This window comes from Vulpes lagopus, chromosome 2 (assembly GCF_018345385.1).
Source record: "Vulpes lagopus strain Blue_001 chromosome 2, ASM1834538v1, whole genome shotgun sequence".
NCBI lineage: Eukaryota > Metazoa > Chordata > Mammalia > Carnivora > Canidae > Vulpes > Vulpes lagopus.
In genome coordinates, this window is record NC_054825.1 from 89253255 (window position 1) to 89325343 (window position 72089).

The 72089-nt window shown below is 35.5% G+C and overlaps 1 pseudogene; it reads right to left on the minus strand.

Annotated features, from left to right (window-relative positions):
- Positions 1-27916: 27916 nt before the first annotated feature.
- Positions 27917-28636, minus strand: LOC121477750 (annotated as a pseudogene).
- Between the last annotated feature and the right edge of the window lie 43453 nt (positions 28637-72089).

Here is a 72089-nt window from a genome sequence, read left to right on the forward strand (position 1 = left end):
GAACCTGTAGGTATATAGGCAGATAAGATACAGACTCAACATGTAACTAGTTCTAATCCAGCAAGGAAATCAATCCATATATTCATTATTCATATGAATAATTAATTTGCAGTATAATAAATACTTGTAAAAAACATGTCAGAATGTTGGAGGAGCTGATGACTAATTTATCTCCTCAACATATTCAGGTTATTTAATTTGGAACAAAGATATACAGGTGCCCCATGGTTTTATTTTGTCATCACTACTAGTGAGTAGCAGGAAAGGTTTCTCCTATGCTAGCACCAGCAGTTTAATGTCTTTTGTTTATATAAAAATATTAGACTGTACCAGAGGGTGACATTTAGGTGGTTAAAATTTTTAGCCAAAGGAGGCTTCAGAGACCTACCCACTGTGCAGACTGTCTTCCAACATCATCTGAACAGAAGGGCTGGCAAAAACATCTGAAAGCTGTGTGGCCCACTAGGGCTCAAGCTGAGAGGAACAGTAAGAGCCAATAGTTTGCAAAGCAAAGATAGTGACCCTGTTTGGCCAGGGAACTTGGGGTGTGGGTTGAGTTATTAAGACAACAAAGAGCTTTACTCGTCTTAGAACAGCTTCTCCTGCTGTGTCCAGGGAAAGAATCTGATTCACAACCCTGTTCATTGCTGAATACAGTTTTCAGCCTGCCCAACCAGAGCAACTAAGCAGACTATATAGGAAGCCACATGGCCTAACAAATTTGGCAAACTCTTAGACTAACCAAGGAAAAAGGATAAAAGACCCAAATAACAGAATTAAAAATGAAAAAGGAGAAATTACAACAGAATCTATTTTCAAAAAGGAGAAAATACCACAGAATCTACAGGATCATAAAAGGCCATTATGAACAAATGTATGCTAACAAACTGAACAATCTAGAAGTAGAAAAATTCTTTGGAAAATACAACTTATCAAGACTGAATCAAAATCTGAATAGATCAATTACTGGTGAGGAGATTGAATCAGTAATCAGAAATCTCCCAATGAAGAAAACCCCAGGACCAATGGTTTCATTGGTTAATTTTACCAAACATTTAAAGAAAAATTAATGTCAATCTTTCTCCAACTCTTCCAAAAAAATGCTGAAAATATAATACACTGATGAAAGAAATAAAAAAAGACAGTAATAAGTGGAGAGGTGTCTTGTGTCCATGAATTGCAAGAATTGATATTGTTCAACGTCAGTACTACCAAAAGAAATCTATGCATTCAAATGCAATCCCTATCAAGACTCTAATCACATTACTTACAAAAGTAGAAAAAAAACCTCTAAAATTTTTATATAACCACTAAAAACCTTGAGAAACCAAAGAAATCCTGAGACAAAAGAGTAGAGCAAGAGGAACCACACTCCCATATTTCAAGCTATACTATAAAGTTGTAGTCATCAAAACAGTATGGGACTGGTATAAAAAAAGACAAATAGACCTTAGAACAAAATTGGGAGCCTAGATAAACTTAAGCATATAGAGTCAATTAATATTTGACAATGGAGCCAATAATAATCAATGGATAAAACAGTTTCTTCAACAAATAGTGCTGGTATAATTAGAGGATAGTCACATGTAAAAAGAATGAAACTGGACCCATAAATTACCCTACTCACACAATTAACTTGAAATGAACTAAAGACTTAAATGTAAGACAAGAAATCATGACATTTATAGAAGAAGAAATAGAAACAGAGCTCCTTGACATTGGTCTTGTAATAATTTTTTGGATGTGACACCTGAAGCACAGACAACAAAATAAAAAATAAACAAGTTGGACTACATCAAAGTAAAAAGCTCATACCCAGCAAAAGAAACCATAAATTGAGCAAAAAGATGATCTACAGATTGGCAAAAAATATTTGCAAACTATCTATCTGATAAGGAATTACTATCCAAAATATATAAAGACTTACACGACTCAATAACAAAAACAAAAAAACAAAAATTAACCCAATTAAAAATTAAGCAAAAGTTCTGAAAAGACAGTTTTCCAAAGAAGAGACACATACAAGACACCAAAGGGGACAATATAAGATACTCAACACTAGTCATTAGGGAAATGCAAATTAAAAGCACAGTGAGATACCACCTTAGGCCTGTTAAAATGGCCACCATCAAAAAGACAACAAAAGTAACAAATGCAGGTATGGGTGGGGAGAAAAGGGAACCTTGTGCACTGATGAAGGAATTGTAAATTGGTGCAGGCAATATGGAAAACAGTATGAAGGATCCTCAAACAATTAAAAATAGTACTATCAGATGATCCAGCAATTCCACTTCTGGGGATATATCCAAAGGAAATGAAAATACTAACTTGAAAAGATATCTGCATCCCTATTTTCAGAGCAGCATTATTTATAATAGTCAACACGCAGAAACAACCAAGTGTCCATCAATGGGTAAAGAAGTGGTGGTATGTGTATACAAGAAAATTCAACATAAAAAAAATTCAGGCATAAAAATGAGGAAATTCAATCATGTGCAACAACATATCCATGAGCTTGAAGGCTTTATGCTAAGTGAAATAAGTCAGACAGAGAAAGATGAATACTGTGTGACCTCATTAACGTGTGGTATCTAAAACAGACAAACTCATAGAAAAGAGATCAGACTTGTGGTTACCAAAGGTGAGGGGTGGGAAGTGCTGAGTTTATAGGAAGGAGATTGAAGGAAGGTGGGCAAAGGTACAAACTTCTAGTTACAAGATAAATAAGACCTAGGGATGTAATATACAACATGATGACTAGAGTTAAACCTGCTGTATGACATACAGGGAAGTTGTTCTGAGAGTAATTCTAAGAATTCTCATCACAAGGATAAATTTTTCTATTTCTCTTTTCTTTCTTTCTTTTTTTTTTTAAATCATATCTATATGAGAAGATAAATCTATCCTAAACTAGTGTGGTAATTTTTTTTTTTACAATCTAGTTAAACCAAACCATCATGCTATATGCCTTAAACCTATACAAGCCAATTTTCTATGTACTAATTATTTCTCAAAAAAAAAAAAAGACTTAGGGAAAAATTTGGACAATATATGAGGATAATGAGGCAGTCAAGAAAAGGAAAAAACATAAATCACATCAAGCTTTAGAAAAATGTGTAACATTAAAAGCACATACAGCATGAAAGCCTTTAGAGCAGTAATTCTTCTACCCCTTCATGTATGAAAAATCTCAATCACAGTAATTCTAAAGCAAAATAGTATATGTTAATGTAGTGTTGCTTGTTGGATATATTGGATTTTGTTTTATTTGTTTAAAAATATTTTAAAAAATAACTTCACTTCTCTATGATTATTATAATATATTCTGAAAATAAATTATTTCTAAATTTGGGTTCATTGGATGGGAATAACAAAAGAAAGTAGCCATTTTTTGCCACAGAAATTTTTCAAATGATTATATCTTTTTACCATACCAGTTCGAGGAATTGGTGAAAGAAAAGGTGTATACCAAACATTTTTTTGCAATCTGGATGGAGTGTCTAAGGTGAGCTGGCCTGGGAGGGGTTTGAAATTGGGGTGAAACAGCAAATTCTTGGTGGTATTTGTGCATGCTTGTCTTTCAGATCTTGTAACATATGAAAAAAATACTAATATCCATTTTTATAAAATCAATTTTAATGTCAAAGTAATAATGTATTTGGGGCCTGGTATTCAACATTACCAATATTTAAAAATTTATTTTAATTAATTCTTTAAATCATTCATTTATTCATTCAGCAAATGTTGAATTAAGCATTTTCCACTCTACCTAGAACTAGAAATACAATAAAGAACCAGATAGACATGGTTATCTGACTGTGGAGTTAAATGTCTAGGAGGTAAGACAACCAACTAAAAATGAAATTGAAATAGGTGTAATAAACGTCCTGATGAAGAATGAGCAGATGCCATGGGATCACATAGCAGGAACACCAAATTCGGTTTTTTTTGTGTGTGTGCATAGTATGGTGTGTGTGTGTGTGTGTGTGTGTGTGTATGCATGGGTGTGCATTAGGACTTTTCCCAGAAGAAATAAAGTTTATGCTGATATTTTAAAAATGAATAGGAAATAGAATAAGTAGGATATAGGTTTGATCACTAATGGCAAGACGTGGGAGTATGGAACAATAAAATGAACAATGGTTTTGAAAGCAATCATTGCTTGCTTGTCCTCAGCGAAGCAATTTAACATTCAGATTATGTGTCATTTAACTATCTTTTGAGCTTGGAATTCAGTGACTTAATTGAATTAATTCTGAGTGGTTAATTTTTTCTTTTCTGCTTTGCAAGTTTTATGACTTCAGATTAACCAGACACTTCACAGCCACAATTTATCCATTTTCATTCTAAAGACTGTCCAACATTAAGAAAAAAAATCTCTGTCTAGGGGCAAGTTGAGAATTCTCATTGAGCATAAAGTTAGAAATTCAATAAAAGGAGAGTTTTGACTTCCAAAAGATGTGTTGGCTGAAAAAATATACTTTTTTGCAGTTTAGATTTCTTTTGTGCAGTAGAATAAATAGAGGGCATGAATTCTAGGATGATAGATGAAATGCAGTTTCTTTCAAGGTCTGAGGTGGGGAAAAGTTCAGTAGGAGAGCAAGCAATGGTGATATTGTAGTGAATTTTGATCACTGAAGTAAACCAACCAGCAGGGGATTTATTTCTGTCATGTTATGAGAAGCATATCTAGGGAGAGAAGAGGAAAAATATTAGAATCTATACTTTCATTCAATATTTGTTCCACAAATATTTACTGAGTATTATCTGTTTGATGGATACCATGCTAAACACTTAAGGAGTTCAGAGTCCAGTAGGACTGGAATATATGAAAAATCAATTATTTTCTCAATAATAATAGCAATAGTTAATGCTAAGCAGGTGCTTACTGGGTTCAAGATCCTGTGCTAAGTCCTTCCTTGGCTTCTCTGATTTAGTCCTAACAAAAAACATCAGAGATGAGTGTTATTATTAACCTAATTTGTAGAAAAGTAACCTGAGGCTATAGAAGTGATATCAGTTTGTATCTCAAGTCTCTCAAGTATCACAGTAATTGCTATGAGAGAGGTGAATGCAAGACTTTGTTTTCTGTGAATTTTTAAAATATTTTATTTTTGAATATGTTTAGATACACAAAGATAGTACAGAGTACCCCCATATCTTTCACCTAGTTTTAGGTGTGAGAGTATCCTAATATTACTATATTTCTGCAGCACATTTGTCTAAACTACAAATTGCATATTTGTACATTGCTATTTCCTAACAACAGACTTCATTTGAATTTTACTAGTTCTCCCTTTTTCTTTTCTGTTTCAGGATCCAATCCAGGATATCATATTATTGAAGTCTAAAAACAGAGCACAAATAAGGTCACTAAATATAGGAATGGCAGGAAGGATGATGTGGGGAAGACGAAGACTTCCAAAGAGGAGGTGATGCTTCACTTGGTCTTGCAAGTTCAAGCAGATTTATCCCAGCAAAATGCAAGGGAACAGCGTTAAAGGAAAAAAAAAAAAAAGGAAAATATGGTATAATTGCATGAATTACAAGTAATTCAAAATGATTGAAGCAAATCATGTATTTAGAAAATTAACAGGAGATAAGATCAGGGAGTTAAGGACTTATTTGATTACCATGTTCAAGAATTTTCACCTTATGTTACAGGTTTTCAAAGTCGTGGAAAGAGTTGAGCAGAGGAATAACAGTCATATTATCATGTTTGAAAGGTAAGTTTTATAGTATTATGAAAGCATAAAACTCGATTGGCCGAGAGAGAATACTTAGGATCTATGTTCACAGACTGGTTGAGAAGTAAAATGACGAGGGACTGAAAGAAATCTATGCCAGTAGATTTGGAGAAGAGGAGTCATAATTGAAAGATATGAATGACTTTCAGTTAACATTACTTGAAAGAGATTGAAGCTTCAGGTTACTCATTTAGTTGTTTGATGAATGATTGTGCTATCCATCAGGATAGGAAATGAATAAAGGCAAACAGGAGTGAAAATAAGAGTTTAAGTTCAATTTCTTACATTTTTAAGGGTTTTTTCCCCAAAGTTGTTTGGTACCATCATTATAAAAAGCCCAATTGGTAATTGAAAATAAGTTTATAGGGAAATCATGTCTGAAATGCTGATGTAGTTGGGAATTTTGCATCCTATCACGTGCTAAAGCCAGGCTCAGTGAGAATGTGTAGGGTGACACTAATTGAGAAGCCAGGATTAGGGAGAAAAACAAGAATGATCTGGATAGGGTGGAGGAAAAATGTGGTGAATGCTGACAGTGACGTCAGGAGTGAAGAGAATCTCAAAGGGACATGTGGTGAATTTTGCCAAATGCTTCACAGTAGTTGAATAAAATAAGGAATAAAAGTTAGACACTATGACTTCAGCTCTCATATGTTAAAATCTTGGTAGTCATCATGCCTATCCTTACAATAAGAAAAAGCTGCCCAGACTAAAAATTAATGACTCTTCTGGACCTATTACAGGACCAAGTTTCTAGGGCAGATCTCAAATCTGGAGAGTTAGGTGAATCCACAAAGTGAATGCTGACAGCTATTAACTGAAGCAGGACCCACTGGAGCCATAAACTGGTCAGAAGACGTAATTTTGAGAAATTATGAGGCTGAACATAACTAGCCTGAGGGAAGAAACCACTGAGATCCCACACTCTCATGGGTTTTACTTTTGAGATCACCAGGTTCTCAAGATAAAGGGCCAAGAAAGACTCCTTCATGGATCTGGCAGGGAGAGGGGAAAAGTAATCTTTGTGAAAAAAGTCCAGAGGGTCCTTCTTAACAGAGGAAAATACTTTACCACAGCGCTAGCCCACATAAGTGTGGGACATTTCCTGGCTTCTAGCCCTCCCTAGCTTTTTGGTCTTACACAACAGTGAAAACAAACAAACAAACAAACAAACAAACAAACAACCTAAGTAATACTGCTGAAAGTAACAGTATAGGAATACAGGCCCACTATGGGAATTAAACTTTTTTTTTAAGTTATATTAAGTAATCTCTACACCTCAACATGGGGCTCAAACTCATGACCCTGAGATCAGTAGTCACAAGCTCCTCTGACTGAACCAGCCAGGTGCCCCTAAAGAATTATAATTATAAGACTATAGGAAGTTTCTTTTCCCTACAATAGTCTCCAATAAATAACAGTAGACTATAGCCAAAGGAGCCTTAAGAAATAGACCCTGTCCGGGAGCAGTACAAAGAAAAGCTCTAATGCCAAATGGGAAACAGAAACAAGGATAGGAGAGGACCTTGAAGCTTCTGACATCTCCAGGTACAGCAAATATTGAACATAACGCATCTCCTAGCCATATTAACATAAAACATTACACTAAATGCCTATTTACCTGATTTCCTATTATTCAAAGTGTAATGCCCATATCAAATTTCCACAAAAATTACAAGGTGACCTAAAAGGGAGTGAGCAAAAACAACAACAAACAAATTACAAAACCCACAGTATGAAGAAACAAAGCAAAATCAGAAACAGATTAAGACACAGGTTTTAGAATTAACAGGCAGGATTTTAGAATAAATGAATAGTATGTTAAGAAATCTATTAGAAAAAGTAGATAACATGCAAGAATAGATGGTATACATAAGTAACGTTATAGAAACCCTAAAATTGAATGGAAAAGAGTGAGGAGCACTTGCGTGGTTCAGTCGGTTAAGCATCTGACTTCAGATCAGGTCAGGATTCGGGGATGCTGGGATAGAACCCTGCACTGGGTTCCCTCCTCAGCAGAGAGTCTGCTTCTCCCTCTGCCTTTGCCTGTCACACCCCCTATTAGTGCTCTCTCTCTGTCTCTCTCAGTATCTCTCAAATAAAATCTTTTAAAAAATGGAAAGGAGTGTTAAAAGTCAAAAACACTGTAACAAAAATGAAGAATGCCTTTAATGGCTTCTCAGGAGATTGCACATGACCAGGGCAAAACCCAATGAGCCTGAAGATATGTCTTTAGAAATTTCCCGAGATGAAATTCCAACAGAGAAAAAGAATAAAAATCAGAAGAGAATATCCAAAAACTCAGGCCATGTCAAAAGTTGTAATATATGCATACTCGAAATACTGGGATAAAAAGTAAGAAGGGAACAGAAGAAATATTTAATAAACAATGGTTGAGGATTTTTCAGAGTTAATAACAGATACCAAACCATTGAGATCCAGGAAATACAGAAGACACCACACAGGATGAATATCAAAAAATTGACAGCTATGCACATCATATTCAAACTGCAAAAACCAAACACAAAGAAAAAATTGTGAAAAAATCCAAAGACGGTGGGAAACACCTTGCAAATGGTGGAACAAGAACAAGAATTACAATGTTCTCTTTATCAGAAATCACACAAGCAAGATAAGAGTGAAGTGAATTTTTTAAATAGTGGAAAGGAAAAGAAATCCTACTAATCTAGAATTCTACATCCAGGGAAATTATCCTTCAAAATTAAGGAGAAATAAAGACTTTCTCAGATAAACAAAAACTGAGGGATTTCATCCCAGGAGATCTGCCCTGCAAGAGATGTTCAAAGAAATTCCTCAGGAAGAGGGAAAATAAATGATATAATGAGAAACTCTTATCGCAAAAAGAAAAGCAGAACATTGGAGAAGGATAGGGATAAAATAAATTCTTTAGTTTTCTTGTTCTTAAGTTCTAATAACTTAAAACTAATAACTGCAACAATGTATTGGATGATTATAGCATATGGATAAGTACAACAAACGACTGTAATATTTTAAGAGACAGACATAGGTAACCTATAACAGATTATTCCCCATTCCCCTCTATTCTCTATGACAGAAGTGATTAGGTCTCGATTAGAGCCTTCATGCCCTTATAAAAGAGATCCCAGAAAGCTCCTTCACCCTGGCAGATTATAGTGAGAAGATATTCAACAGTGAGGAAATGAGCCCTCATCATACGTTGAGTCTGATGCCACCTTGATTTTGGACTTAAAGCCTCTAGAATTGTGAGAAATAAACTTCTGTGGTGGATAAGTCACCTGATCTATGCATTTTGTCATACTAGCCTAAATAGCCCAAGGCTAGCAATACCTAGCAGTCCATATTATTATCCCGAACATGTAGACAAGGAATCTGAAAGTTGGTAATTTGCCAAAGATCACACAGTCAGTTGGTGACAATGTCAATTCTTAGGCTCAGGACTGCTTAACTTCAAGGTTTGCACTCTTTTCTCTGAATGGCCTGGACTCTGAGGCTATTATTTGTGGGCTGAGCTGATGGCTCATTCTTCGATGGGCTCAATTTTCAGCTACTGTGCTGTTTTTGACATCTGATGTGTGAGAAATGCATAAATAAGAATATTACATATCAAAGTGAACATTCCAATTGTATGTCCACTTCAAGTTTTTTCATTTGAATGTTTGGGTGAGAGACAACAACTGACTCACTCTAGCAGATCATTCCCAAAACAGAAAATGAACCAGCAGAGTGAAAACAATTACTCCATTGAAATGTCCCCTCTTTGTTTGGGTTACTGCCATGACCATGTAATTTGGTTATGAAAATATCTCTTTCCCTTCAATTTTTCCAGGTACCAGCTTCTCCCTAAGTAGTTCACACTGCTTAGGTTCGCTGGCCCTTGCCATTACTTGGTCACTGTCCATCTACCCCATTGCCAGCCCCATAGAAGCTGGGGACAACGTGGCTTTCTCTAAGGCTCACATCTCCTCCATGGAATGCTATGCTCGGCTCTCTGGCTCTAAGACTGCTTTCTGTCCTAATAACAAAACCTACATTCAGATACCCATCCCAAGAGTGGCCTTTGTATCTTCACACACTGCAGCACTCTCGGCAGGACATTTAGCTGTTCTGTTATCCATTTATGTGAAGTGACCTGAAGTACCTCTGGGAATGGTAAGAGCAAGGTCAGAGCACAATGGGCGTGATCAGCCGGGATTTCCTTGAGAACATGGCTCTCTCTCTTATTGTCTCATCCTTATTCACTTCACTGATCATCAGCAGGCACTCTAATTCCTGCTCCAAAGAGAATTGTTTTATCTCCATTCTTAATAAAAGTTTAATAGCAGACAGCACTGTGGTGAAAGCTCATGTTAGTGAGATTTTTATTTCACCTAATATACCAGCATATTATGCACTTGAGTAATCTACGGACTGTTGTAAATAAAGCAAACAACATATATTTACAGAACTAAGCCAACTGCATTTATGATGCTATCCTTGAAACTTTGGCACTCTGCTCAATTATTGCTCTCCTTCTCATTAGCGTGCATCAGTGAGATGCTCCTCTAATTAGCGATAAACTTACTGCTGAATGGCAGTCATTTCGAGTACTGTTTGTTATTAAAACAAATACCTGGAAATTACACTATTGGTATAAAAATCAATTCAATTTTAAGCTTAACATTTAAAGCACACTTAACATCCTCGCTTCTGTGGGCAACATGCTATCAGCAGGTTTTCGTTGTCTTTGAGGACCTCCAACAAGCCAGGAACATACATGGACTCAAGAACTAGATAAAGGCATTTCCTCAATTTTTATAATCACTTTAAGGGAGAGGCAGATTGCCAACACCTTTGGGGAAGGTGGAAATGCTAGTCTCTGTATCCCTACTTAGATTTAGTTTTAAGTAATAGATGAATAATTTGAGACATTCTGTTCCAGGCACTGAAGTCATAGAGATGATGAAGATGCTTTTTTCACTCAAGAAACCCAACATATTATAGGAATGGATTGAGGAAAGTAGGTAGATTTATGTATATATAAATGTACACGTTCTAGGGGAGGCAATCGAACAGGTGCTCAGAGTTCTCTGAGAGCATTGATGTATTTAGCTTAAAAGGAAAATTTTAACAAAGAGGATTTTAAATTCTATTTGGATTAATGCAAGTAATGGATTATATGACATTTGAAAGATGGCATTGCATAATTTGAAGACAATTGGAATAGATCCTCCACTTTATTACCATCTCAGTCATTTGTTAGATGTGTAACCATTTTTGCCATTTAACAACTGGGTAACTGTGCGCCTTGGTGTTTTCATTTGAGATATGGAGACATGAGCCATTAAATGATGCCAGTAAAACTTAAACTATGGTACCTGACTAGAGCAGGCGTCTCCTTTACATCCCTTTCCTCTTTCCCCATCTGCTTTCTACTCTCCTTCTTCATCCCAGGCACCTCCATCTAGAATTCCAGGCCTCTTCACTGCCTTCCAATCTTACCATTCTTCCATGTTCAAGCAGTTTCTTTTGTCAGCTATGGCTGACCTTTCCTTATCTTGTGTGGTGTGTCAGAATACTATCCTTTCTTCAAAGTGTCCCATGAATACTGTTTCTTCATCCAGGCCTATCTTCATCTCTTCTACTCACTCTTTCCTTCCGAATTTTCATTGTACTTTCCACATCCTTTTTTGGTTCTTGTTCGCATCACGTCATGTGTTGTGGTTATGCATGTCTTATTCCTTGAAAATGCCTTAGAAATGGTATTAAATTGTCTGACAACTCTGAAATACAGTCCTTAGTACAGTGTCATAAATATGTAAGAGCTATGCCATAATTATTTTTAAGCTAGTAAAGGTTCTTCCATTAATTAAATAGAACTTCAGGTCTCCATGGATTCAAAACATTTTTAAATGAAATTTACCCAACTGGCTAGTAACAATAAAAAAATTCAGACTAAGTGTCTATTGAATCACTAAAGGACCAATTGGTTGACTAACTATGTTCTTTACTAAATAGAATGATGTAAAGGCCTTTGTTCAGGATCATTTTCTTATTAGACAAAGAGCTCATTATACTATCACTAAAGTTTGACTTGGGCTTAGGGAAGCTCTAAATTGAAAAAAAAAAAAAAAGGACTCTCATGCAATTGGACCCTACATAGCCAATCAAAATCACATTTTAAAACAATATTTAATGACTCAAGGAAATGTTTATATGGAACATTGAATAAAAATTGTAGGATGCCAAATGATGCATTACTTAAATTTAATATCCAATAAGAATGAAATGTATTGAAATGTAGCAAAATGTGTTAAGTGACTTATGTTTGGGTAAAATAACATACTGATAATTTTTACCTTCTCCATTTTATTTTTCTCTATTTTAATTAATTTTCTTAATAAGTGCTTATTACTTTTATAATAGGGAAAACAATGAAAATGTATTTTTAGTAAAAGAGTAGTTCTCAATCAAGGGTGATTTTGTCCCCCAGAAGACCTTTGGCAATTTCTGGAGACATTTCATCACAGTTGTGTGGTGAGAGGATGTGCTATTGACATCTGGTGAGTAGAGGCCAGCAATACAGCTAAAACTCTTACAATGCACAGGACAGCTCCCATGAGAGAGATTTATTTGGCACAAAATATCAATAGTGCTGAAGTTGAGAAACACTGTAATAGAAGGAGAGCAACCGAAGTATCCTAAATGAGGAAGTGACTTACCAAACCATGTGCATCTATCAATATAATGGAGTATTGGCACTGCCTAAATATTTATGGAGATGACAATCTAACCATTAGCGCTTTCTCATGCTGAACAGTCTATATTTTCTCATACAAAAGCTGTTTAGTATGTTCTAAATTATATTATCCTTTGTTACATACATAATCTCCTTATGTTATTAACAAAAGATAATTCTTTGGGGATAAGATCAGCACTTATGTACCATTTCCCTCCACGTACCTTTCAGTGTTAATAAAAGGAAGGAACTCTGCAATTTTTATGGTCAATTTTTATATACCCTGAGTATAAGAACTCTTTCCCTTGTACATGACTGAATTCCAACTCAAACAATGTTCCTCAATAATTGGTCAAATCATATCAGCATATATCCTATAACTATGTATGTATGTATGTATGTATGTATGTATGTATCTATCTATCTATCTATCTATCTATCTATCTATCATCTACCTATCATCTAAAAATACCATAGTTGAAAGGCCAAGAAGAAAAGTTGCAAAGTTGAGTTAGCTTCGGAAATCTTAGCAACTCAGAGTATAACAGAAGCAATCTCTTATCCCTCATCTCTCTTTCCCCCTGTGTGTTTATCTTATTCTTTCAAGCATATCTACATGATGAGGATGACTTTTGTCAGCTATGGGGTCACTTTTTATAGACTCATGGTGATGGAGAAAGGAAAGGTTCTTTCATGACTACTTAACATTCCAGCAGAAATGATCCTGCAGAAAGCCATTGTATCACCTGTGTTATGTACCTATTTTTGGACCAAACCACAGACAAGGGTATAAGTAATTATAAATGGTTCAACCATGCCAAGGCTTGTGATAAGGTAAATTCTGTCATGAGAGGAAAGAAAAACATGGTGCTGGGTGCTCAAAGACAACACTCACCATATAATTTTATTGGAGATATTTTTATCAGCATAATAATGGCTCTGTGTACTCCAGGGCTTGATGCCCATACAATAGGTACTCCCTCATATGTTGAAGATGATATTTGATTCCTTAAAGAACCATTTTTATTTTCATGTTATCTATTAGTGTTTGGGGGGAAAAGTTAAACTTTAATGTCTTTTTATTTTAGTTCTCTATACCTGGAACACTACTGTCATCACACTTAATGTTTCAAGATTTTTTTTCATTAAATATTATGTAGGATTATCAATATAAAACAAATGTGAACAAGACCACTCAATTATACTGCCCAGTTAGGCACAGAACTATTATAAAAGCAATTCCAGAAATTTGTCTGGTCCTTGGTATTTCAGGAGATTATGTGATTGTGTTGTACAGCTTCAAATCAATTCAAGGATTTCACTTGGAGAAAGAAGCTATATTTAACTTTAGCAAACCCAGACTATACCAAGATGTACATGTAATTTCCTCAGATGTTTCATTGACATCATTACAAGTTCAACTTAGAGGAAAATGGCAACCAGGATAATCAACAGAAGTGCTTTCAAGATATCTAAAATGGATTCTATAATTTTGAAATTAAGATTCATCATTTTAGTGGGGTTATGATCCTGGTCTACAACCTACTCAAGTGTTTTTTAGTTCCTTCCCAGTAACTTCCCTTTAGATAAGACAGGAAGGCAATAAGGTGCTGAAGTCAGGGGGTGGCCATCCCTTGGGTAGGACATCTCTGGTAAAGTCTATTAGTCTTACTCTGGACAGTATGCTTATACATGTAACGTAGAATACTTCAGGTCTATTTCAAAATGGTTGCTTTCTCTCCTCTTGTTAGAAAAACAAGGGATTTTTCTTTATTCTTTACCATGAGAACCTATTAGTGTTCTTTAAATTTAAAGTTATGAAAGTGTTGGTGTTTCTCTAAGTCTGCAGCCCCAAGGGGTTTCAAATTCTCATAATAGTTCACAGTCAACCCTTAGTTATTTATCAAAATTACCAGCTAAGTCTTCTTGCCAATTTGTACTTGGCTCCATGTACTTACGTTTCAGGTAGGCTGTGATTCTTTCTATTCACTTGACTCTGCAGATTTGGGGGAATCAGTTTGCCCTGTCATGTTACTTTTCTGATGGGTTCAAGTAAAATCATTGATTTCACTTTGTTCAACTTGATTCTTTAAAATACAGAAGTGATGACTTACAAGCTTTTTACGTGTTAAATTTGAAAGCAAAATTCCTAAATAATCTTTAAAGTCACTGTAATGATTATTAAGTTCTATATTAAAATACAATGGAATACATATCAAATATCGTACTCCTGGTAATTATAATTCTCCTCAAAAATCCTTAAACATTCAAGAATATGTTACTTAATAAAAATGTTTACTTCCCTGTATGCAATCTCCAGAGAGCTATCAAATTCTATGTGAATATTGTACCCATGGTAACTCTTATTCTATTCTCAAAAATCCTTAAACATTCAAGAAAATGTTACTTAATAATAGTAACTTTTATTCCCCAATATGCAATCTCTAGGGAGCTATCAACCTCTTTTTTGAATAAGATTTTGATCACTGTTTATAACAAGAAGAAATTAATAAACAAAAATCCCCTCATTAGTTGAGACTTTGAGATTTGAATCTTTCCATAGCTGAAAATTATTCCCAATAATAAACCTTCCTAAACTAACAGCACCTGCTGTTCTACTTCATTTTGCAAATTATTATTATATTATTGTTTTTATTATTTGAATTTCCCTTTCAATAACAAGGTACCATTTAAAGAAGTCAAATGTAACAAACAAAAGAAAGGTATGAATTAAAAATAATTCCTCAGATAACTGAAATTAATCATCAATGTACTTCAATGTACAATATGAAGAAATGGTAATTAAGTGGAATATACTGCATTAACTATTTCCATAGATTATTTTACTTGATCTTATTAATCGTGTCAAAACTGATTTCTTGTTCCAAAATCATATTTAGATTATACATATCATAAAACAATTCACAAGCAGCAGTGTACACTTTTAACTGATTTGATTTTTTTCTCATATTTTATGTCAATTAGTTCTGTACTTAATATGTACTTTCAGATTTACTTTGGGAACCTGAGAGTCAAACATTGTATATAAATATTTTGTGTATGGTTTATCTATAGAAAATTATACATTCTCTTCAAACAAATACAGAATATTGATTAAGATAGATATATTCTGGGTCATTAAATGAGTTAATCAATTTGGAAGTATTTCAGTCATAAAAAGTATTTTTCCTGACCATAAGAGTATGAAACTATAAATAATAAAAAATATCCAGGAAATCGAGAAATTTTCAGAAACTAAATAATATATTTCAATCTAAGTAGTTCAAGGAAGGAATGTAAAATGTTTTTAACTATTTAAACATCAAAATTTGTCAGATGTCACTAACACAGTAGTCAGGGGGAAATTATAAGCACTAATAGCCATACTAGAAATGAGAAAAAAAAGTATCAAATCAGTGTGCATAGTTTTCTCCTTAAGAAACCAGAGAAACAAACTGAGCACAAATTAATGACAGAAGGAAAATAATAAAGGCAGAAATCAATGAAATAGAAAACAGTAAAAACAGTGGAGAAAGTCAATGTAACCAAAAGCAAGTTTATTATAATTAATAAAATTGATAAGTGGCCAGCCAAAACAGAGAGAAAAATACACACATTGCCAACATCAAGAATGAGAGAAGTAGCATCAATACTAGTTGTATAAGTTTTGAATAGAATCATAAAGGAATATTCTGAACAACTTTATGGAAATAAAGTTCACAACTTAGATGAAATGGATAAATTCCTTGAAAAACACAAACTTTCAAGGCTCACTCAGTAGATTAATAACCCTCTAAGCGAACATATAATCTGAATGGTATTTCTCTTATATTTAATTTGTAGTTACAAACTTTCCCACAATGGAGGCTGCAGGCCCAGATCACCTACTTGGAGAATTCTTCTCAGTATCTAAGAAAAAAATAAGAACCAGTGTTAAACAAATGCTTCTAGAGTGACAGTGTTAAGACAGTGAACACTTAACCACACATTCTATGAATCATCATTATTTCAATTCTAAAACTAGAAAACAGACGTGAAGAGAAAAAGAAGCTTCAACCTAATATCCTCCATGAGCATGGATAGAATAATTCTTAAGAAAAAATTAGCTATTAAATCCAGTAGGATATACAAATATAAATAGCATAATTACATAGGGTTGTTTATTTCCCCAGGAATTCAAGGGTAGTTTTACATTTAAAAAACAATCAATACTAACAATCATAGCAAAAAACTAAAAAATGAAAACATGAAGATCACCACAATAGACACAAGACTAATATTTAATATAGTCCCAGATCCACAGCTGATACAAATTTTTCATAAACTAGGAACAAAATAGAATTTCTTCAGCTGATAAAGGACATCTATGAAAAACCTACAGCTAACATCATAAATAATGATGAAGGACATAAGTCATAACTTGATATTCTTAAGTTTCACTGCTCCTGAAATTGATAAAAATGTCATGCAGTCACAATCAAAGTTGCAGTAGAGAGGCGGGGCAAGATGGCAGAAGAGTAGGGTCCCCAAGTCACCTGGCCCCACCAACTTACCTAGATAACTTTCAAATCATCCTGAAAACCTATGAATTCGGTTTGAAATTTAAAGAGAGAACAGCTGGAATGCTGCAGGGAGAAGTTTGCGCTTCTATTAAGGTAGGGAGAGGGAACAAAAAAAGAAATAAAAAAGCATCCAAGGGGGAGGGGTACCCTCGAGGAGCAGCGCTAAGGCCAACAGGTGAGTGCCCCCAGGACAGGAGAGCCCAGCCCCAAAGAAGCAGGAGCTTCACCAATCTTCCCGGAGGGAAAGGCTCTTGCAGGCAGCTCGGGCAGGACCCCAGGAGGGGCGGGGATGCCCTCAGGCTCCTGGGGGCACTAACAGAGCACCTGCGTCCGGGAGAGAGTGTGCCACACTCCGGGGGATGAGCTCCCTAAAAGGCTGCAGTGCACGCCCGCGGGGCCTGGGACCAGCTCGGAGGTGGCTCCACACAGAGGGGGCTGCAGGCCCCGGGAGCGATTCCAGTGGTGCAAGCCCCGGAGCCCAGGGTGCTGGGTGACACAGCCCAAGATTAGGTGCTCCCCTGGGGACAGGCAGAGGCCAGGGGGACACAGGACAGCAAGGACGCTCCTGCCCCTGAGCAGCCCCACGTTGTGCAGATCAGCGCCCCCTGCCCCCGGATCATCCAGGCCCCTGCGGACTGAGAGCTGTGGTGGTTCCTGTGGGAGCTGACTCTAGGGCTGGAGAGCAGGCCGCTGCCACTGTTGTTCCTCCTGGTGTCACCTTGTACCTGGGACTGAGCAGGGATCTCAGGATAAACAGCTCCCACTGAGCTGTGCACCCGGCAGGGGGCTGGGTAGCTCCCCAGGTGCACACACCCGAGAATCAGCAAGCAGGCCCCTCACCCAGAAGACCAGCTAGAAGGACAGGGGAAAAGCAAGTTATTGACCAAGGAGCCCTGGAAAGTTCTAGGGGAAGTCGAGGGATTTACAGTATATGGAATCAGAGGATACTCCCCCTTGTTTCTTGTTTTCTGTTTGTTCCCCAGCCCCTTTTTTTCTCTCTTTCTCCTTTTTCCAGTACAACTTGTTTTTGGCCACTCTGCACTGAGCAAAATGACTAGAAGGAAAAACTCACCTCAAAAGAAAGAATCAGAAACAGGCTTCTCTCCCACAGAGTTACAAAATTTGGATTACAATTCAATGTCAGAAAGCCAATTCAGAAGCACAATTAGAAAGCTACTGGTGGCTCTAGAAAAAAGCAAAAAGGATTCAAGAGACTTCATGACTGCAGAATTTAGATCTAGTCAGGCTGAAATTAAAAATCAATTAAATGAGATGCAATCCAAACTGGAGGTTCTAATGACAAGGGTTAGTCAGGTAGAAGAATGAGTGAGTGACATAGAAGACAAGTTGATGGCAAGGAGGGAAACTGAAGAAAAAAGAGAAAAAACAATTAAAAGATCATGAAGATAGGTTAAGGGAAATAAATGACAGCCTCAGAAGGAAAAATCTGCATTTAAGTGGGGTTCCTGAGGGCCCCGAAAGGGACAGATGTCCAGAATGTGTATTTGAACAAATCATAGCTGAGAACTTCCCTAACTTGGGAAGGGAAACAGGCATTCAGATCCAGGAGATTGAGTGACCCCCCCCCCTAAAATCAATAAAAACTGCTCAACACCTTGACATTTAAGAGTGAAACTTGCAATTTCCAAAGATAAAGAGACGATCCTTAAAGTAGCAAGAGACAAGAAATCCCTAACTTTTATGGGGAGAAGCATGAGGATAACAGCAGACCTCTCCACAGAGACCTCGCAGGCCAGAAAGGGCTGGCAGGATATATTCAGGGTCCTAAATGAGAAAAACCTGCAGCCAAGAATACTCTATTCAGCAAGGCTCTCATTCAGAATAGAAGGAGAGATAAAGAGCTTCCAGGAGAGGCAGAAACTGAAAGAATATGTGACCACCAACCTGGCTCTCCAAGAAATATTAAGGGGGATTCTGTAAAGAAAGAGGAAGTCCAAAGAAACAATCCACTAAAACAGGGACTGAATAGGTATCATGATGACACTAAATCATATCTTTTTTCTTTTTAAGATTTATTTATTTATTTATTTATTTATTTATTTATTTATTTAAGATACAAAGAGAGAGAGAGAGAGGCAGAGAAACAGGCAGAGGGAAAAGCAGGCTCCACAAAAGGAGCTCGATGTGGGACTCGATCCCGGGTCTCCAGGATCACTCCCTGGGCTGAAGGTGGCACTAAACCGCTGAGCCACTCAGCCTGCCCAAAACATAACTTTCAGTAGTAACTCTGGACGTGAATGGGCTTAATTACCCAATCAAAAAGCACAGGGCTTCAGACTAGATAAAAAAGCAAGACCCATCTATTTGCTGTCTACAAGAGACTTATTTAAGACCTGAAGACACCTACAGCCTGAAAATAAAAGGTTGGAGAACCATTTACCATTCAAATGGTCCTCAAAAGAAAGCAGGAGTAGCCATCCTCATAAGAGATAAATTAGTTTATCCCAAAGACTGTAGTAAGAGATGAAGAGGGACACTATATCATACTTAAAGGATCTATCCAACAAGAGGACCTACAATCATGAATATTTATGCCCCGAATATGGGAGCTGCCAAGTATATCAATCAATTAATAACCAAAGTTAAATATACTAGAATAATACACTTATACTTGGTGACTTGAATGTAGCACTTTCTACAATTGACAGATCTTCTAAGCACAGCATCTCCAAAGAAACAAGAGCTTTAAATGATACACTGGACCAGATGGATTTCACAGATATTTACAGAACTTTCCATCCAAACACAACTGAATACACATTCTTCTCAAATGCGCATGGAACTTTCTCCAGAATAGACCACATACGGAGCCACAAATCAGGTCTTAACCTATACCAAAAGATTGGGATCGTCCCCTGCATATTTTCAGACCATAATGCTTTGAAGTTAGAACTAAATCACAAGAAGAAGTTTGGAAGGATTTCAAACAGGTGGAGGTTAAGGACCATCCTGCTAAAAGATGAAAGGGTCAACCAGGAAATTAGAGAAAATTAAAAGATTCATGGAAACTAAAGAGAATGAAGATACAACCGTTCAAAATCTTTGGGATACAGCAAAGCAGTCCTGAGGGGGAAATACATTGCAATACAAGCATCCATCCAAAAACTAGAAAAAAGCTCAAATACAAAAGCTAACCTTGCATCTAAAGGAGCTGGAGAAAAAACAACAAATAGATCCTACACGGAGGAGATGAAGAGGGTTAATAAAGATTAGAGCAGAACTCAATGAAATAGAGACTAGAAGAACTATGGAACAGATTAACAGAAGCAAGAGTTGGTTCTTTGAAAGAATTAGTAAGATAGATAAACCATTAGCCAGCCTTATTAAAAAGAATAGACAAGACTCAAATTAATAAAATCATGAATGAGAAAGGAGAGATCACCACCAATACCTAGGAAATACAAATGATTTTAAAAACTTATTATGAGCAGCTTTATGGCAATAAATTAGGTAATCTAGAAGGAATGGGCACACATCTGGAAAACCACAAACTACCAAAACTGGAAGAGGAAGAAATAGAAAACCTGAACAGGCCAATTACCAGGGAGGAAATTGAAGCAGTCATCAAAAACCTCCCAAGACACAAAAGTCCAGGGCCAGATGGCTTCCCAGGAGAATTCTATCAAACGTTTAAAGAAGAAACAATACCTATTCTACTAAAGCTGTTTGGAAAGATAGAAAGAGATGGAGTACTTCCAAACTCATTCTATGAGGCCACCATCACCTTAATTCCAAAACCAGACAAAGACCCCACCAAAAAGGAGAATTATAGACCAATATCACTGATGAACATGGATGCAAAAATTCTCAACATGACCTAGCCAATAGGATCCAACAATACATAAGAAGATTATTCACCATGACCAAGTGGGATTTATCCCCGGGATGCAAAGGTGGTTCAACACTCGTAAAGCAATCAATGTGATTGATCATATCAACAAGAGAAAAAAACAAGAACCATATGATCCTTTCAATAGATGCAGAGAAAGCTTTTGACAAAATGCAGCATCCATTCCTGATCAAAACTTTTCAGAGTGTAGGGATAGAGGGAACATTCTTCAGCATAAAAGTCATCTATGAAAAGCCCACAGCAAATATCATTCTCAATGGGAAAACACTGGGAGCCTTTCCTCTAAGATCAAGAATGGGACAGGGATGTCCACTCTCACCACTGCTATTCAACATAGTACCAGAAGTCCTAACCTCAGCAATCAGACAACAAAAAGACATAGAAGGCATTCAAATTGGCAAAGAAGAAGTCAAACTCTCCCTCTTCGCCGATGACATGATACTCTACATAGAAAACCCAAAAGCCTCCACCCCAAGATTGCTAGAACTCATACAGCAATTTGGTAGCGTGGCAGGATACAAAATCAATGCCCAGAAGTCAGTGGCATTTCTATACACTAACAATGAGACTGAAGAAAGAGAAATTAAGGAGTCAATCCCATTTACAATTGCACCCAAAAGCATAAGATACCTAGGAATAAACCTAACCAAAGAGGTAAAAGATCTATACCCTAAAAACTATAGAACACTTCTGAAAGAAATTGAGGAAGACACAAAGAGATGGAAAAATATTCCATGCTCATGGATTGGAAGAATCAAAATTGTGAAAATGTCAATATTACCCAGGGCAATTTACACATTTAATGCAATCCCTATCAAAATACCATGGACTTTCTTAAGAGAGTTGGAACAAATTATTTTAAGTTTTGTGTGGAATCAGAAAAGACCCCAAATAGCCAGAGGAATTTTAAAAAAGAAAACCATATCTGGGGGCATCACAATGCCAGATTTCAGGTTGTACTACAAAGCTGTGGTCATCAAGACAGTGTGGTACTGGCACAAAAACAGACACATAGATCAATGGAACAGAATAGAGAACCCAGAAGTGGACCCTGAACTTTATCGTCACTAATATTAGATAAAGGGGGAAAGATTATCCACTGGAAGAAAGACAGTCTCTTCAGTAAATGGTGCTGGGAAAATTGGACATCCACATGCAGAAGAATGAAACTAGACCACTCTCTTTCACCATACACAACGATAAACTCAAAATGGATGAAAGGTCTTAATGTGAGACAAGATTCCATCAAAATCCTAGAGGAGAACACAGGCAACACCCTTTTTGAACTTGGCCACAGTAACTTCTTGCAAGATACATCCACCAAGGCAAAAGAAACAAAAGCAAAAATGAACTATTGGGACTTCATCAAGATAAGAAGCTTTTGCACAGCAAAGGATACAGTCAACAAAACTAAAAGACAACCTACAGAATGGGAGAAGATATTTGCAAATGACGTATCAGATAAAGGGCTAGTATCCAAGATCTATAAAGAACTTATTAAACTCAACAGCAAAGAAACAAACAATCCAATCATGAAATGGGCAAAAGACATGAACAGAAATCTCACAGAGGAAGACATACACATGGCCAACAAGCACATGAGAAAATGCTCCTCATCACTTGCCATCAGGGAAATACAAATCAAAACCACAATGAGATACCACCTCACACCAGTGAGAATGGGGAAAATTAACAAGGCAGGAAACCACAAATGTTGGAGAGGGCGCGGAGAAAAGGTGGTGGGAATGTGAAATGGTGCAGCCACTCTGGAAAACTGTGTGGAGGTTCCTCAAAGAGTTAAAAATAGACCTGCCCTACGACCCAGCAATTGCACTGCTGGGGATTTACCCCAAAGATACAGATGCAGATACAGTGAAACGCCGGGACACCTGCCCCCTGATGTTTCTAGCAGCAATGTCCACAATAGCCAAACTGTGGAAGGAGCCTCAGTGTCCATCGAAAGATGAATGGATAAAGAAGATGTGGTTTATGTATACAATGGAATATTACTCAGCCATTAGAAATGACAAATACCCGCCATTTGCTTCAACGTGGATGGAACTGGAGGGTATTATGCTGAGTGAAATAAGTCAGTCAGAAAAGGCAACCATTATATGGTCCCATTCATTTGGGGAATATAAAAATTAGTGAAAGGGAATAAAGGGAAAGGAGAGAAAATGAGTGAAAATATCAGTGAGTGTGACAAAACATGAGAGACACCTTACCTGGGAAATGAACAAGGGGTAGTTGAAGGGGAAGTGGGCAGGGTTTGGGGTGACTGGGTGATGGGCACTGAGGGGGTCACTTGACGGGATGAGCACTGGGTGTTTGCTATATGTTGGCAAATTGAACTCCAATAAAGAAAAAAAGCTGCAGTAGAATATTTTGCAGAAATTGACAGATTCTAAAAATCATATAAACTGCAAAAGATGTTGAATAACCAAAACAAATTTAAAAAAGAATAAAATTGAATAGTTAATATCACTTGATTTCATTTATCAAACTCTAGAAAATGCAAGCAATACAATTTAGTGGCTGAAAGCAAATTAGTTGTTGTCCAGGGAAAATCTGAATTTTTAATTTGGAGGTGCTAGGCCTAACTAAAGAAGATGTGTACTTTCTTACTGCTGGGGCTCATGTTCTCATTTGGAAGCCATTGGCAGAGCAGCACAGTTAATAAATAATGAAGGTGGTAGGAAGAAGTGGTGTCCAAAGATCATAAAGCTCTGAGCAAGGTAGCTCATGCTATTTTTTTCTTCTGATAAATCCAATTCAAAATCACACTCATTCTGTATTTTGAAATGAGATAGGCAAAAGAGTACTTCTCAAACATTAAAGCCTTTGTATTGAACAGGTAAATCCCTCTTTTCCTGAGATTGTTTAATTTCGGGACTGTTTTGCCCTTTACTACCATTGAGCCTTTATTGAGGTAACATCATTGACACACAATAGGATATTGGTCTCTTCTTATCCAGAAGACCTAACATACGCATTCATCTACTCATCAGTGACTAAATATACCTAGTAAGGGAAGAGGCATCTTTTGCTAAAGTGCTAGAAGAAACAGTAGTGCTTTTTCCTCAAATAAAGGTCTTCTTACAATTTGCCTGAGAAAGGAATTTCATAGGAGGGCTATTCTAATTTGGCCTGTGTCCCTTATCTTTAGACATCAGATAGCATAATTTCTATGGACTCTTTTCAAAGGAAATGCTCAATCTCTGATTCTCCGCTTTATTAGACACTCCATTACACCAGTAAGTGAACACAAATACATCCAGAATTGGCTATAGGATATTCTGTTAGTTTGCTAGGGCTGCCATAACAAAATGCTACAGACTGGGTGGCTCAAACCATAGAAAATTATTTTCTTACCTTTCCGGAAGCTAAAAGTCTGAAATCAAAGTATCAGCAAATTTTATCACTTCTTAGGCCTCTCTGGTGGACTTGCAGATGACTGCTTTCTTGCTGTATGTTCACATGCTTTTCCTTTCTGTGCTTTCAAGTCTGGTGTCTCTGTCTCTGCATCTTAATCTCCTCTTCTTATAAAGACACCAGTCATATGGAAATTAAAGCTTACCATAAAGACTTCATTCTTAATAATCTCTTTAAAGACCTTACCATCAATTATCACCTGAAATTTGGGAAGAGGATAAAATTCAGCACATAAGAAAGATAAGAGAAAGTATGACTCTGAAGGAGGAGTGTGAGCTGATGTCCTTAAGTTCTGATTGTTAGAAGGAGAGTTCTTAGAAGTGACATGTGGAAAACCATTTCACGAGTCAAGATGATGAAACAATGAATATACTTCCTGACAGATTTCATTACTAAATACCGACTCTTGGAATTATCTTGATTATATTATTTCATCGTGGCTTTATGAGATGATTTTTTGAGGGCTCTTCTTAGTCCATGAATATAAATGAAAGAAAAAGAGCAAAGAGACAAAGGGAAAAATTGAGTGACTTCAATTTGTTCTCAGCTGGATCCACTTGCTGAACTGATTATTATTTTCTATCACTACTACATTATTTGCCCTTTCTCATTTCCTCTTAAGGGTTTATGCACATGTACACGTCAAATGATGGCATGAAATACCCAGGACTTTCCAACAATGAAATCAATTTTCTCTTTTCATAACTGTTAATGATAGACATAGGTGAGTGTAAATTATGGTACATCACTATTTTATTTATTTTATACTGTAATTCATGCCTTGAACTTTTTAATGCTAATTCTGTACTCGTGCTTATGCAGAATTTCATGACATGTAAGGTTGATTAATGTGATAAACCAATAAAAAGAAAAAGAGGCAAAAATCAAGGTCATTTACTTCAAAGATATAATATGTTTATAAGCCCAGTTGCAACTACTTATGATCTGTCTGGTTTGTGAGATGATGTAAGGTGTTTGGTATAAAGGAGAGCTTCATGAGCACCACTTTCCAAAGTCTGAATACAGCCACCTTCTTATGTACGCAGATTATTTGTTTGGATAAGTTAGGTTTTAAGTCTTTTATTTACTTTTTTCTATGGAAAACACAATCTTCCACTTCTAATTATTTAAAATCAGAGTATAAACTCTGGGAAATGAACAAGGGGTGGTGTAAGGGGAGGTGGGCAGGGGGTTGGGATATTGGGTGACAGACACTGAAGGGGGCACTTGACAGGATGAGCACTGAGTGTTATGCTATATGTTGGCAAATTGAACTCCAATAAAAAAATTAAAAAAATAAATAAAATCAGAGTATATTGAGTCATATCCTGTGCAATTTAATGTAGGATATGAAAATAAAAATATTTTGATGGGTGTTTATTGAGTAAATGAGTGATCTCGTTTATGATATGCCTTGGTTAGGGAGGACTTGGTTAAGAAGGATTTTTTTATTTCTCTCTTTTTTTTTTTTTTTAAACTTTGGAGTGAGGAGTGGTGTGGAATACAGTTTATAATAAAGTATTCCTAAGGATGAAAAACAGAAAAAATTTCCTCTTCAGTAATTCAACAGAACTCAAAAAATGTACAAATTACAGATTGTGGGTGGTTAACTTAACAAATGAATAGACTTTTAGCATGGACACACTTCTTCCAAATAACAATCTTTTGTACAAATCTGTCATTGAGAAAACTATCAACCAAAATAATAATAGGAATTTATAACAATAACAATAAAGATGTGGGTTTTTTGTCTTTAATTTGCTTCAAAAAAGCCCAGTGTCTTTTATAAATCAGTGTTTAAAGTCTACAGAATCAGTGGGATTAATCTGAAGCAGGTATTAGTCTTCATTTTACAAGCTGCAAAGAGGAGCAGAGGAGGCTCCTGAGATCATGTAGGAAGTCCACAGAACTAAAGGGATTTAGGATCTGAGGCTTCCAAACAAGAGCATTTCTTTAGATAATAGTGATTCTCAGCACACGTAACTTGCATCTTAACCGAAAATTTGCTCATTTCTGAAGTTTTTATTCACTGAAACAACAAAATGGAAAATGCATAATGGCTCATTTACAGAACATTTTATATCCTGTAATTAAGACTCTATGAATCAAATTATATAGTGTTAGCTCTATTTCTTTTAGCAGATATCAACGGAAATAAGGCACCTTGCATCTGCTACCAACTCTGACTTGGAAGCAGCTACCTTTTGCTTATACAACAGTCTTACTGGCTAAAAATTATTGATACTTTCATATAGAAAGAGTATAGATGTTTAGCAAGAATAGCACATGATCATGTTATTTTCTCATGCACCCATTCTATTGTGATTCAGTAATCGGTGAACATAATTGTCACCTACTTAAGGATATGCTTGAAAATATATAGTTTCAAATTACTCAAGTCATTTTAGCAGCATGCTTAATTTCTTATACTCCATTAAGTTTTGTCACTTTGGCAGTTATGTTAAATCATGAGCAAATTCGAAGACCTGCAAGGGTCAGGCTAATACATAAATGTACGAATTAGATCTGTGAAGAGGACACAGGCAAGGGTGGGGTCGAGTTGAACACATCATGCATTTCTTTTCAGAAGTCCAATTCAATTTTTATCTAAAGATTTTGTCAGTCTGACCAAGCACATATTTATGAGGACTGGAACTTGCCTATGGATTTTCATCTGGCAACTCCCACAGTGAGTGGTTGGCATGCTGTAAGTAGAGCTCCAAGACATTGGTATTTCAGTGATTTGAAAAATTTAAAGCATTGTTTATAAATGCCTAAGTTTAAACTTAAATTGGAAGACACTGTATCATTAACATAGAAAAGTCATTAATGTAGTAAAAACAAATCAATTGTTAGGTAATTGCTTTAGGTAAAAAAATCCCATGTGGTTTGTTTAGTCTATATGAATTGGATTGAACATCAGGACATTGATTTAAGAAAAATAAGTCAGAAAACAAAAGTGCAAGTCATAATTTCTCAACATTTTTACGAACCAAAGTTTTCTTTTTTTCTTTCTTTCTTTCTTTCTTTCTTTCTTTCTTTCTTTCTTTCTTTCTTTCTTCTTTCTTTTCTTCTTTCTTTCTTTCTTTCTTTCTTTCTTTCTTTCTTTCTTTCTTCTTTCTTTCTTCTTTCTTTCTTCTTTCTTTCTTTCTTTCTTTCTTTCTTTATTCTTTTTTTTTTTTTTTTTTTGCTTATGCTACAAAGCTAGGAATGTGCATCAGTAACATGGAGAATGGGCTCCTGGATTGTAGCTTAAATATCTCATAGATCCAGAGTCAGTAAAGGTACTAATTTCCACAATGGCTAGAATCCTTCCCAAAATTGTTTTTTACTACTATGTAGTATAAAATGGGTGTTAAGATCTCTCCAAGGAAATAATGAGTCTTCAGTATTTTTGCAGATTAGGAAAGAAAAAAAGATACATCACTCAATTGTACAAATGAGAAAACTTAAAGGGAAACTAAGGTAGCTTTCCAGAATCACACAATGAACACAAATTAGAAGTGCACACAACCTACAGAATGGGAGAAGATATTTGCAATTTTTTTAAATCAAAATGATGCATTTATTCAGGGCAAATCTTAATTTTCTTCATCTTCTTCAGAACAAAAAACTGCATGAATGCCTAGAAGACTTGAAGTAATGCTGATTTACCATCACCTTTATTGAAACTTGATTCCTTGAGCCAGAGGAAGGTCCTTACTGTAGTTGATAGTACAAGTGGATCTTCTCATGTACTGTTTCCAGGCATCACTCCCAGACTCCCGGCCACCACCAGTGTGCTTTTCTCCTCCATATGCACCTCTGATCTCAGCCCCACTTGTTGGGATATTGACATTTACAAAGCCACAGTCGGATCCTTTCGGTCCAAGCCAGCGGAAGATTCTGCCCAAATTTGGTAAAGATACTACTTGAAAGTCCTTGTTTTACTTCATTATTCCATGCAAAGACTTCTTCTTCGTTCTTAAATTTGAATACATAAAGAATCGGAGCAAATGTCTCTGTGTGCGCAATGGATGCGTTGTGGGCCAGACCTGTGACAACTGTTGGTTCTATGTAGTTGCCAGGGCGATCCATGACCTTGCCACCATGACCACAGTGCCACCTTCTTTCTTTGCATCCTCCACTGCTCCAAGAAACATGTTCACTGCTTGTTTGGTGTGGAGTGGCCCATAGAGAACATCAGAGTCCCATGGGTTCCCCACATGTATCTGTGCATAGGCCTTTTTAAACCTATTTACAACTTCATCATGATACTTTTGTGTAAAAACAGGTGCCTCGCCATGGTACATCTCTGGCCAGACATGGTGATAAATAGTATCCAAAATATATAAAGAACTTATAAAATTCAGCATCTCAAAACAAAATAATCCAATTAAAAAATAGTCAGAAGACATGAATAGACATTTTTTTCCCCAAAGAACACCTACAGATTGCCAACAGACCTATGAAAAGATGCTCAACATCACTCATCATCAGTGAAATGCAAATCAGAACTACAGTGAGATATCAACTCCACACCTGTCAGAATGGCCAAAATCAACAACACATGAAACAACAGGTGTTGGCTAGGATACAAACAAAGGGGAACACTCTTACACTGTTGATAGGAATGCAAACTGGTGTAGCCACCCTGGAAAACAGTATGGAGTTTCCTCAAAAAGTAAAAAATAGAACTACCCTAGGACCCAGCAATTGTACTACTAGGTATTTACCCAAAGAATACAAAAATACTAATTTGAAGAGATCCATGCACCCTCTTGTTTATAGCAGCATTATCTACGCTTATTCATTCTTAATTTGTCTTTTGTAAGTAAATCTCTGTGGAAATGTGTGGTATAAACAAGAAAAAAAAGACACATTTTATAAAAGGATGGGGAAAAAATCTATTATGTAAACATTAATTAAAGAAAACAAGAGTGGCCCAAAGGAAGAGAAACCTTTGGCCCAAAGGAAGAGAAACCTTTTGTCCCAAAGGAAGAGAAACCCTTTGACCTTCCATTTGACACTCTTTTAGGCCACTCCTCCTCACCCATTAAGACACTAACTCCTCAAGCGAAGCTCTTTCCCTGCATGATTGCCTTCTTCACCCAAACTGAGGCCCCATACCAGGCTGCCCTTCTATGGGGACATCTTTCTTACCTGCTTGGACTCTGACCTCCCATGCCAGTTCACTCTCCCAATGGATGTCCCTCTCACTTTCTCGGACTCTGACAACCTGCTCTAGCCACTGCAACTACCCTTCCCCAACCCTATCCCCTCACTACTTTGGGATAGAATTACTTAAGAAAGGAAGGGAAGAGAAAGGAATATGGAGAGGAAGAGGAGGGAAAAGAGAAAAAGAAAAAAAGTGTTGCATTAAAGATTTTAGAATACTAGTTCAGATAATTGTTAATCTCAATATTTTATCTGCCAGCCTCAAAGGCATTGAAGTTTGGCTTTGAACTCAGAGTCTTTCAAATATTTGTTCAGGTGTTTGAGCCTCAGAGTGAACCTTTGGAACGCTGAGGACCAAAAGCATAATTCATTTTATTTTTTGATATCTCTGAACTTGTTTGGGAACAGTAGTCATTTAATTCTGTTGGGTAGCATTATGCTTAATCAACATAAAAGTAGTAGTCATAGGAATATTCCATCTGGACTGCTGCTCATATCTTATAGATTAATATCTTATAATACCTTCAAGTATAGTTAAGGATTCCATCTGTAACTTGGAATAAAAATCTCCTTATGTGCTTTATGTATTAAAATTCTATTGGTCAGTTGTATATAACTGTGTATGTAATATTTCCACAATTACTGATGATTGTGAAAGCTGATAATTTATTATAAAATAAATACAACATATTTTGACATTTAGTATTAATATTTTAAAGCATAAAATACTGGGAGGACTTTATCCCTTTTTGAGACATATCTACATATAGCTTTATATCCATAAATGTCAATAAAATTTGAGTAATAACCTAAGCTATAATAGCAGTGATATTATACTATTCTTTTTTTTTTTTGCTAATGTTTATACATTCAACAAAATAAGTTTAACTACAATTTAAAAATTATATTTAAAATTCTTTATTTAATTCCACTAAGGCTTGCCACTAGGCCTGGAAAAAGAAAAGTCCTAAGTGGATCTCCTTCAAATCATAAAAGAAGAATGTAAATGTTGGCCCCTCAAAAATATAAGAAAGAAGAACTGCAAAGTCAAGTGTGATTAATACTTAGAATAAATCAACATTGATCAAGATATAATAATGCATATATATATACATATATATAGTTTAAAAGTTTAAAAAATGAAAATGTTAGAGGGAAATAAGGCATCCCCCAAATATGTGACTCTTCCAAAACCCTTAAATAAAAGCCTCTTTTTGTACCACAAATCCTTATTATCTACCATAGGAGTAATCTAAGTGAGAAATTATTTTTCCCAAACCATAACATTCAAAATTCATTTCTGTTTAAAATTGTACTTTTACATAAAAATTCAGTTCTATTTGAAATTCATTCTATAATAGTAATTTTGGCTTCACTCTTCATTTGGCTAATTAATATTTAGTTAAAATGTGTATTGATAGGGGCACCCCTGAGCTACATCTTTGCTTGAAAAGAAATCTTTTTGAAATGCCTACAAATTTCTCACATCTCAGATTTGCCCTTAATCCAATCTGTCTTTATTAGAACAGCAAAAATTAGATTAGATCAGTTTGGCTGAAGTTCACTATATAATCTGTTTATTTCTGGATTGTGTAAATGCAGGTATCCTCTAAGGATTTAAGACACTTCCTGGTTCTAGCCTTTCCTAGAGCATTTACAATTTCTGTAGAGTGTGTTGTTGTATGTTTTCACTCAAGCTTCATCAGCATCATAGGGCACAGTCAGGGTACTGCTGACTCAATACCACTTTCCTTAGTACTTTAAGAGTTACTTTTTTAAAAATTGCATTTGGTTTCTCTGAGCCTTCACCAATTTCTTTAGAGTTTCCTGAATATATTAAGATCTTTAAAACACTTAACTGTGGTGTCAAACCTAACAAATGAGAAAGTCATACTGGCTTCCTATAATAAATGCACTCTAGATGAGTACCAGGGTTTAAGTTGGGTATCCTAGAAAAAACTTCCATGGTAAATCATTTTAATATTAATTATTTTCTAAAATCTTCATCATCGTGCATCTTTTGCAAATGATTCAGCAATTGCATCCTTGAACCATTAATTTTTTTAAGTATTGGGCACTTAATGAGTCACATAAAATTTATTGAACTTCTTTCTATATGTTATCTAATTTATTCATCTCGACAATGTAGAGTTAGTACTATTAGTATCAGTATTTTACAGGAGAGGAAATTGATAGTGATTGAAGCTATTTTGCCCTTCCCCCTCAATATTCTAGAATATGCTAGAATAGTAGATCTGGATTGAAATTTACAATCTCATTCCAAAGCGCAGGCCTTTATTCAAGTGCTACTCAGAATATAGCTAAAGGAATCAATAAAATATATTATGGTTTATATAATGGATATTCTTAACTCTGAATAATTACATCTAAATACAAGAAGTCCTCAGTAAAGACAGGTACTATGTGGTTTAGGACAAAGGTACAGTAATGAAGGAAGTAGTTGAGACAAGATGAGTGATAGTAGCATTGAATGAATGTTGGAAACCTTTGAATAACAGCTCATTGATTGCCGTATTTTCCTGTTGAGTCTCAGGATATCCACAGAAACTCAAAACGAAGATAGAAGTAATAAGTTTCCAAACATGGGCTCTGAAGCCCAGCTTATCTGGACTCAAATCTTAACTCTTTCACTTCCCATTTACCTTTGTCAAATTACTTGTGCTTAACTATCTGTGCTCAGTTTCCTCTCTGTAAAATGAGGATGAAAGAACTATTACATTAGGGTTGTTTTGAGAAAGAAGTAAAATTAACATATGCAGAATATTAGGGGTGATGCATGATGCTGGACTGGTCTATAAATATAAGCTATTATTCAATATGGAATAATATGTATTTTTGTAGCTCATAGGAGGGGACTCTTCTGTTGTGGCTAACATATCCTCTCGAGGGAAAAAAAAATATTGTGCATGGATACACAACACAGCAAAATGCCCTCACCAGAAATTTATCTCAATTTCTGCAAAAAACAGAATATATCATTTAACTTGAGAAAGGTATGTGATTAAATTTGCTCAAACTCATCTTGGAGAGGGTTACCTAGAGTTTTCTGGCTAGTGTATCAGTTTTTTTCTAGCTCAGTTTAAGAAGGCAGGATGAGTTTCCATATTCAAAGACAAATTGGAATGCTTACTGGAGCTTTTGTTCTGACTGAATCCATATCTTTATTTCCTTTTGGAATTGTAAACAAAACAAAACAAAACAACAAAAAAATAAAGAAAATATTCTTACCAGCTCATCCTCCATAATTGCTGTTTAGAGAAAAAGTGTTTGTGTCCTAGCACAAAGATGACATGGTTGGTAAATATGTGAGGAGGTGATAGTTCTGAATATAGTGACAGGTTCTGAGTTTAGTCTAAGGTACATGTGCAGTAAAATCCTCAAGCAGGGTCATCTAGTTTTTCTTTCTTATCATGGCAAAGAAAACATCTGAACACAAAGCCTGAGGACTCAGTTCTTTTCAGTGAAATGAACATATGTAAATTCAAGTGGTTCATTTCTTCATCTCTTCCTGTCCACCAGAAGCGTTTCCCACAGTGCTATCAGGGAGGTTACGAGTTCTATAAAGAGATGTGACTAAATCCATTGATGATTTTGTCAGGCCAGCAGGAAATAGTCTAAGTTAAGCCTAATCAAGACAAAGAACTTGAGGTCATAAAATAGAAACTGACATTAGTATGCAAGGATGAATTTGGAGTAAAAGAGTATTTAAGACAGGTATTTAACTATGTTTTAGCCTTTTCTTTTTTATAACAGAAACCTTTAAGCTTTGTTTTTGAAAGCAATGCTAGCCCTGCCCCAACAAACTTCCCTGTGTAATATTTTCATTTTCATTGACTCTCAAATCTTTTCAAGTTTTCATTGTGATTAATTCATTGACTATTGCTGTTTGGAAAATGTTCTAAAATATTCAAAAAATTGCCCTCTTTTTAAGGCTTGCTGTTTTCCTTGGTGTTGCTATTCACTATATTAATGGTGATGATTTTCCTTTCTTCTCTTGTCAAAGATCCTAGTCTGTATGATACGGAGCTTGCGAAATGTCCAAGTAGGTTTTCAGTTTTCATAAATATTCCATACATGCTGGAGAGAAATGCTAATTTTATAAGTTTATTTTATACCAAGTTACTTAATTCTGTTGTCAAATCTATAGCATTACTAATTTTTTGTTGGCTGCAAACATTGATTACTGGAAGAAGAGTGTCACATATATTCACTAAAACTGTAAGTGGATTAAGTTTTCTCTACATTTTATTGATTTCGTCTCATGTGCTTTGAGCCTGTTATTCCCTCAGAGGAGTTGAGAACTTCTGAGCTTCTGATGAATCCATTCTTTACCTTATATTGAGATTCAGTACCCCTACTGTTGCTGTATTAACTCTATCAGCTATCTTTTGTTCAGTGTTCCCTAACTAATGTAACATTTTTCATTCTTTTACTTTAAAGCTAGTTGTCATGTTTGTTTATTTATTTATTTAAGTAATCTCTACATCCAACATGGGACTCAAACTCACAACCCTGAGATCAAGAGTCGCTTGGTCTTCTGACTGAGCCAGACTGACACCTTAAAACTTGTATTGTTTTTAGGAGGAACTGTTTTAAATATCATGGAGCAGGAATTCTTAATTTTAATTCCAAGCTACCTTTGCTTATTAGTACTTGATTTGTGAACTTTTATTGATTACTGATATATTTTGAACTATTTCTACAATAATTATTTATGTACTCTTTTGGTCATTTTGCTTCACTTCCTGCCTTCCTGGGATTATTTTTATTTATTATAGCTGTCGTTATTGTTATTATTACACTTTCTTCAACCCACTTTGGTTTGAGAGTTGTAATATTATAATTTAAACATTAATCTAAGGTTTAAATTCATGAACTTCTTGAATAATACAAGGATTAAAGAACACTTGAATTATAATCACACTTCCACACATCATAAATTAATCTTATGTTAATCTTATGCAGGATTTAATCTGTCTTTTTCTTTGTCTTATAAGTTAAGCGTTGTTATTATTTTATATACTGAATGTTTATTTAGATTACCCAAATATACACAATATTTTTTCTTACTAAGCTTCTTGCTGCTCAGATCTTTCTTCTAGGATTATTTTCTTTGTTTCTAAATTATGTCTTTTAGAATTTCTCTTAATAAGGTTCAATTTTTAGTAAGATTCCTGCTTGTTGTTCGTCTTTAAAAAAAAAAGTTTAATTCCAAAGTAGTTAACATATAGTGTTATGTTAGTTTCAATATTATTGTAATATTGTAATATAATTCTACATGTTACTAATAATTCTACATGTTACTCAATAATTCTACATGTTACTCAATGCTCATCATGATAGGTGTACTCTAAATCCCCATCACCTATTTCACCCATCCTCTCACCGCCCTCACCCGCCATCCCTGGTAACTGTCAATTTGTTTTCTATAGGTAAGAGTCTGATTTTTCAGGACACCTGGGTGGCTCAGCAGTTGATCACCTGCCTTGGGCCCAGGGTATGATCCTGGAATCCCAGGATCGAGTCCCACATCAAGTCTCTGTGTGGAGCCTGGTTCTCTCTGTGCCTGTGTCTCTGCTTCTCCCTGTGTCCCTCATGAATAAATGAATAAAACCTTAAAAAAAAAAGAGTCTGTTTTTTGGTTTGTCTCCTTTTTTTCCTTTGTTTGCATGTTTTGTTTCTTAAATTCCACATATGAGCAAAATCATATGGTAATTTGTCTTTCTCTAACTGACTTATTAGGTTTAGCATTATATCCTCTAGGTCCACCTATGTTGTTGCAAGTAGCAAGACTGCATTCTTTTTATGGCTCAATAATTTTCATGTATATATATATATATATATACACACACACATACATGAAGAATAAAGAAAGTGTATATATATATATGGTATAGATATACCATCTATTGATGAACATTTGGGATGTTTCTATAATTTGGCTATTGTAAGTAATGCTGAAATAAACATAGGGTCGCATATATCCTTTGCATTAACATTTCATATTCATATTCTTTGGGTAAATACTCACTAGTGTGATTACTGGATCATATGGTAGTTCTATTTTTAAATTTTGAGGAACCTTTATACTATTTTCCAGAGTGGCTGTACCAGTTTGCATTCCCACTAACACTGCAAGAGGATTTCTTTTTCTCCACATCCTTTCAAATATTTGCTGTTTCTTGTGTTTTTTTTTTTTTTTTTTTTTTTTAATTTTAGCCATTTTGACCGGTATGAGGTGCTAACTCGTTGTGGTTTTGATTTGCATTTCCCTAATGAGGAGTGATGTCCAGTATCTTTCATCTATCTGTTTGCCATCTGTGTGTCTTCTTTGGAGAAATATCTATAACTATTCATATCTTCTGCCCATTTTTAAATTGGATTATGTGGGGTTTTTTGGTGTTGAGTTCTATAAGTTCTTTACGTATTTTGGATACTAATTTTTTATCAGATATGCCATTTTTGTGCATCATATATCTAAATATTCATTTCTTTTTTTAATTTCTGGGAAACTCTCCTTAAAGTATTCTTCCTCTCCCCCATTGTCTTTTTTTTTTTTTTTAATTTATGATAGTCACAGAGAGAGAGAGAGAGAGAGGCAGAGACACAGGCAGAGGGAGAAGCAGGCTCCATGCACCCGGAGCCCGACATGGGATTCGATCCCGGATCTCCAGGATCGCGCCCTGGGCCAAAGGCAGGCGCCGAACCGCTGCGCCACCCAGGGATCCCTCCCCCATTGTCTTTATCTGATTAGATATATATTACATCTTTTCATTCTCTTCTACGTTTCTTTTAACCTTTACTCTATTTCTCTTTGATGTAGTTTATATAATTTCTTGATCTATCTTCCACTTCACAAATTATGTTTTTGTTCATTAAATTTTTTATTTGATGTTACTTTTAATTCTATAACATTACTTTTAATTATGTGACATTAATTTTAATTAATTCCTTTTGATATTTATAGTTTTACTCCTGGAATTCTGTTTGGGTTCATGAGCACTAGAATTAACAGTTTGATCATGGTATACACATATAACAGATTAATACAGACTAATAAAAGTAAGTGTATTATAACTGCGAACACAAATGGATTTCAGAAGTAATTTTGAGCAGAGTAAAATAACAACCACATGAATGAAGTGCAATTTTAAGTATGTATAATTCATACATAAACAAAATTAAATATTACATTAAGAAAAGTAAGTAGAATTAAGGGAATAATTGTTCTATAAATCAAGGCAGTGCTTACTGTGGTACAAATGGAAGGATCTTGATTGTTAAGTATCACACAAGAGTCCTCTAAGGTTCTGGAAATATTTTCTTTTCTTAAAAATTGTATGGTGGTTACACAGATATGGATATATATATCCATATCTGTGTAACCACCATACTCATACACAGATTCTATTTCATTGTTTTTTGAATCATTGTGGCTTTGTTTGATAATATTCTTTCTCACTCATGGCTTAGAATTACTCTTTAAGAAAAATAAAAACATAAATGTTTAGTTGTACTTTCTCAAAAATCTTTATGCAGTAGTTGGAATGTCTAAACTCCTTGGTTATCTAACTCAGCCATGTGTTCTTTGTGCTTATTCTCCCTCATGTTGTCATGTATCTTTCTGAATTGTGAGTTCTTATCCAGTTGATTTTTATCTCTTATATTATATGAAATATTAGTGGTTATGAAACCTTACAGAGTGCTTTAGGGCCCACTGACACAGGAGAAACTTGAGTTAGTTTTATAACCTAATTTCTTAACATATACTTGAAAGAAATATAAATTCAAAGTCCATCAGTGTGAAGGCAGATCCAAATTATAAGTTTTTAGGAGAGAATTTATTTTATTTTATTTTATTTTATTTTATTTTATATTTTATTTTTATTTATTTTTCTACCTATAGTCCTCTTTGAGACAGAAGTTATTTGTCAATGTCTATTTTCTGGAAGGTGAACTTTCCCTAGTGCATCTGCATTGAATTTGAAGCCCTCTGAATGTTCTAACTTTAATGAAACTGGTAGCCAGTTTCATTTCTCCATGTTTGGACCTGAGTATCATGTCTTTATTCTCTGGCTTTGTTTTTAACAATCAAGATTCTAGATTATTTAGAACAGTGTGGATTATGGCTGCTTCCACGTTTGGCGTTCCAAAATCTCTTAATTTTCCAATACTTATACACAGGATCTATTTCATTGTTTTTAGTTGAATATTATAATTATTATATAGATTATCATAGAAATATAACTATATTTCATTAAAATATTATATAAATATAATATTTATATTAAATAAAATATATAAAATATATTATTTATTTTATATATCTATATGAAATGTTATTTTATTAAAATACATTATTAATAATTATATTACTATTTTATATTATTATTGATTATAATTATGTTGTATAATTTAGAGTCTATTTATTTTCCTTTATTTAAAAAGCATGCTTGTTTTTATTTTATTTTATTTTATTTTACTTTTTATTTTTTATTTTTTTTTATTTTTTGGCTTGTTTTTATTTTAACCAGCATTTTTAGTATTTTGTAAAAGGAATACATGTAATATCTAGTCCCAAATAAAATAATAAATAAAAGAAAAAATGATATTAAAGGTCCCCTTTCAATTCTAAAACTGCCCATTGAAAGCCATGAGCCATGAATTAGTACACAACTGCAGGATGGCCACAGAATATACCCTGAAGTCTTAATACAGGTTAAATATATGGCAAAATTGCAATTTTCATGTCACTATGATCCAAATAGATTTTAAAAAGTACCTACCCCATTAGGCCAAGTTGCAGAGTAGAGCTTTGCACTTACTATATAAAGGTCTTACCATAACATTCACTTTCTCAGCTGTGATATTAAAGATTCTGTCATTTTCTACAAAAAGTTACTGTTTCATTTCCACAGGTTACCTCTTAGGAGTTCACTTTTGTGAACTTTCCAGAAAAAATATATTGCACAGTTCCACCATATTAAGTCCATATGAGATATGTTCTGTTATCATGAATGTTTTGTGTATAAACACTTATATTTATGTATTGATAGCTTTGAACAAGCTCTTTTTTTTTTTAAGATTTTGTTTATTTATTCATGAGAGACACAGAGAGAGGGAGAAGCAGGCTCCATGCAGGGAGCCCTACGTGGGACTCGATGCCGGGCTCCAGGATCAGGCACTGGGCCCGCTGAGCCACCTGGCCTGCCCAAACAAGCTCATTTTTAGAGATAATAAGATTACAAAAATTTCAAATTCTGTGCTTTAACTCTTATTAATAGAAATAACCCATGATTTTCAATACAGTAGCCTGTTGACTCCCTTTGGTTGAAGATGTTGAATTACCTAGAGATGATATGCTCCTGGTTGAAAGAAAACTAAAGAAGTATGTAGTTATTAGACTAGAGTGACCTGGTTGTTAGCTTGGCCACAAACGTGGTTGTTGAGGGTTGGGCGATAAATGGATGGCTTTTAGCAGGCCAGGGATTGTAGGGAACAGAAAACATACTTCAGTGTTGATCATAGGTGGCCAGAACTCTAATATCTGGCAAATCACAGCTACACAGTTGTGTATTCACCTGGCTAATTTGCCCCTAGGTATTCACCACCTAGTTTGCCCAGTACACTTTTTAAAAATACAGACCCTATTGCAGGACTTACGTAGAGCAGCTCTGGGATAGGGCAGAGGAATCTGTGTATTCATTACTATCATGATGATCTGGACTTGCGGACGAGATGGGAAACTACATCTGTGCCTATGGGAACTTGTCAGGTGCCAAGGGTCCCAGAACTCTCTGCTGAGTTTCCAACCCAGCAGGCTGTCAGCACTATATTTCAAACCCTCCAGAAGCTTCCCAAGAGCCCAAGGCAATTCACTCCCTCTTTGCCATTGCCTCCGTCCGCTGTGTCTGCTGTTGTCTGGCACACAGTGGCCTTACAAGGTCAGGTGTGTACTTCTCATTTTCTTGCATTGGCTGAACTTCCAGACCATCAAGGTCTTCTTAAAAATTGATTCTCCCACAGAATTAAAAACTACGTCATGAATAAAATCAAATTCTAATTAACTGTTGTCACTTCCTCAGTTATCTTCCCTCTCATGTCCTGACTGGGAATATGTGCAAAACGTGTAGTTGCCATCTCCTTTTTGGAAGCTACATCACTCACAATTTTCTACATCACACACTATTTTCTGCTGCTTCTGCAAGCGTGGTGGAGTGGCACTGTATTTTTTTAGTCTACGTTGACAGCATACAATATAATGGTTCATTTAGGATGGGTTTTTATGGGGCCTGTCAAGATTTAGCTGTGTTTTGCATAGTTAACGTAATATTAAATGACAAAATGCATCATAGAAGATACTTCACAACCATCAAGGTGGAAGCAGCGAATGTGTAGAATATTACTATGTATCACAAATGGTAGAGCAGCTAAGATTATAAATAAAGTGTAATTGAAATCCAGGAGGTTTTGAATATTAGTGATGTAACAACTCTCTGATCTACAGTGTGTGTTACACTGTGTGATCTACAATGTGTGCTGTAGGAAGGTTGGTTGCTCCTCTTGTATGTCAGTCTCTTTGCACAGCAGGTGATGTGCTGAGCTTTATAACCTGCTGCTTGATTTTTTTATTTAAAAAATAAGATGGGAGCTAAGTCACAATTGCTTAGGGCAAGTGTCTGATAAAAATGTTTGTGTTTAGAAGTGAGCTAATTTGATTAGAGAACCATGAAATCTCCTCAACAGTGTAATGCAACATCAACTAAATCTAAACTGGCAAAAACCCAGGACTTTGAAAATTAATGAATATTCAATATTGACATGCTCTGAAAATAGCTGTCTTAAATAGGAGGAGGAAAGAAAGGCAGGAGGGAAAGAGGGAGAGGGATATTCTATAGCACTTAAGACATTTTTATTTCTGTCAAATAATATCGTGACAAAGAATCACATAATTCAGTCACCGCAAGAATTGATAACTGAGTGAGTTCAGGGACAGTGTTTTATTAATTTACTTTTGTGTTTCCTGACCCATGAAATCTATAGCTCATGTGTTTCACATAGCACTCTTTCGAACACTTGGTAAATTTTTGCCAAATGATGATGAAAAACGCTATCAGCATGTATTTCATATTTATTAGATGCAGAGTAGGGAAGCAGGTTTTAAGACAAATGAATAAATGGGAACTGATTTTTAAAAATAAAATGGATTGGGAAGACATGGCTTATGTTTATAAAACCAGTGGCCAAAAATATGAGAATAAGGAGGCAGCTAGAGTATATCACCTTGCTAGAGGTCAAATATTGATCTGGGACATCAAAATGTTATAAATATAGAAAAAAATTCCCACATTCATCTTATTAAAAAAGAATAACATCTCCTAATATAAAGCCTCAAAAACACCTCTTCAAAAGTAAATATAAAGAAGAGAGAAAGAAAAATACAGCATTTAAATATATAGCAGTGTTTAGCCAGTACTGCAATGAAACTATTGCCCAATCAATTGCTCAGTCAAGACATACGACTTTTCTGTACAGCACAGTTAATTTATGTTCTGAATTACTTTTTTTAAAAAAGATATTTTATTTATTTATTCATGAGAGATACAGAGAGAGAAAGAGGCAGAGACAAAGGCAGAGGGAGAAGCAGGCTCCACGCAGGGAGCCCAAGGCTGGACTCGATCCCGGCACTCCAGGATCACATTCCGGGCCAAAGGCAGACGCCTAACTGCTGAGCCATTAGGCTTCCTCTGGCTTACTTTCAAACAACACAAGAATTTTGCCGTAGCTCAGTCCTTGGCTGGACATTGATTCTTAAACTCTTCTTCATTTCTACATGGCATACCCAACTGAGTAGCAGCAGAATTGTTTAGGTAAAGGATGGGGTATAGCAGAGTGGTAGCAAGACAGAGACTTAGTAATGGGTATGCTATCCAAGTGGCCTAAGTAAAACGTCTTTAACTCAACAAACATTTATTAGTTTCTTTTAGATATACAACCATGTGCTAAGCCTAGTGATTTACAAAAGTGAATCAGAGGCTGGCCCTGCCCTTAAGGATCTTAGACTGCAGTGGAGGAAATAATTCACAGGCATAAATAGTTAAGAGGAAAATAATTTCTGTCAGGGAAATTATCTCTTTGGTAGAACAAATTCATTCTTTATGTTGACAAGATTCAAATTTATATTTCTTATCCTGTGTTCTCAATTGACCATGAGTTTGGTCCTGTACTCCCAAATGCTATCTGGGCATTTTCAAATTTATGTACAAAAATGATCCTTTATCTATCTCCCCCATCCCCACATAATTGGCCTTAGTGCTTAACTGCTTTGGCCCCAACAAAAGCCATCAATTCCCAAAGAACTCAGGTTTGCTATCCTGAGATGTTCTGTTTATCTCTTGATTGACTACATGTCCTTGTTTTATTGGCCTAATCCTCACAGACATCTCTTGTCTTGCCTTATATATTAGTGGAGTTCCTCACTTCTAAAGATGTCCTGTTTTGGATGGTAAATTATATGATTATGCTCCGTATCTCTCCTCTCATGTTCCTTATTCAGCCTCCCATAATTAAAAGATTCTATGCATCCATTTTATCTTCACCTTTCCTTTTTATCAACTCCCTTGCTCAGGCTTATACCCAGATGTCTTATAGTCCTTTGAACTTTCTTTCTCTTTTAAGTCTTTTCCATTACCAGTCCACCAAACCAACAAAAGAAATATTAAATGATATTGTCAACATACCCTGATCATACTCAAAAACATTCTGTATTTTTTTTTTTTATTCTTTAACCAAACTTTACAAAGTCCACTGAATTTAGTGTCTCTATCATCTTGCCCCCTTTTCTGGTGGTTCAATCCTATTTCTCACTTTCCTTAATGTTTCTCTCTCATGTAATTGGGCCATTTCCACTTTTTGCTGAGCATAACTTGTTCTTTTTTATATTATTCCCATATCCCTGTTGACTGTGGTATCAGCCATGGTCCTGGCAAGAAATAGCACGTTCTACTGGGGAGATGAGCCTAGTTAGTGGACTAAGTACAAAATTGTGTCTAAGGAATCCAACAATCCAACTTTCAGGTTAGTCATAATGGAGAGTTCTGAACATCTTTATTTTTGAAGGGGAAGGGGAAGAAAAAGTTACTGGAACCAGGGAGGATAGTTCTTTGGGGAAGACTGTGTAACAAGAGCATTGGGATTTTATAGATGGACACAGACAACCCACAGTGAATTACTCGAAGACAGAGAACTGGCAAGAGAATTTCCATGACATCATTCTCCATTCCTCTGCTTGTTTCCTATTGGTGTCTTTTAATCTCCAAGACTCATCTGAAATCAGAGACACAAGGGAATCCAAGCTGTTGATACAGATTAGCTATTGGAGTACAGTCCAGGATGAAGAAAGGTGGAGTGAGAATCTGAAGAAGAATATAAAAGATATCTGGCACAGTTCCAGCTTGTGTAATGACTTCTCTCCTACTTAGTGGACCCCCATCACATACGATTTTGGCATAGAGAACCTAAATCCACAAATATCCAAATGCCAGGGTAATAATTTGTGTCTTTTCATCTATCCACATATTCTCTTTGCCCACTGACTCATAATTGGATTTATGCTAATTGACTCTGGGGTCCAATTAGAGAACCATGGGACCTGCACACTGAGCAACTGAGGCCGGTGGTTTCTTTGGAAAGGTAAAGGAAGGTGGAATATGACTAAATAGCTGAAGGACTCTCTGTGTCTTTACCTTTTTCTACATTTTGGAGAGAAGACTGCTTACATTTATGATTTCTATTGAAGAATTAGCCATCAATGTCAGTGTCTCTATATGACATTGATGAGAAAGAGGAGAGGCATGGGAAGAACTGTGAGCTGATGTCGGGTGTTGAGGACAGGAGGTTGCTCTGAATGGAGCTTACCATGAGGAGACAGAACTGAGGGGAGAGAGAGGGCTCTGGCATTTGAACTGTCAATGCAAGCCTCTCTGAAAGGAGAAAGGGAAATTCAGAACATTTTGTTCACGTGAGCCCATCCATTTCCTTTATGGCGTGAGCAATATTTTGACTTGAGTTTTCTTTTGCAGCACTGGAAGATTAGATACTCATATAAAAGAGTAGAACCATAATAACAACCTAATTTTTAGTGGCTTCTCTCAATTTGGTTTGCTGTTCACTTGATGTGACTTTTTTAAATGCCTGTGAACTAATTCATCATGCTCTGCCTTTTATAATGATATGTGACCAATTTTAAATATAAAGATTATTTTGAATTTTGCCCAAATCTTATATGAATATATCGCATATCTACAAACATTTATCAATACCAATTATCTGGGACAGATTGTGCCCAGGCAGATTATATTAAGTTAGCACTGTTTTTGCTATAATATATACAGAAACAGTGAAAGATAGGGGATGGGCATTACAAAAGTTAGTTGGAGTTAATATAAACTGTGTTGGCAAAGTAAAACATTTATAGGTCTGCCTTTCTTCGCAAACATTTGGTAATGAACATGTACTAATACCTTTACATTTTAAGAATCTCTCTGGGATTTCTTCAGCTAAGGGATGATACATTCTTTAAAAAGAAGGAGATCCATGGTGGGGAGTGCTTGAGTGGCTCAGTTTGTTAAACATCTGCTTTCAGGTCAGGTCAGGTCAGGATCTCAGGATCTTAGATCTACCTGCATCTGGCTACCTGCTCAGTGGGAAGCCTACTTTTCCCTCTCCCTCCACCTTTCTCCACTCCTTGCTGGCTTTCTCTATTAAATATGTGTATATATGTATGTATGTATGTATGTATTTATTTATTTATACATATAAGTACGTATTTATACATATATATATATTTGTTGTTGTCGTTGTTGTCGTTGTTGTTGTTGTTGTTAAAGAAGGAGATACATGAGAGAAAGTATTTACTGATATTGGTCACTATTGTGGAATCCATCAGTCCTCACTGGGTTCTCTATTCCCTTTGGAAGCTGGACAAGTTCAAAAATAAAACCTCTCAATGAAAACCAAATCTATAGGCTTTATAGAAAAAAAAACAACTCACTTGTATACATTAATTAAACTTTTTACTTATTACCATAGACCACAATCAAGATGTATGCAGTTCATAATTTGAGAAGTGAATATTGTTAGGATGAATAATAATCAGTAATTCTCATTTGCTAACATAAAACATTAAAAAAACTCATTTCCTCCAAATGGCTGAACAGTTTTATATCAACCATGACAAATTTAATCACAGGAATCTTTTAGCAAATTCATATAAGTTTATTAACTTAAAAATGTATAATAAAAATTTTAGTTCACAACAAAGATCACTTTAATTTATTAAACTTAATTAGGATCACTAAATATAATAATATATACTGCTCCAACAACTAACAATTAGGGAAAACTATTTCTGAATGTTTGGTCAATTACTTGCTAATCTGCAAAGTTCAGTAATATGGTTTCCTGCCATAGTAAATTGAGGTTTCAATGTAAAATAGATGATGCATTCTTTTGGAAATTCCTTTTACAACACAATTAACCTCTTCACCTTTTAGAAAATACATTGTTAGCATATTGGGATGCTATTTAATTTGACATGCTTTATATGGTAGTGATCAGTGCCAAATAACACTTTGTATTTCTCTAAAATTTATTTTACATTTGTTAGTTAGGCTTTCGGCTACTAATTACACCATATTTCAGTTTTTACACAATCCTTTGATCCAGTATATAATAGCAATGTGATAGCAATAACTGCAGGGTGTTCTGGTGGGGGAATCAACATTATGAGATGTAAGAGGGCTGTTTAAGAAAAACAAGAACAAAAAAGTCACTTGGAATAACTGTAGGACTTATCCTGGATGGAATTCCTGTTACAAAAGACATGCCAGGCTATTTCTCTTGTAGGAAATGTTTCATTCAAGAAGTAATAAAAATGTTTCACAAGAATGTATGAATAATGAATAAAGAAAATCATAAGCAGGGAAAAAACATTAATACAATAGCAAGTTAATGCTTTGAGAAGGGGTTTATTTTACAGCTTTAACTGTAAACTGTATTATTTTAGAGCTTATATTAAAATTGGAAGTGCTTTTACAAGTGATTCACTGCCAGCCTCTACCCATGCATCAGTTTCTGTTACAACATGCTGTTGAGTGGAAGGCCAGCTTGTGCTTGAACACCTCCAGGGAGAAGAAATTCATTACCTTGCAGGGCAGCTCATTACCTTAGCTGTGGCATATTCTTTTACAATCTAGTTAGCTGCATACATATATGTCACCTTTCGTTGATAGTAAACTAAAGATAGAGACTAAGTATTATTCAGGTTGTTATCCTATTATAATATCTAGCATAGGGCTATCCATATTCAAGGTGCTCAGTTAATATGTGTTATTTGATGGTGAGCTAAGGATGGATATCTCTACCATCTAGTTCTAAAAAAAGTCCTAGTTTGCTTTCTTTTAGAGAATCTTACAAATCATTGTTCACTACGATCAGGTATACATATGAGTTAAAAACATAGATAACCAACATTTTGTTTTTATTTTACTCTGCTGTCAGTGTGACTTCATTTCAAGGATTCTCCTCTTGTTGATTATCTTTTTGCTGATGCTTATATTAAATGCATCTGAAGTAGATGAATTGTATCACACAAACTATTTTATCATGCTTAGGAGAAAAGCACTAACTGAGATGCTGGTCATAAAAATTCATTGTTTCAGCAGCTGTTTGCTTATAAAATTTTTGTACTAAAAGCTTATAAATATGTACTGCACATTCATTTAGAGGGGAAATAGCATTTCATAGCTTTTTACCATTTTTAAATCTGATTTTCAATAATAAGTTAAAATGATTTTTAATAAACCCCTCTTATAAATTTGCTCAAGAATCACACACATCATGTAAGGTAAAGAAAAAAAAAAAAGACTCCAAAAACTAGGTTTTGAGTACTAGTCTACTTTTTGTCATATGACCTTGGAAGACAATTTAGTTCTGCAAAGATTCAGTTTTTATATATAAAATGATGAAGGAGTACAGGTCCTGTCTATTTCAAAAAGACCAAATAAAATAAAATATTGTGCTGAAAAGAGCTTTATAAAATGAAAAACCCTGCATAAGTATGAGGTATAGTAATCACAGATGAGGCTTACTACAACACCCCCTACCACCAGATTTGAAGACTGTAGGAAGGTTGGCAGACATGTTCTGGATATTATAGCTTTAGATACTGCCCAGAGTCTGCCAGATTTGGTGGACTAGTGCTGAAGTGATAAAGTTGTCAACAGAAACAAATAAGGAAGCCACAGTAGCTCTAATGCATCTAGTAAATCAAATATAGGATATTTCCAGAATAGTATTAACTAGTTTTAAGTTTTATAAGGGCCATCATACATATATTAAAATCCACATTTGTATTTTTTTTTTTAGATCAAGGACAAAAAATTCACAGTAAATAATTACTTTATTTTGTCAGAATTATTTTTCTAGTGGCTCAAATATTAATGAGGTGTGCCTTAAAATGTTACAATACTCATACCTCACACCATATACAAACTGCACTCAAAATAAACCAATACCCTAAATCTAAGAGCTAAGACTATAATACTCTTAGTAAAAAACATAAGAATAAATCATGGTGACATTGAGGTAGGCACTAAATTCTATATATAACAAAAGTACAAGTACTGAAGGAAAAACAAATATATAAATTGTACTTCATAAAATTAAACTCTTTTGGGCATCCAAAAACAGTACTGACAAAATGAAAAGAAAATTCAAAGATCAAAAAAGGACAAAATATTTCAAACCATATATCTGATAAGTATCTAATATTCAGAATATATAAAGAACTGTCTTTTTTATAAAGAACTCATAACTAAACAACAAAGGATAGAATTCAATTAAGATGTGGACAAATAACTTGAATAAACATTTCCCTAAAGATATACCAATGATCAACAAGCACAGGAAAATTTTCTCAAAATCATTGGTCATTAAGGCAATGAAAATTAAAACTACAACGCTTGAAACTAATGTACTATTATGTCAGTGATACCTCAAAAAAAAAAAAAGAAACAAACAAAAATACTTATGAAATACCACTTAATGCCCACTATAGATATAACAATAAAAATAATATTTTATATTATCAAAATATAGTAAAACAGGGATCCCTGGGTGGCGCAGCGGTTTGGCGCCTGCCTTTGGCCCAGGGCGCGATCCTGGAGACCCGGGATCGAATCCCACGTCGGGCTCCCGGTGCATGGAGCCTGCTTCTCCCTCTGCCTGTGTCTCTGCCTCTCTCTCTCTCTCTCTGTGACTATCATAAATAAATAAAAATTAAAAAAAATAAAAATAAAAATAAAAAATAAAAAAACAGCTTTATAAAAAAAAAATATAGTAAAACAACATAAACTATATAGCTATAGTAAATAGTAACCATCAACCAATAATGAGTATTGGTAAGGATGTGGAGACTTTGAAACCCTCATATATTACATTGCTGATAGAGAGCTAAAATAGAGGAGTCATTGTGGAAAACAATTTAGTAATTCCTTGAAAAGGTAAAAAGTAGAATTACCACGTGACCCAGCAATCCTACTCCTAGGTATATACTCCATACAGTTGAAAACAGGTGTTCAAACAACAATTGCATATGAATGTTTGCAGCATCAGTGTTCACAATAGCTAAAAAGTCAACAGAGAAATAAATGTAGCATCTACATACAATGCAATATTATTTAGCCATACAGAAGAGTAAAGTATTGATACCTGATACAACATGGATGAACCTTGAACATATTAAACTGAGTGAAATAAGCCAGACATCACATTGGGTATGATTCCATTTACGTAAATATCCAAAAGAGTTAATTTGGTAAACAAAGGGTTTCAGAACAGGAGGTAGTGGGGGAATGGGGTAACTGGGTGAAAGGCATTAAGGAGGGCATATGATGTGATGAGCACTGGCTGTTATACTACATGTTGGCAAACTGAATTTAAATTAAACCTAAAAAAAGAGCTAAATTGGTAGAGACAGCATTATTAGTGCTTGCTAAGAGGCTAAAGTAACGGATAATTTAAAATGACTGATTCATTGATAAGTTTTTTTTTTTTTTATGGAAGGAGTGATGAAAATGTTACAAAACTTAATACAGTTGCTGCACAACATTGTTAAAGCACTAACTGCCACTAACTGCCACTCGTAGGATTTAAAAGGGCTAATTTTATGCAATGTGTACTTCAATAAAAGGAAAGTCATTTTACTTCTAATTTTCAAACTGGTAAAATGAGAACATCTCCTAGGTGATTCGTTTTCTGTGTATACTAATTCTAGTTTATAATTTCAGTTTGAATAATAAATTGTGTTGAACACATACACATAAACTTCAATAAAAATTAAAGGAGTCTTTATATGTTTTAAGATATGGTGATAAAAATTCTTACTGTGTTTCTCGGGGTGTTTAGGTGGTCATGAACATATAGCTTTGAACCTCAGAGATGATCTGCTAATCAGGAGCTTATTTCCTTTCAATTCTTTCTTCCTGTTTTTCCCAGGAGGAGATGGCTTTCCAGAAATTTGAGGAAGTTGCAAGAAATGCAACTTAATCATGACATACTTCATATTCAGAGACAGAAGGGGCAGAGGCCAAGATATTGAAGGAAAAAGGGAAGATACTTTATCTTAAGATTTTATTTATTTATTCATGAGAGACACACACACAGAGAGAGGCAGAAACACAGGCAGAGGGAGAAGCAGGCTCCTGCAGGGAGCCCAGTGAAGGAATGGATCCCAGGATCCTGAGATCACCCCCTGAGCTGAAGGCAGATGCTTAACCTCTGAGCCACCCAGGCGCCCCGAGAAGTTATTTATTTATTTATTTTTTAAAGACGAATATTTTTAAAATAAATGGATATATTTGGCATAGTTTGTCAGTACAAAAGAAGTCCGGTGAATATAGCAATATTTTATAATTTTATCCTCATTTAAAAGTAACGTTTTATGTACCAACTGAAAAACATTACTTTAAAATTATTCTGTATCTAGTTTCTTCATAGGTTGAAAAATGTTAAAAATATTGGTGAATTAAAATAATGTGTCATTGGAGTGGGAATAAATGAAGTCAAAACATGCTTATATGATAACAGAAGACTTAAAGATTTGCTTTTGCAATTCTCTTGGAAAAGAAACATCACCATAATGTCATGTGATATAATGATACTCTAAATCAAGTTCTCAGTTTTATTTATACTGACATTTATATTGGGAATATAGCAAGCTTTCTGAAATATACAATTTAAAAAAATTTTTTTAAATTTATTTATGATAGTCATGCAGAGAGAGAGAGAGAGGCAGAGACACAGGCAGAGGGAGAAGCAGGCTCCATGCACCGGGAGCCCGACGTGGGATTCGATCCCGGGTCTCCAGGATCGCGCCCCGGGCCAAAGGCAGTCGCCAAACCGCTGCGCCACCCAGGGATCCCCTGAAATATACAATTTTAAACCAAGTGACCAATAATACATTTCAGAAATTTTACCATAGCAATGTGCTTATCATTGGAATATTTAGGAAAATTGTGACCTCACATATTTGTGGAAGGAGGCAGTATAAAAAAATCTATAAGTAACTAATTTGAACAAATTAGTTAACTAAAAACATAGTACTACTAATCAAGCTGACCTATGTAAGTGAACCAAATGATATTACAATTTAAGTAAAAAACCAATACCAATTATATATATTTATCTTAATATTATTCAGTCTTTTAAATTGCTTGTAAATAAGGATCATAGGCCTACATCTTCTCTATTTAGTTTCTTCAAATGAAAATATTATAAGTGAGTCTAGAATATTTTCAATATTTATTTCAATATTTTCAATATTTATATTTATACACATATTTATCAGGACTCTGGGATAAAGGTGACAGAGACTGAGCTCACATTAATTAATTAATTTATTTTTTAATAATAAATTTATTTTTTATTGGTGTTCAATTTGCCAACATAGAGAATAACACCCAGTGCTCATCCCGTCAAGTGCCCCCCTCAGTGCTCGGCACCCATTCATCCCCACCCCCCGCCCACCTCCCCTTCCACCACCCCTAGTTCGTTTCCCAGAGTTAGGAGTCTTTATGTTCTGTCTCCCTTCCTGATATTTCCCACACATTTCTTCTCCCTTCCCTTATAGTCCCTTTCACTATTATTTATATTCCCCAAATGAATGAGACCATATAATGTTTGTCCTTCTCCGACTGACTTACTTCACTCAGCATAATACCCTCCAGTTCCATTCAGGTCGAAGCAAATGGTGGGTATTTGTCGTTTCTAATGGCTGAGGAATATTCCATTGTATACATAAACCACAGCTTCTTTATCTATTCATCTTTCGATGGACACCAAGGCTCCTTCCACAGTTTGGCTATTGTGGACATTGCTGCTAGAAACATCGGGGTGCAGGTATCCCGGCGTTTCATTGCATCTGTATCTTTGGGGTAGCTCACATTAATTTAAATCAAACATAAACAAACAAAGGAATTCTTTGACTCGCATGGTGCTAGCTCTCTCCATATGACCAGAAGCCAAAAATCCATACACAAATGATCAATTATTATCAAAACAAATAAAAATAAAACTTTTTTTCTAATTTCATGAATTAATCTCAGAAAGACTTACCCTGACTGGTATGAATCACATTTCTCAGCTGAAAATAATTGATCTACTCAGGAGGATGAAGCTTTTTCATTGGTTCTCCTAGATGCTGATCACTGGAGATGGGGAACAAGGCTCTTTCTAGACCTTTTTTCTTTTTTCTTTTTTTTTTTTTTAAGATTTTATTTATTTATTCATGAGAAACACACAGAGAGAGGCAGAGACATAGGCAGAGGGAGAAGCAGCCTCTCTATGGGGAGCCTGATACAGGACTTGACCTGAGGCCATGGCAGATGCTTAACCACTGAGCCACTCAGGTGTCCCTCTGTCTGGACCTTATTAATGGAGGAGGAATAACACTCCTCTGTCAACTTAGCTTGCTATATTATTAGAAGAGGTAAGAATGGAGGCAGGAAGACATAAACAAGAGAAGTCCAGTAGTACACTTAGTTTTAAATAATATCATTTAAAGATTTCATCTTTAGGATAAATTATGCCAAGTAATGCATAAAATTCTATGCCATAAGTTTAATGGAGTACTTTCAATCTCAAAGGGGCATTAGTATATCCAATAGCCTGTGCAAAAAAAATGACTCTCTAATAAGATTTTTTAAATATTTTTTTTTTATTTAAGAATATTATAGATTCACAAAAAAATTGGAAAGAGGACAAAGAGATCCCATATATCCTTAACCCAGTTTCCCCAGTGGTTACATCTTATTACATACTAAGAATAAAATATAAAATTTAGGAACTTGACAGGAGTACAATGTGTGTATATAAGTCTGGGTCACTTTGTCACGTGTGGTTTGGTGTAACTGCTACCTCCATGAAATATGGAGCTGTTTTTCCTTTACAGAGGTCTCTCTCACACTACCCCTTTATAGTCATGCCTATCTCCTCCCTCCCCCAATCCTCAATTCCAGGAAACCACCAATCTGAGCTGCATCTCTACAATTTTGTCATTTTGAGAATGTTATGTAGATGGAAACATACAGATGTAACCTTTTAAAATTGGCTTTTTATATTCAGTGTAATGCCCCAAAAGCAATTCAAGTTGTGTATATCATTAGTTCATTTCTTTTGATTGCTGGATAGTAATATTTTGGGTGTGTGTAGTAATTCACCTATTGAAAAATATTTTCATTGTTTCCATTTTGGGCCTATTACAAATAAAGCTGCTATGAACATTTATGTTTAGTTTTTTGGGGGACACAACATTTCATTTCTTTGGGATAAATGCACAGGAATATCACCATTGGGTTGTATGATATGTGTGTTTTCTTTCATAGGAAATTATCATATTCAGAGTGACTATCATTTTGCAGTGAATAATCAGCAATGAATCAGCAATGAATCAGCAATGAATAAGAGATCCAGCAATGAATAAGAGATCCAGCTTCTCTACTTCCTGGCTAGCAATTTGAGCTGCAACTTCAAAAAATTTTAGCCATTCTGGGACACCTGGGTGGTATAGGCACTTAAGTATCTGACTGTTTCTGCTCCGGTCATAATCTCAGGGTCCTGGGATCAAGCCCAATGTTGGTCTCCATCCTTAGCATGAAGTCTGCTTAGCATGAAGTCCTCTCTTCCACTCCCATGCCCATTCTGCTCTTGCTCTCTCTCTCTCTCTAAAACAAATAAATAAATCTTTGAAAAAAATTTAGCCATTCTGATAGGTATGTTGTGATATTTTGTTGTGGTTTTAATTTTCATTTTCTTAATGGTTTATGATCATTTTATCATATGTTTATTTGTCTCTATATCTTTTTGGGTGGACTATCACTTTATTTATTTTTTGCCCATGTCTAACTGGATTATTGTTTTCATGTGAATTTTTTTTTAAGATTTATTTATTTATTTATTTATTCATGATAGACATAGAGAGAGAGGCAGAGACACAGGCAGAGGGAGAAGCAGGCTCCATGCAGGGAGCCCGACGCGGGACTCGATCCTGGGACTCCAGGATCGCGCCCTGGGCCAAAGACAGGCGCCAAACCGCTGCGCCACCCAGGGATCCCCTAATGTGGAATTTTGAGAGTTTTTTATATATTATGGGTATAAGTCATTCATAAGATATGTAGTTTGCATTTTCTCTCAGTCTATCGCTTGTCCTCCAATCTTTTTTTTTTTTAAGATTTTATTTATTTATTCATGAGAGACACAGAGAGAGAGGCAGAGACAGGCAGAGGGAGAAGCAGGCTCCTCACAAGGAGCCCAATGTGGGATTTGATCCTGGACCCTAGGATCACGCCCTGAGCCAAAGGCAGACGCTCAACCACTGAGCCACCCAGGCATTCCCTCCAATCTTCTTAATAGAGTCTTTGAAGGGCAAACATTTTTAATTTTGATGAAGTCCATTATTTTCTTTTTAGACCATGCTTTTGGTGTCTTGTCACAGATCTGTTCACCAGGACCTAAACCTCAAACTAAACCCCATACCTTAGATAAAAATCAACTCAAAATGATCATACATTTCAGTGTAAAGTATAAAAGCATAATTTTAGAAGATGGCATGGAAGACTTGTTATTTTTATATAAAATTGCTGTATTTCCTCTTTAATTAAGAGTTTATTTGAAAATACAGGTATGCCAGGAAATGTTTAGAATTGCTCTGTGTAAACTAAAAGGGAGAAATTATTAATGGCAAAATATTTTAGATTCCTATCAAACTAAGTCATAATCCCTGTTTATCCTGCTCCCTTCCTGACACATATTAGGACATTTCAGCAATAGGTGATGAGTTATTCCCTGATTCAAAAGGCTATTAAAACAGACCCCAAAGTGGTCCAGACATTTTCTGTATTATAATGATATAAAAATCTTGTTAATTATAATGTGCCATCAGCAGTCATTGCTACCTTCTGACTGACATAGGAAGTTCCTAAGATAGGAAACTGTTTTGGGGGATGCAGGGTGTTCCTCGGAGTTCCTGGTGGAGAGCTGTGTCTCAGTGTTCTGTTTGCAGGCTGTGCTGAGTGTTTTACAATAGGAGCACTTTCTATATTGAGGCTGCACCGTATTTGTCATGATACAGTCAGGCCAAATTGAGAGTGGCTGAAAGGAAATGGTCTTTCCTTCCTCCTCAAGCTGTATTTATAATTTCCTATTCATTTTTAGTTTGGCTACGCTGGTGTGGAAATTTTCTTCTGACTGGGCCATAAAACAAGTAAAATTTACTTCTAACCAGCTGGTAGATAAAGTTGAGAGCACCAGTTAAAATAATAACAGAAAGCACTGGGATTTGAATAAGGCAACTTCTTTTGCAAGTGTACAAGTGGATATTAATTCTATGATTCTCTTTTATCAGAGTATGTTTAATCCATAAAAGCTATAACTTATTATAAACAAAATATCCCCTTACCTTTTGGCAGTTTGAGGGAGGAAGGTGGAGGTATACATTTATTGGAGTTCCAAAGTTTAGTTTTAAATAACACGATGTGATTAAACATAAAAGAATTTGGTAACTGACAGAAGACTGCAGTTATGGTATACACTAGTGACCAGTCTTAAGTTCTCCAGGCTCTAGTATTGACAGAAATTCTCAATGAATCATTCAGAAAACTCAAGAGGGGATGGAATATGTATGAGTTGTTGCCAGGCTAACCTTAGAGGCCGTTTAGGTTTTAAAATGGGATAGTAGTATTGGATGGTAATGCCAAGTTGGGATGAAGGAGAGGAGGCACAATTTATTACTGTTGCCAGCTTCCTAGAGATGACTGGGAGACCTGTTTCGGGTTGCTGTGGATATCTCCTAGCACAATAGTGACAACTATCACCATCCCATTTATTAAATCTCAGTAGGAATGTTTCCATCATCTCTTTGCTAAGAATTTTTTTAGATGTAACGTTTTCCAGAAGCATTGGAAAATTTACTTATGTGCCAAAAATAAGAGTGAAATTGACTAGAAGCAGAAAGTCCCTGTCCAAGCTGAGGAAATGCAAAAAGTAAACAAAGGGTATAAATAGCAAAAGAATGTAAGTCTGTGGTTAGCAGTGACGTCTGGATGTCCAGTTTAAAGTTTGGTGCTTTATTCCCATCCATACTTACAAACTGAATAAGATCGTAGCAATATACAAGTCCAAACAGTCTGTAGTTATATGAGCCTTTCATAAATCTGTCATTCTGGAATGTTGCGAGATTTGAATCTTAAAAATGATTATCTTATCAAAAACAACTCATTTTAATTTTCCCTTTTAAATTCATGTTAGAGGTAATAGTATGTACTTTTTTAACCTAAACACACCTTTTACTGTGGCTTATAGATTTTCCAACCTGAAATTACGCTGGTTGATAGTGATAGTTAAACCATGGGAAAGTCTGATGCTTACAGATTTTTGTGATTGTTGTTTGATTTAGCTTACTTTAGTTGTTGGCCTTAAATCTTCAAGATACTTATTATCTTTAAACACAAATGTTCAGAATCTAACAAACATGAAATATTTTCAGGTTCCTCCTTACATGTTTTTTGAGTTGAGATTGTCCCAGATACTGATTATCTGACTGTTAATGTCACTTATGAAGATAAAGAAAATGAAAATTACAGTCAATACCCAATAATTTATGTATTGATCATTCAAAGTACAACAGTTCACTGAGGAAATACACAAAGACATTGGCATTTTCTTTCTAATGCTTTAGGACACAGGTTAGTACTACTGCAGATTTAGATTCATGTTTTTGTAATAAAGATACACTTGAAATGTAAAGCAGCTCATTTCCTTCTCATTCTGTTTGAAATTTTATAATGATATTAACTTCAATTTTAAAATATAACTTATAAAAGTTTGTAGTGCATATATTTAACTGCAAATCCTTATGATTTTATAATATTTAATGGAAATTATGAAACTATCATGGTTTCTATGCAAAGTGATTTAAGACCTAAAAATGAGATAGATGTTAAATTTCCCTCACAGTTTGGGCTGTCTTCTGCTATTTTGAGGTATATTTCATACAAAAAAAAAAACAAAAAACCCAAGAGTCATTGTTACTTTAAAATTTGGTCTTTCTTGCTTTACTATACATTGTAAAATATCACACTAGCCTTTTTCTCTCCCTTTCTCTCTTTCTTTTAGTTATAACTATTTTACAACTATTTTTTTAAAGTAAGCTCTACACCCAACATGGGTGGAACTCATGACCCTGAGATCTAGAGCTGCATCCTCTACTGATTGAGCCAGCCAATTGCCCCTGCAACTAATTGTTTTAATAAAATCTTAGAATGCTATTGACCAGAAAGAACCTTGGATACTATTTTGACCAATCTCTATGTTTTACTTATGAGGAAGCTGAAATCTGAAAGTATTATTCCATAGGAGAGGAAAAATGTCTTTATCTTCCTATCCTATTGGTTCTCAACTGGGTCTGTGTGACAAAAGGCAAACTAAGAAAAGAAAAGCATACTTATTTATTTAATGTAAATTTTACCTGACATGAGAGCTTCATAAGGAAATGAAGACCTGTAGAAATGGTTAATCTGAATGTTTTTATACTAGGTTTGATGAAGAGTAGAAAGTAGGAGAAAAATGTGGTAGAACAAAAAGGGATATGAGCTAAGTGTAGTATACTGGGGGAAACTGTTCATTCAGATTTTTCTTCCCTCTGTCTTTTGAGTTAAGGATGACTCTTTCCTCTGGGCATAGATAGGCAAAGCACTTCTCACATGCAGATCTTATGACCTGCTTCAGGGAAAATCCTTCCTGAACTAGCTGTTTCTCAAATTTCTTCAGCTTAAAATAATCAATATACCAAGGCATCGTATTGGAGGGTAGTATGTCTTGGGCCCCATTAATGTCCTTTAGGTCATTTCTAAGGAAAGTTGTGACAAAGCAAAGGTCACCTACTGGAGCAGAGGTACTTTTTTATAACTAACCATATCATTTATTTAGAAAGTCATCTTGGTGCCCCTCTTTCTTTGAAGTCCAACTGACAATTTCCAGAAATTTCATGGCAGAAAAAGCTGAAAGAGGCAAATATGGCTCTTTTCTAACCATGTAAAGGCAAATATAATGCACTGAGTCTCTAAAAATAGGTGTTTATAATTAAATTGAACATTTTCACATTTCTGGACTTTTTTTTTTTTTTTTAATAATTTTTACCCCTAATGTAGGGCTAGAACTCAAGACTCCAAGATCAAGAGTCTCATACTTGGGTGCCTGGGTGGCTCAGCAGTTGAGCATCTGCGTTTGGCTTAGGGTGTGATCCCGGAGTCCCTGGCTCGAGCCCCACATCGGGATCCCTGCATGGAGCCTGCTTCTACCTCTGCTTATGTCTCTGCCTCTCTCTGTGTTTCTCATGAATAAATAAATAAAATCTTAAAAAAAAAAAAGAGCCTCATGCTTTATCAACTGAGTCATCCAGGTGTCCCACACTTCAGAATTTTTTTTTAAATTTATTTTATCAGACAAGTGACTTAATTTGTGTTTGTTAGTGATTTTTATGAAAAAGTTAACTAATTTTTAAGGAATAATTTTTGACAAGATTATTCCTGAGTACTGTGGTTTTGTTCTTCAGAATGTCTTGGATCTATCTATTTCTTTATCTTCTACAACCATAATCTCCGATCATGTTATCAAAAGCATGACTTAATGGAAAAAGATCATAAGCTTTGAAGCTGAAAAATCAGTCAAATTCTGTCTTGCTAGATGTATGACCTTTGACATTTACTTAAATCTTCTGGGCATTAGTTTTAATATTTCTAAAATGAGACCTGTACTTTATATCTCAGGTGATGTGAGTGATTTTTATTATTTATTTTGCTTATTTATGTAACCTATGGATGTTTGTTAGGTAGTTCATGATTCATTGACTGAATCATTATTTTATTCCTGTTTGAAGAGACAACTATCATTTTTTTATTTGGTGAAACATAAAAAAAACTTCATTATATGGCTTTTTAGCAAGTGACTATAACTATAAAATGCATAAAGTACATACATACTATTACTTAAAAGTTAAAGTCAGTGAGAACTCATTGGAATTAATTCATGGAATGGGTCTTTGAATTTATCTGTTACCAATCTCTCATTTTACCAAAAAGAAAACTTAGCTTAACATGGTGGTGGTTACACAGAAAATTAATGTCAGTTCTGGAACAGAACATAGATCCTAGTACTTACAGTCTCTAGCACTTTCCATAATATTATGCCACCTTTCTTAATAAAAGGGTGATTATGCGGACACCAGGTATACTAATATATTTTAACAAGTATGTTAATATCATGAGAATTTCCAGATACATGTTGCAAGACTTTATTAAATACTTAAGCACATGTACATTAGGATGTGTATTTCTTCAGATGAATATTTAATTATTAAACTGATATCAACTAGAATTAATTTTTAAATGTGTGCCCTAAGTTATAACAAAATTAAATAACATTAGTCTGGAAAACAACACAGGCCATTTTCCTGTGTGTTAGAGCAAAGCTGGATTCTTTCTCTGAGGCAAATATTGACTCTGACAATATGTTATCTCCTCTGTGCATATCAGTGTAGAAATGAAGTGAGTTTCTAACTCTTCATATGTTGTGGCTAGTTCCTAACCGTTCCCAATGAGATATCAGTCCTATGACTGTCATATGGTATGCCTTAAATTGACAATAGGTTATCTCTGCTATCTAAGTACTAATTGGAGTACAACTTTAAATTTACTGCCCCTCAATTCTTACCTAATAAGATTTATTCTGGGATTTATTAGAGATTGAAAAATATGCTAAGAATATTTCTGTAACACATTGTAAAAGTAACTCCTCTATCAAGTCAAACTTCATAGAGTCCACTGTGGGACAATATTATTTTGGCTAGTCCTAGGATCGCTTTCATTGAACCTTACTTTGGTTACTGCCTCTAACCCAAGTACTGGTTACACCAGTGCTCTCTGGAATGGAATCATTTTCCCAAGGAATGCAAAAGCCATTGCTCTTTCTACCAATCAGTACTCACCTCATGAGGACTAAAGGAAGAAAATGTGTCTATTCTTAATAATAGCAGTGGCTATGATTGTCTTTCACTACCATTCTTGGTACTATGATTCTATCTTATCAAGTCTGTAACTCATGAAACATAATTTTTCCTCACTCTTTTTGGGCAATTATAATCATCATTAGGATACACATTAGTTTAGGAAAAGCAAAGTCAGATTTACAGTCCAAATTCTTACAAATTATTTTATGGCATTCACTGGTATATTAACTTTCCTGAATTCACCTCATCCTTTCTCATTTTCTTTTTTTAAATATTTTTAATTGAAGTTAGATTTGCCAAATACCCACCATTTGCTTCAATGTGGATGGAACTGGAAGGTATTATGTTGAGTGAAGTAAGTCAATTTCTTCTTATTTTTCATCATTTATTGTTTTTTAGCTTTCCAGAATCCATGTAACTTTACAAAAAGACTCAAATCATTGTTAGAATAGATATTTGAACAAATAGTATTTAGTATTCAAAATGTATGTCACTGAGAAAGTGATTTGATACAGCTACTCTTGTAGATTAGATGTAATTTTGTAAAATTTTAGAGTAACTGAGGAATCTTTAGAAAACAGAGGTAAAGGGATGTGTCAGTAAACATGTAAAAATTATGATTCTAATAGTAGTAGACCAAGAAGAGGAGGAAGAATAGGAAAAATGGAGAAAAGGATAGAAAAGGAAGAGGAAGGGGAACTTAGCATGTGCTAGGCATCGGGCAAAAAAACAAGGTTTCCATCTACCCAAATTGTACTCAGAAAAAAAAAAAATTACTAGTAGGGAACTTAAGTAATTTTCCTCATGGCAGATAACTTGTAAGTTACAAAAACCAAACTCTCCAACTTTGCTATCAAAACTTTTTAAAATCAACACAACACGAATTCAAATTTTATTTTATGCTTTTTCTTCGGTCTAATTCATTAATCTCACAAATAACTTTGGATTCAGTTGAGATTTCTTATATAATCTGTGCTACTACATCCTGAGAGAATTTAATTTTGTCCTAAAATGACATCTGAAGCCAATATTTATAACCTAGTCCTATGTCCTTGCCAAGTTTCCTGTGCTAATGATCTTAAGCTTCAATAACAGCTGTCATGTAGATGAATTGCAAGGTACTTTGGGAGCTATATGAACATATCACACAGCTTATATCACAGATATATTTTCTCTATCACCCCTGGATTAAAATGTCACCTATTTTAAGAATTCCTAGCAAAGCATAAAGAAAAAACGTGAATACATATACCATGGCCAAGTGAAAATTCAAAGTAAAAATTAAGGTTGACAGAATGTCATTATCACACAAATTAGGCTGGACATGGAAATTAATCTTTGAAATTTATAAAGTGATAATTATCATTTCTTTGTATTTTCATCCATTTTCTTTTAAAAAGAAAATATAAGAAGAAAACTACTTATCAGCATTTTATGGTTAATTAATTCAGGGGTTATTCAATGATATAAAAGGGTTTCATATAATTCTGAAATAACTAATTTAAATCTTACCTTGACTATGGCATACTAAAAAAAATATTTTTATTATAATGCTGATTTCTCTATGATGTATACAATAGACAATGTATTTCAATGTTATTTAAAATTTAAAAAGAAAACATCAAATTTGATACATTCTGTTTTGGTAGAAATCACTGCTAAGGAATACAGGTCAGTGTTTTTCAAGCATGTCTGATCAGAAGAATCTTGTTAAGAATCCAGACTCCTGTGCCCTCGCAGACAATATTGTATCAGACTTCCAAACAGAGGGACTTCATAACATGGCTCTTTTTTAGCACTCCAGTTGACTCTTTTTATCAAGGAAGTGTGGGAAACAATGTTGAAGGTAATATTCACAGTAAGAAAGAAAAGCAATGAGTGCATGCATTCTTCAAAAGCTTAATTTTGAAGGATGTTTACTGCCTTGGGTAGGACCCAAGGATGTCTTGGGATTCAAGACCTATAGATGTCCATTCTCATTTCTCCTGATCTCTGGCTCACATTTTTGAATTGAGCATCATGAGGTAGCCTGTAGTCCCCTGCACACAGTATGTCAGTTTTCATTCCCGTCCTTATCTGCTCCCTCTTTGATGCGATACTTTTCTTCTTTACCTCCTTTTATCCTCTTATCTTCACCATCTTGTTTCTCTTGATTAATTCTATCCATTATAACTCCTTTCATACATATCCTTGTTCCTTGTTGTGTCTTCCTTTATATCTTTCCCATAAACTACTTTTCAGATTCTGAACCTTCATAAAATCCTGAGCATTATTCAACCAATATGTTTACCTCACATAATTGTGGCTTTAATATGCCCTTTCCCTTCACTAGTTGCAAATATTCTGAAGGACTTTATTAATTAATTAATTAACTAATTAATTAATTTAATAATAAATTTATTTTTTATTGGTGTTCAATTTGCCAACATACAGAATAACACCCAGTGCTTATCCCATCAAGTGCCCCCCTCAGTGCCCGTCACCCATTCACCCCCACCCCCGCCCTCCTCCCCTTCCACCACCCCTAGTTCGTTTCCCAGAGTTAGGAGTCTTCATGTTCTGTCATGAACAGAACTTTACCAGGACTTTATTTAGCTTCGCTTGCCTGGCAACTTCATCTGGAACATAGTGGGTGCTTAATATGTGATGATAGTGGATGGATGGAAAGATGGATGGGTAGATAAAGGGTTAAATGAAAGGAAAAATCTTATTCCACAGATTGGGAATCACAGTAAAGTGTATAAGAATAGAGTCTAGACTTGAGTGAGTTCTAGAGCAGTACACACACAGCTTTTTTAGTAAGTCAAGTTGTGTACAATCAAGGAAGAGCCAGAGAACACTATTCCTAAAGGTGCTTGCTAGCTTCCAAATATATATTGGAAATTCAAGGCAGGAGATCCTGGTTCTGATATCACCTTTCCTCACTCACTTGTGTATGTGTGTGTGTATTTGTACCTATGTGTATTTTATAACCTTTTCTGCTGAACCAAACTTGAACAAAATGAGGCTCAGTGCCGCCACTGGCCATACCTGGAAGATCCTGAAAAGCCCATACTGATTAGCTTCAGTGCAGTTGAGTCTTGGTCTTTGTTTTATTTAGAGGACAGGAATCTTGGAAGATAGGGTGTAATTTGCCTCCCATTTGAGAAACTGGATAAAATCTAGATGTACAATCTCAAAAACAAATTAAGTTATAAATTTATCAGGCATAGCCTTAGTTTAGTGTTCTCAAGCATAGAGAAGAATGAGGTGGGTCAGAGGGTTAAGTTCTTCTCACATTGGCTGTGAGTGATATCACAGCTTGTGTCCTCTTGATTTGTAATGGAAATTAGACCCAGTAAGGGGCATCTTACCTTTTAAGCCATGACATTTTTGAAATTATACATTCTAAGCAGGCTGGATAATATTTTAAACAAAACACCATTGAGAATCCAGTTCATCAGAGTCACTGCACATACTCAATTGCTGATTTTTATATTGCAGTATTTTTGGCTCTAAAATCACGATGAAATAACACCAAAAGCAAATGGGCCATATTATGCACAAATTGTTTGCTAAATCTAAATTGCTAAATTGAAGCTTTTTCCAGCTGTGTCAGAACAAAAATATATTCAGCTACAAATATATAGAATTGGGATATTTTGAAGGTGAAAAAATATACTAGGGTTCCATTATAAAACTGATTGAAAAAAGATATCCTTCCTTTAAATTCTGTTTTTTAAACAGAGGAAATCCATATTTCTGAACAAATCCTTTTCACATTAACATTCCCTAGGACATATGTCCCACTTGGTCTATAAACTTCTAAAATGGAATTATGAAAGAATAAATCTACTCATCTCCTAAGGAGGGTTGGATGGCTTCATTGTAAAATTAAAACTAGATGTCTATAACACAGAGTACCTTAGGTTCTATGGGATGCACAGTGACTAAAAAATTTGAAATTATTATCTAGATCCTTTGCAAATTTACTTTAGAATTATGGTACGGTAAAAGCTAAAAAGAAGTAAAGAATTTTAATACTGTGTTTCGAATTTAAGTACCTAGAATATAAATCATGCAACTGAACGTTTTCAGGTCCCTTATGAAAAGTCCCTCTATGGCTTTGCTCCAGTCAACTCGCAAGGTATAAGAATAAGGAGCCCATTGTCTTATGTATTAAATCTATGTACTTAATTTTTAAGAGAAGTTCAAAATCCAGATTTTAAGTGAATTTCCCCCATTTTTAAATAATTATGTGAAGCAAATGGTTGTCCTCTATGAGCCACATTTGGCTTTTGAATCATCTATTGTCATTTATGTTTCAGAAAATGACTCTTTCTTCAGGTGGTATCATAGCTAAGCCACCCCAGGCAGTGTCTTCTCTTTTGCCTTGAAACTTCTATCCCCTTCCTCAAAGCCCCCTCAAGTTCCTCTTAGTCACTCCAAACGCCAACTTCTTGGAAAGTTCAGAGGAAGTTTTGATTCTTCTAGGAATCATTTCCCTTTCTGAAGCTTATAGTATTGTCTGCCTCTGCATTCCTCCAGAACATTTTTTTTGTGCCATCTATTTGGTAGGAATTCTATACCATGGCATGGCATCTATTATAGAATCATTTTGTGCTGTCCATTAATTTATGTATTTTTTTAATTTGAGATAAAAGTCACCATTTTATCATTTTAAAATATGCACTCCAGTGGCTTTTGGGACATTTACAATGCTGTAAAATATCACTACTATCTGGTTCTAGAATATTGACATCACCCCAAAGGAAAATCTTTCCCTATCAAGTAGCCACTATCCATATCCAACTCCTTCTAGCTCCTGACCAACGATTAAAAAGTCATTCTCTAGTACCTACTACCTTAGCCCTTGGCAACTGCTAGCCTTTCTCTCTCTGGATTTATCTATTTTGGATGTATTGTATCCATGGAATTATGCAACATGTAGCCTTTGTTTTTGCTTTCCTTCACTTAACATAATGCTCTCAATATCCATCTATGTTATGGTATATGTCATTGTTTCATTCCTTTTTATGGTGGAGTAAAAGTCTATTATACGGATATACCACATTCAGTTTATCCATCCATCAGCTGATGGACATTTTTTTTTCTTTTTGACATTTATGTTGATGCCATATTTGGGGCTATTTTAAATAGTGCTACTTTGAACATTTGTGTGCATATTTTTGCTGGATCATCTATTTTTAATTCTTTGGGATATATATCTAGGAGTGCAATTGCTGAGTTTTTATAGTAAGACTGGTTTCACTTTGAAAGAATAGTCAACTCTTCACAGTGCAGCACCATTTTCTGTTCTTACCAACAAATGTGTAAGAATTCTGATTTCTTATTAATTGTTATCTTACTTGTTATTTTCTCTTCTTTCTTTATTTTTGTATTTTTATTATAGCCATTTAGTCAGTGTGAAGTGATACCTTGTAGTTTTAATTTGCATGTCTCTAATGACTGATGATATTAAGCACCTTTTTCAAGTGTTTATTGGACATTCTAGTATATCTTTTATGGAGAAATGCCTATCTAAGTCTTTTGCCAATTTTTAAATTGGACTGCTTGCCTTTTGTTGTTGAGTTTTAAGCGTGGCTTATATAATTTATATAGACCCTTATGGGTGTTGGATTTTGTCAGGTGCTTTTACTGCATCAATTGACATAATCATGTGGCTTTTGTTTTTCATTCTATTAATACACTGTATTATTAATTCATTTTATATTTTGAATTATCCTTGAAATTCTTGAATAAACCTCACTTGTTTGCAGTGTATAATCCTTTCAAATGTTGCTTGGTTCAGTCTGGTAGTATCTTGTTGAGAATTTTGCATCTGTACTTATAAAGGATAATGCTTTGTGTTTTTCATTTCTTGCAATGCCTTCAGCTTTGGCATTAAGGTAATGCTGGCTTCATAAAACAGGAAGTATTCCCTCCTATTATTTTGTAAGAGTTTGAGAAGAATTTGTATTAATTTTTCTTTCAGAGTCTGGTAGAATTAACCTGTGAGTCCATAGGTCCTAGGCTTTCTTTGTTAAAGTTTTTGATTACTGCTTCAATCTTTTTACTTGTTATTGATCTATTCAGATTTTCTATTTCTTTTTGAAATTTTGGTTGTTTTGATTTTCTAGAAATGTATACATTTCATCTAGGTTATCAATTTATTGGCATAAAATTGTTCATAAAATTATTTTATAGTCTTTTTATCTGAAGCCAGAAATAATATCGCCATTTCCATTCCTTTTCCTTCTTTCATTTCTAATTTAAGTAATTTAAATAATCTTTTTCTTAGTCTCTGTAAAGGTTTGTCAATATTGTTGATCTTTTCTAGAAACCAACTCTGATTTCACTTATTCTATATTTTTTTAATCATTTTTCTACTCTCCATTCTTATCGTTCTCATTTCTTTACTTCTGCTAGCTTTGGATTTAGTTTGTTCTTCCTTTTCTAGTTCCCTAAGGTGTAAAGTTAGGCTATTAATGGTTCTTTTTTTTTTTTTTTTTTTACGGTATGATTTATAAGTACAAATTTATCTCTGAGAACTGTATCTGCATCTCATAGGTTTCATTATTTTGTGATTTTGTTTTCATTTGTCTCAAAGTTCTATCACAATTTTCTTGTGATTTTTTTCTTTGAACTATTAGTTATTTAAGTTATGTTGTCCAATTTCCACAATATTTTTCAGATTTCTTTGTTATTGGTTTGTAGTTTTACTGCATTGTGGCTGGAGAAAATATATTTTATGATTTAAGTATTTTAAAATTTATGGAGACTTGTTTTATGGACTAGAATATAGCTTATCCTGGGGAATCTCCCATGGTCACTTCAGATAAATAAATGTGCATTCTGCAGTTGGTTGTGGAGTGTTCTATATATGTCTGTTAAGTTTAATTGAGTTATAGTATAATACTCTATTTCCTTGTTCATTTCCTGTCTAGTTATTCTATCTACTATCGAAAGTAAGGTATTGAAGTCTAAAACTATTGTTTTAAAAATTTTCTGCCTTTACTTCTGTCAGTTTTTGCTTTACATATTTTGGGGCCCTGTAGTTAATTGTGTATATGTTTGTAATAGTAAAAATTTATTAAAAACAGACTACTTTATCAATATGTAATATATAACATATAGTCTTTCTTTTCCTCTTGGAACAATTTTTGCATTAAAGTTTTTTTTTTTTTTTAATCTGATATTAGTACAGCTACTCAGCTTTTTGGTCTTCATTTGCAATGGATGTTTTTCTGTCTTTTCACTTTCAACTTACTTTTCTCTTTGGATTTAAAGTTAGTCTCATAGATATCAAGTAATTGGATCATCTTTTTAAAAAAATCTATTCTGCCAATCTCTGCCTTTTATTTCTTTTTTGAAGATTTTATTTATTTATTTATTTATTTATTTATTTATTTATTATTTATTTACTTATTTATTTGAGAGAGAGATAGAGAGAAAGAAAGAACATGAGCAGGGGGCAGGAGTGAAGGGAGAGGGAGAAGCAGACTCTCCACTGAGCAGGGAGCCCAATGTAGGGCTTGATTCCTGGACCTGGGATCATGACCTGAGCCAAAGGCAGACGCATAACTGACTGAGCCACCCAGGCATCCCAATCTCTGCCTTTTAATTGGACATTTTAATCCATTTATATATTTAATTTAACCAGTAGTAAGTAGGACTTACTTTTGTCAGTTTTTTTTTCTATTTTTGTATGTCTTATCTTTTTTATTTCTCAATTCCTCCATTACTGCTTTCTGTTGGATTTAGTTGATTGTTTTCTATAATACTATTTTGGTTCTCTTCTAGTTCCTTTAAATGTATATTTTTTGGTTATTTTCTTAGTGGTTACCTTTGGAATTATAATCAACATCTTAAATGATAATAGTCTAGTTCCATTTAATGCCAGCTTAGTTTAAATAGTATATACATTTGCTTCTACATAACTCCAACCTTCTTATTCTATTATTGTCACAAATTATATCTTTATATATGTGTGTTCGTTAACATAGATTAATAATCATTTTTATGTATTTCTCTTCTAAATTACATAAGATAGGAGGAGGGGCAAGATGGCGGCAGAGTAGGGTCCCCAGGTCACCTGTCCCCACCAAATTACCTAGATAACCTTCAAATCATCCTGAAAATCTACGAATTCGGACTGAGATTTAAAGAGAGACCAGCTGGAATGCTACAGTGAGAAGAGTTCGCGCTTCTATCAAGGTAGAAGACGGGGAAAAAGAAATAAAGACACAAGAGGCCTCTAAGGGGGAGGGGCCCCGCGAGGAGCCAGGCTGAGGCCGGGGCGAGTGTCCCCAGGACAGGAGAGCCCCGTCCCGGAGGAGCAGGAGCTGCACCGACCTTCCCCGCGGAAAGGGGCCCGCAGGGAGGTGGAGCAGGACCCAGGAGGGCGGGGATGCCCTCGGGCTCCCTGGGACACTAACAGGCACCTGCGCCCGGGAGAGTGCGCCGAGCTCCCTAAGGGCTGCAGCGTGCACGGCGGGGCCCGGAGCAGCTCGGAGGGGCTCGGGCGGCGGCTCCGCGGAGGGGGCTGCGGGGCGGGAGCGAATCCAACAGCGCAGGCCCCGGAGCACAGGGCGCCGGGACACAGCCCAGGATCCGGCCTCCCCCGGACAGGCAGAGGCCGGGAGGGCCCAGGACAGCGAGGACGCTCCTGCCCCGAGCTGAGCAGATCAGCGGCCCCGCCCCGGAGCCTCCAGGCCCTGCAGACAGAGAGCCCCGGAGCTACTGCGGGAGCTGACTCCAGGGTCCCAGAGCTGCCCCCGCCACTGCGGTTTCCTCCTGGGGCCTCACGGGGTGAACAACCCCCACTGAGCCTCACAGTGGCCTCACTGGATAAGCAGCTTAAACATCTTTCACTGAGCCCTGCACCAGGCAGGGGGCTGAGCAGCTCCCCAAAGTGCGAACACCTGAGAATCAGCACAGCAGGCCCCTCCCCCAGAAGACCAGTAGACACACAGGGGAAAAAGAAATTATTGACCAAGCAGCACTGGAAAGTTCCAGGGGAAGTCAAGGGATTTACAGTATACAGAATCAGAGGATACACCCCCTTATTTTTTGTTTCTTTGATTTCTGCTTGCTTGCCCCCCCCTTTTTTTCCTTTTTTTCTTTCTTTTCTTCTTTTTTTTTCTTTTTCTTTTTTTCTTTTTCTTTCCCTCTTACTCTTCTCTATTTTTCTCCCTTTTCCCAATACAACTTGTTTTTGGCCACTCTGCCCTGAGCAAAATGACTAGAAGGAAAACCTCACCTCAAAAGAAAGAATCAGAAACAGTCCTCTCTCCCACAGAGTTACAAAATTTGGATTACAATTCAATATCAGAAAGCCAATTCAAAAGCACTATTATAAAGCTACTGGTGGCTCTAGAAAAAAGCATAAAGGACTCAAGAGACTTCTCGACTGCAGAATTTAGATCTAATCAGGCAGAAATTAAAAATCAATTAAATGAGATGCAATCCAAACTAGAGATCCTAATGATGAGGGTTAACAAGGTGGAAGAACAAGTGAGTGACAAAGAAGACAAGTTGATGGCAAAGAGGGAAACTGAGGAAAAAGAGACACACAATAAAAAGATCATGAGGATAGATTAAGGGAAATAAATGACAGCCTGAGGAAGAAAGATCTACTTTTAATTGGGGTTCCCGAGGGCACCAAAAGGGCCAGAGGGCCAGAATAAGTATTTGAACAAATCATAGCTGAAAACTTTCCTAATCTGGGAAGGGAAACAGGCATTCAGATCCAGGAAATAGAGAGATCCCCCCTAAAATCAATAAAAACCATTCAACACCTCGACATTTAATAGTGAAGCTTGCAAATTCCAAAGATAAAGAGAAGATCCTTAAAGCAGCAAGAGACCAGAGATCCCTAACTTATATGGGGAGGAATATCAGATTAACCGCAGACCTCTCCACAGAGACCTGGCAGGCCAGAAAGGGCTGTCAGGATACATTCAGGGTCCTAAATCAGAAAAACATGCAGCCAAGAATACTTTATCCAGCAAGGCTCTCATTCAGAATAGAAGGAGAGATAAAGAGCTTCCAAGACAGGCAGGAACTGAAAGAATATGTGACCTCCAAACCAGCTCTGCAAGAAATTTTAAGGGGGACTCTTAAAATTCCCCTTTAAGAAGAAGTCCAATGGAACAATCCACAAAAACAGGGATTGAATAGGTTTAATGATGACACCAAACTCATATCTATCAATAGTAACTCTGAACGTGAACGGGCTTAATGACCCCAACAAAAGGTGCAGGGTGTCAGACTGGTTAAAAAAGCAGGACCCATCTATTTGCTGTCTACAAGAGACTCATTTTAGACATAAGGACACATACAGCCTGAAAATAAAAGGCTGGAGAACCATTTACCATTCAAATGGTCCTCAAAACAAAGCAGGGGTAGCCATCCTCATATCAGATAAACTAAAATTTACCCCAAAGACTGTAGTGAGAGATGAAGAGGGACACTATATCATCCTTAAAGGATCTATCCAATAAGAGGGCTTAACAATCATCATTATATATGCCCCGAATGTGGGAGCTGCCAAGTATAACAATCAATTAATAACCAAAGTTAAGACATACTTAGATAATAATACACTTATACTTGGTGACTTCAATCTAGCGCTTTCTACACTCGATAGGTCTTCTAAGCACAACATCTCCAAAGAAACAAGAGCTTATTAAAAGATACACTGGACCAGATGGATTTCACAGATATCTGCAGAATTTTATGTCCAAACGCAACTGAATACACATTCTTCTCAAGTGCACATAGAACTTTCTCCAGAATAGACCACATACTGGGTCACAAATCGGGTCTGAACCGATACCAAAAGATTGGGATCATTCCCTGCGTATTCTCAGACCATGATGCCTTGAAATTAGAACTAAATCACAAGAAGTTTGGAAGGATTTCAAACACATGGAGGTTAAGGACCATCCTGCTAAAAGATGAAAGGGTCAACCAGGAGATTAAGGAAGAATTAAAAAGATTCATGGAAACTAAAGAGAATGAAGATACAACCATTCAAAATCTTTGGGATGCAGCAAAGCAGTCCTGAGGGGGAAATACATCGCAATACAAGCATCCATCCGAAAACTGGAAAGAACTCAAATACAAAAGCTGACGTTACACCTAAAGGAGCTAGAGAAAAAACAGCAAATAGATCCTACACCCAGCAGAAGAAGAGAGTTAATAAAGATTCGAGCAGAACTCAATGAAATCGAGACCAGAAAAACTGGGGAACAGATCAACAAAACCAGGAGTTGGTTCTTTGAAAGAATTAATAAGATAGATAAACCATTAGCCTGCCTTATTAAAAAGAAGATAGAGAAGACTCAAATTAATAAAATCATGAATGAGAAAGGAGGGATCACTACCAACACCAAGGAAATACAAATGATTTTAAAAACATATTATGAACAGCTATATGCCAATAAATTAGGCAATCTAGAAGAAATGGATGCATTCCTGGAAAGCCACAACTACCAAAACTGGAACAGGAAGAAATGGATAACCTGAACAGGCTGATACCAGGGAGGAAATTGAAGCAGTCATCAAAAACCTCCCAAGACACAAAAATCCAAGGCCAGATGGCTTCCCTGGGGAATTATATCAAACATTTAAAGAAGAAACCATACCTATTCTACTAAAGCTGTTTGGAAAGATAGAAAGAGATGGAGTACTTCCAAACTCGTTCTATGAGGCCAGCATCACCTTAATTCCGAAACCAGACAAAGACCCCACCAAAAAGGAGAATTATAGACCAATATCCCTGATGAACATGGATGCAAAAATTCTCAACAAGATACTAGCCAATAGGATACAATAGTACATAAAGAAGATTATTCACCATGACCAAGTAGGATTTATCCCCGGGATGCAAGGTTTTACACTCGTACAACAATCAATGTGATTCATCACATCAGCAAGAGAAAAAACAAGAACCATATGATCCTTTCAACAGATGCAGAAAAAGCATTTGGCAAAATACAGGATCCATTCATGATCAAAACGCTTCAGAGTGTAGGGATAGAAGGAACATTTCTCAACATCTTAAAAGCCATCTACGAAAAGCCCACAGCAAATATCATTCTCAATGGGGAAGCACTGGGAGCCTTTCCCTTAAGATCAGGAACAAGACAGGGATGTCCACTCTCACCACTGCTATTCAACATAGTATTGGAAGTCCTAGCCTCAGCAATCAGACAACAAAAAGACATTAAAGGCATTCAAATTGGCAAAGAAGAAGTCAAACTCTCCCTCTTCGCAGATTACATGATATTCTACATAGAAAACCCAAAAGCCTCCACCCCAAGATTGCTAGAGCTCATACAGCAATTCGGCAGTGTGGCAGGATACAAAATCAATGCCCAGAAATCAATGGCATTTCTATACACCAACAATGAGACTGAAGAAAGAGAAATTAAGGAGTCAATCCCATTTACAATTGCACCCCAAAGCATAAGATACCTAGGAATAAACCTAACCAAAGAGGTAAAGGATCTATACCCTAAAAACTACAGAACACTTCTGAAAGAAATTGAGGAAGACGCAAAGAGATGGAAAAATATTCCATGCTCATGGATTGGCAGAATTAATATTGTGAAAATGTCAATGTTACCCACGGCAATTTACACATTTAATGCAACCCTATCAAAATACCATGGACTTTCTTCAGAGAGTTGGAACAAATTATGTTAAGATTTGTGTGGAATCAGAAAAGACCCCGAATAGCCAGGGGAATTTTAAAAAAGAAAACCATAGCTGGGGGCATCACAATGCCAGATTTCAGGTTGTACTACAAAGCTGTGGTCATCAAGACAGTGTGGTACTGGCACAAAAACAGACACATAGATCAATGGAACAGAATAGAGAACCCAGAAGTGGACCCTGAAATGTACGGTCATCTAATATTCGATAAAGGAGGAAAGACTATCCACTGGAAAAAAGTCTCTTCAATAAATGTTGC